Source organism: Tachysurus fulvidraco, chromosome 12 (assembly GCF_022655615.1).
Source record: "Tachysurus fulvidraco isolate hzauxx_2018 chromosome 12, HZAU_PFXX_2.0, whole genome shotgun sequence".
Classification (NCBI taxonomy): Eukaryota; Metazoa; Chordata; class Actinopteri; order Siluriformes; family Bagridae; genus Tachysurus; species Tachysurus fulvidraco.
Window position 1 is genome coordinate 7,377,287 of NC_062529.1, and position 72,089 is coordinate 7,449,375.

The window sequence follows — 72,089 nt, forward strand, 5'->3', positions numbered from 1 at the left end:
CAGGAATTAAAACAGCATGTAACCAGCACTGTACCAGGGTCTGAAATAAAAGAGCAGGGTATAAAATAGTGCAAAAAAAGAAACCTTATGACCTGGAAAATATAGCAGTATTAACACCAGCCATTCAGTGGACCTGGCAAGGATCACTATCCTGAAACATATTTTCAGCAGCCGGGAAAGAAGTTCATCTGCACGTTTGCACATGTGATGTGCAGTAGTTGTTTTTACCTTGGATTATATAGACTCTTATGAGTCATTTTACAGTTTCTACCGTTTGACTTTACTGCTAAGACAGGTTGTGTTTCTGAAGGACTGTATAGAATTTTCTGAGACATACAGTACACAGGTGTGGCTGCAGAGGCTGTGACATGCATGTTATAATTACTGATTGTGGTCCAAAACATGAAGTATAGGCAAGACCATGCTAGCTTAAAAATGTAAATTTAGGTGGAAACACAGTTATAAAGCTAATCCAAATTGAAATGCAACTAAAGGCCAGTGTTGCATGGGGTAATGTAGGTAGCTCGGACAGGGTGCAATTTGGTACAGTAGCATTGCTGCCCGATAGCCCCAGGATCCCTGGTTTGGCCATGAGCACCACAGGGGTTACTGTCTGTGTCTGGTTTTCTCTCACCTCATATTCTGATTCAAATTCTGGTATGCAGACATGTGAAACTGGCTCTAGTTGGGAATGAGTGTATCACCATGTGTGCATGATGCCCTATAGTTAGCGTCCTTTACAGGGCGTATTCCTACTTCAAGCCCAGTGTTTCCTCTAAATTATTTAAAAATTCTAAAAGCAACATAATTGATAAGTATTCACTTCTCTCTTTCCTTTACTTTCATCTAATTTAGGAGTAGTATTTCCTTTTTGACAGCTCACACCATATATCTTAAACTTGCGATCAGCAAGTTTATAAAAAATATCAGAGATATTCAGTGCTTGCACACTGAATATCTCTGACTTTGGGCGGTCTAATAGCTGAAACGGAAAATTAGATCCTTCTAGAAGCACTGTTAAAACCATTAAGTCATAGTGGAAAAAATAAAATACAAGCCAGATGCTACCAAGAGCAGGCTAAACTGAGTGCTTGAGTAAGAAGGGCAATTGTCAGAAGAAGAGTCAGAGCAATTAAGTGGCTACAGAGTTCATTAAAAATGGGTGAACCTGTGAAGACAGCAACAATATCATCAGCTCTTCACAGATCAATGTGGGAATAGACAGATCAAAGCCGTTTCTGAGAAATGTTCAGCCTGAGAGCTTTTAGACAAAGGTTTTGCCACTGCTGGGCCCCTGAGAAAGGCCCTTAACCCTCAGTTGCTCAGTTGTAAGTCACTCTGGATAAGGGTGTCTGCTAAATGCCGTAAATGTAAATGTAGTCTAATTAGATTAAAGTTGAGGTACTTGGTCAAAAGCTAAAGCATAATATTTGGCACAAACAAAATACATCCCAATATCCAGGCAACCTTTGATCAAACATACAGCAGTGGTGGTGGCATCATACTCTATGTTTGCTTTTCAGCAGAAGGAACTGGTGGAACTCTTAATAGAGCCAATTTTAAGACAACTGTTATGAAGAACCTGTCCATTTACAGCAGTTGGCAAATGTCCTTCTAAGCAATAGATTAGATTAGATTAGATTAGATTAGAATCAACTTTATTGTCATTGTGCAAGCAAGGTACATGTACAGAGCCAATGAAATGCAGTTAGCATGATACAGTATGAAGTGGTATGACAGAATAAAAACAGGTATAGCTGTACAAAAAGAATGTCATTATGAATATATACATCTATACTGTATATATATATATATATATATATATATATATATATATATATATATATATATATATATATATATATAAACAGAATAAACAAAATAAATATGGATGGATACACAGAAGTGTAATGATAGTTTTTGGGTGGTGCAAGGATGTATGATTTTAAAGTGGTGCAAATTAGTGCAAAACACAGAAGAAAAGTGACAGTACAATGGTGATTGTTAACACCATATCAGCTGTTCAGTGCAGAAACAGCCACGGGAAAGAAGCTATTTTTCAGTCTGTTTGTTCTGGCTCTGAGACAACGGTAGCGTCTGCCCGATTGGAGAAGTGTAAACAGTCTGTGGTTGGGGTGAGAGGGATCTTTGTTGATGCCTCCTGCCCTTTGCAAACAGCGTTTTTTGAAAATGTTCTCCAAAGGTGCATCAAATATTAAACGCTTAGCTTCCTCTTCCTTATTTCAGTCAGCAAGACATCTTCAAATAGGGTATAAAATTTATGTTCCAACAGAACAATTAACAAAGCACAGAGAAAGACTACAAAGAAGCTGGGGAACAAATAAAGATTTGTGTTATGGAATGGCCGATGCATAGCCCAGACTTAAATCTAATTGTAAATCTGTGACATGACCCGAAATTTCCGTCATCTAATAAAACAAAATTCAATTTGAGGGAATTTGGGGAATTCTGCACTGGGAAATGCCCAATGTACAAACTGCACAAAGCTCATATAGACACATCTGACATCTCCAACTTATTAATCCTGCAAAAGGACACTTCACAAGTGTTCGCAGATGTTTTATTTTCGGATCATTCAGAGCACGTCTAAATAGTTAATTTCATATTATTTCTGTAGAAAGGGGCAGGGAAAAATCCCAATGCAATATGATGAAATTTGACGTTGCAACACAGCAACAAGGAAATAAATCTCTTTTCCGGAGGCACTGTATGTGAAAAATGGGTTGGTTTGTTTTTCAGTCAAATTGCTTTGCTCTGGTGATGGACCAAGGGAAGGCCTACAATAAGTGTTTAGATACGCTGGCAGGAATTATAATTACACATTTACACCTACATTTCTCTCACCTGACAAGCAGATACCTGCCTGAGTGTACAGCAAGGAAGATCATGCTACACTCTACGCAGTGATCAGGATATGAGACAATGGCATAATAATTCAACAGACTTTATAATAATTCAGTAATAGCATGTTCTAGCCACAACTGGTTTAATATACTGTAAAATTATTAACAGAACCAGTTTTACAAACTATCAAAAAAAAACAAAAACAAAATGCAACCAATAATACTGAATCAACACAACTGCACCCAGGGTTTTTGTTACCACAATACCCATAATGCACACAGGCATAAAATGCATTTCAGGTGTGTAGTCTATAAAACCCCACCCTGAAAATGTCTTCTCGATGTGTATGTGTGTACTGTATTGAATTACAGTGAAGTTGTCGTAACAACACACAAACCCATCTACACATCACTGTATCTCTGGCTTTGTATGCAGTGTGTCTGTGTGTGTCTGTGTTTTTTTTTTAGAAAACACAGGCATTTGGCAGATGCCCTTATCCAGACCATTTAGCATTTGAAGGTTGAGTACCTTCCTCAAGGGTCCAGCAGTGGCATTTTGGAAGTGTTGTGATTTGAACGTTCTCACAACCTTTTGACTAAAAGTCAATTGTCCTAACACTACATCACTGCACACTATACAGTATAGAATCTGGATAACTTTTCCTTTTTGGGTATTTTGCACTTTTTAATTATTCTTTCGCTTATTTTGTACCACTTATCCTCTTCAGGTTTGCCAGGAGCATGGAGCCTATACTATCCCAGGGGACTCAATCGTGCACCCATTCACATAATACAGACAATTTGCTAATCAAGATTTGCCAATCAGCCTGCTATAAATGTCATTGGGCTAGACAAGGGGAGGAAACCGGAGTACCCAGACAACACCCCTGAAGAATGTAGAAACCCCCACACACAACAAGGGAGTTGACTCTCTAACCTCGTAAAAAAAAAAAAAAAAAAAAAAATGCATGTCAGCTGTGTAGACTATAAAGCCCCACCTTGAAAATTTCTTCTCAGTGTTTGTGTGTCATCGGATACTGTAGTGTATTGTTGTTGTTGTGGGGAATACATGTACTGTGTACTACATATACTATAATGTACTTTTTCTTATTATTATTGAAGCAGCATCAGTTTCCTAAGTAGACATAGTGTTTGTTTTGTAAAACTTTTATTCCTAATTCGTAGGGCTTTGAAATGTCCTGTGTAAACACTATAGCACATGGCATATGCTAATATGTCTCTTGTTATACTCAGTGGCCGCTTTGGAGGTGTGTATGGGGAAGTTGGCATACCTTGTTCAACCAGTTATGAGCTTTAATGTCAGCATTTGTTTTTGGGAGGACTTTGGCTATGGTATGTCTATTTTTGACACATGACTTTTTATGACTGTCTTTGCTAAAAAAAAATAGCATAAAAAAATTTTCAAGAAAAAGTCCAGGCTCTAGGTGTTCTCCTGGTTGAGGGGCCGAATGGCCTGCTGGAAGAAGCTCCTCCTCATCCTCTCTGTGTTTGCTTTCAAGGAGTGAAAACGCTTCCCTGAACCAAAGAAAAGACTCCCTTGTTGGGAAAACAGGAGGCCTTTGACTATCTTCCTGAACACAGTTATGACTACTATTATGTAATATTATATCTGGAGAAAAAAATGTTCTCTCATGGCAAAAAAAAAAAATGTACGATCTGATCTTCAAGGTTAATGCAGCTGAATCCAGATATGAACTTTAGTTAAAAAGTTAGGGTAAAAACGTTTAACTAATAGTGATATGTGCTGCATATAAAACTAATATGAGGCTTTTTTTATTCAAATGGGACTGTCAGCTGTACTGTATAAACCATTCTTGCAACACTTTTATCCATTAGTGGTATTGTGGGAAAAGTTCCCTCTGCTAACTCACTGGATTATCATTAGCATTAAAAAAATAGCCTTTTTATAACTGCTTGTCAGAGGTATAAAATGTTTCACTCTGGGCATCCCATCTATTTTCCGAACTGTTTATCCTACACAAGGTAAAAGAGAAGTATCTGGCCTGAAGTCTCTCCTAGGGGACTATGGACACAGTGCAGGGGACACCCTGAATGGGGTTCTTGTCTGTGAGATGGCACAATTACATACAGCAGAGACAATTTAGAGATGCCATTTATCCTATTAGACATGTCAGGGGAGGAAACCTGTGAAGCATGGGGAGAAAATGTGAACACAACACAAAGGGGTAATCAAACCCCCAGCAAAGTAGCTGTGAGGCAAATGTGCTAACTAAGCCACCGAGCATTCTTTTAATTAAATACTGAAAAAAGTGCTTAGGAATAAAGTTAGTGTAATTTCAGTGTACTTGGTTGGCTTATTCCTGTTCTGGTGAAAATCACACATGATTACGGTTTTAGTGGGAAATTAAAGTAGGTTAGGTTCAATTGTCAATTGGTTAGGTTTATTGTCTTTGTCAGAGTACCAGTACAGCGGCAGTGAAATAGAGTTAGCACCCAACTACTAGTGCAAGTTAAATGAAATAGATAAGTATTAGGGTGCAATAAACAGTTAAATAAGCAGCACACAGGTAGAGTTCATCAGAATAATGCATGCAATAGGATACAGTAGATACATAAAGAGATCATAGTCGTGCAGATGTTTAAATAACAGTCTAATATAAAACAAGGTCCTAAAGTATGTTTGATTTGAACTCCTGTAGTCTATCAGTGTGAACGGATCCTTCCAGCTTACAATGCATATTTATTAAGACAGCTACTAAGGCATTTAGTCAGCCATCATGCCACATGCATCACCACAGGACTTTACATCAGAGAAACCCAGGGGAGACTGGCTGATTGTTTGGAGTGATGGACTTCTCCTTTCCAGTGGTGACACATTTGAGAACAATGAAGATATTATCCTTCTGTATCACTGTTTTTTTTGCTAAAGGAACCCCATAGAATGAATGTCATGTTTTGACAGTAATAACAATGACATTCTCAGCCAGTTTGAATAATAAATTCTACCCCCTCCTACAGCTTCAGGAACACTTTGTTTGCACTAATGATTTTTTTTTAAAGAACCATTGTCTTGTGTTTGAATAAAGCATCTAAGTGTCAATCTTGCATCAAAGAATTTACACCTAATAAAAATTAAATATTATAATTAAGCTATAATGCAATATTGAGGATATGCTGGATTCATCGTAGGCATGAGGAACAAAGCAAGTGCTGTAGGTCATCATTTTGGTCTGCTAGAAGATACAAAGAAGACACATTCACTTTATAGCACATCAGCTTGCTGGCTAGCTAGCTTACATTGTGTCGAGTTTTCATGTTTTAATTCAAATGTTGTATTCCTGTTAATGTCACTAACAATACTTCAGCAGCCAGTGGAATTTTGGATGAGGAGAGAGATACACGGAGTGAAATGTCCTAATGCGGTTATAGGAAATGTAGGCACTCTTGGGACACTGCTTGACCAATCAAATTATTGGACCGGAACTAAAGCCACATTAACACAGACTAGAGCTGCAGTGATCCACTGTGTATAAGTACAGTAGGATAGTCGATAATGACCTGAAATTCAAAAATATTTTTGAAGTATTTTCTGTCCAATCAATTGACATATTCATGTGATGTTGACTCATATGACACATACATGACACTGCAAGTTAATAAAGGCAACATCCATTAGAGGGATTCTACAGAGTCAGTATCGGATCAGTACCGTGCAGGTATATACTGATCATACTGGAAATGAAAAACAGAACAGAAACAGAACAGTTGCATGTTTTGGAACATTTGCCTTTTGTCCTTTTTTTATATTTTTAAAGAAAATATAAAAAAATATTTTATAAAAAATATTTTATAGAAAACTAGTCTGGTACTGAAGACCAGGCTCTATCATCTTTACACGTTTATTAAAACTAAACCAACATCTTTACCATCAGAATCCAAAAGGAACTTATTTAGGGTCAAAAATTAAATCACAACAGATTTGAAAAAAGTTCAAGCAGGCCTGAATCATTACACTGCACACAGTGTGATAGATGATACGTCATCAGCATCCTTACCCAAACACACTGCAGTAGTCATGTTACTATGCATGTGTACACTCCTGTAATTGCATTCTCAACCACTTTCTGCTCTTTTTTTAGGAGTAATTCGATAACAATTTTTTTTGGTTATACTGTACATTTTTAAATGTCATTTGTTTTCTTATCATCACTTTTTCATTGTAACTTTGAACAAATGTTTTAAACTCATGGTATCTAAAGTATGTAACCTAGTGAGCCTAGTGATTAATGTATTCAATGTTAGAGATTTAAGCACTTATGTGCGTCGCTCTGGATAAGGGCGTCTGCCAAATGCTGTAAATGTAAATGTAAAATGTAAATGTCAGATCTTCCCACATGTCAGACTCCACTTCCCATAACAAACTGCAGCCTACAATCGTGGCAGCACAGGACTTCACTTCCCACAACACACCTGCAGTCACCTGACTTTATCACCTGTTTCCCATTACACAATCACCTGTTTAATCAGTTGTTCTTGGCTTTTAGTAGACTCTAGTGTAGCTTCTGCTTGGTTGGAATGAAAACCTGCACCAACACCGGCCCTTTGTGGATAAGATTGGACACTGCTGGCCTACATATTCAATGTTTAGGTTCAGCACAAAAAGGGAAAGGCACTGGGAGTGAAAAAGAAGTGAGTCAAGAGATTAGTCATGTTTTGGAAAAAAAAAGGAAGATGAGTATAAAGGGGAAGTTCAGGAATTTTCATCACCTTGAACCTTAAACTTGGGCATTATAGCTTTACATTTTGTCTCCTAGTTACTAATATTTCATCACTTACTCACTACCATTATGCCATGCATTAGTCTGTGTTCCTCACACTTTTAAAAAGGTTAAAGTGTTTTAGAACAAAGATGACTTTACACAGTGCAACAGCGCCCCACATGGACAAATCTGTACAGGACACAAAATATATTCTCTGAACACTCTGCAAGTTTCTTGTAGGGTTTATTTCACTCATGCTTTCCCACTGGCAGGTAGATGCATCTCTAAATCCCTAAATGTTTTCATACCTTGTCCTACAGCTGATTGCATTGCATAAACCCACTCAGAGGATAAAAACCTGTAACTATCTGATGTGAACCTTTAGGCTTTCCAGACCCCTGGGATCCCTCAGCCCCAATTAGAGGACCACAGGTTTATTTCTATTATGTTAATTCCTTTTATTTTCCCTAAAATGTTACACACACACACACACACACACACACACACACACACACACACACACACACACACACACACAAGATTACTGTCCTTTAGGGCCTTCCTTAAACATATCTTAATTGCTATGCTACTTAAACCTAACTCTAATCCTAAATTCAGAAACAGCTTACAGCAACAGTTCTTAGGTATAAGACTGCAGTATTCTACTGAAACAAGAGGGCAACTTTGGCATAAGCTTTTTTTGGGCAGTTAAAGCCTTCATGTTAGTAGAAAGTGAATCACAGGAGCAGTGAGCTCCAGGCAGAAGAGGTATTAAAATGAATCAACCAGATCAGAGTATGAGATGAGTGGTAAAAGTGTCAACATTTTTTATTTTATTGTCATTTCAACCATATATAGTTGATGCAGTACGTAGTGAAATGAGACAGGGACCTAGGACCATGGTGCTACATAGCACAAAAACAGAGCTACATAAAACAATAAAGAGCAGTTGACAGAATGGCAGAATGTGCAAAGAGCACAAACAGTGTACTAAACAGCATGTAAACAGTTTGATATGGGTGGTGCTGTAGACATGGATCTATATTGGATGAATTTGTATTTGGTGCAGATCAGTGCAGTCCATACAGTTGAGTGTGTGTTTGTGTGGGTGTGTGAGCTCAGGACAGTTCAGTTGAGTTGTTAAAAAAAAAAAAGTGACGTGACATACAGCTAAGTACAGTGACCCATACTCAGAATTCGTTCCCTGCATTTGACCCATCCAAAGTGCACACACACACACCGTGAACACACACCCGGAGCAGTGGGCAGCCATTTATGCTGCGGCGCCCGGGGACCAGTTGGGGGGTTCGGTGCCTTGCTCAAGGGCACCTCAGTAGTGGCCGGCCCGAGACTCGAACCCACAACCTTAGGATTACGAGTCAGACTCCCTAACCATTAGGCCACGACTTGCCCAAACCAAGCCTGGATGTACTGCAATACCAGGGCGATGCGTGGAGCGGACGGAGCAAGCCCCTGTTCCGACTCCCAGCTCTAAAAATCCATTTAATATGTAGTCCTCATATAGAGGACGTATCAGATATTAAACTGATAAGAACAGATACTACACTTGATCTTAGCCAAAAGGCAGAGTTGTTGAGGAGTGTGATGACTTAAAGGAAGAAACTGTTACACAGTCTAGTTGTGAGGGCAGGTCAAGGAGCTTTTATTGTCATTTCAGCCATATATAGCTGTTGCAGTACAAAGTGAAATGAGACAACGTTTCTATAGGACCATGGTACAACACAAAACATAGACAGTGCTAAGGACTTGTATATAGTCCTAGATACATAAAGTGCATCTGTGCAAACAGTGCAGTACAAGACAGACAAGACAGTGCAGGATAAAAAATAGTGCAAACAAAAAATACAAGACAATAAACAAAAGGCAATACACAAAAGACCATAAACAGCGCTGATCAGTGTAAATACTGTATGTTCAATCAATATTGCATCTGCAGAAATACTGGAATGAACACAGTATTATAGCAGCAGTTACCTGAGATATTGTAAAGTGTGCAAAACAGCAATCGACTGAAATGTGAGACAGCATGTGAAAAGAGCAAAAAACAGTGTGCAAAACAGCATGTAAACAGATGGATATATATTGGAAGAGTGTGTATATGCTGTAGGTCTGTGCATGAAAAACAATTGATGGTGTGTGTAGGAGTGTGAAGAGTGTTTTTAAGGTCATTCACATTGCCGTTGGCTTTGCTCATGCAGAGTGTGGTGTACTGTAAATGCCAGTGATAAACTGAAGAGAGACTTTAATGATCTTCTCAGCTGTCCTCAATATCTGCTGCAAGGTCTTGTGATCCGAGACAATGATGCAGCTGCTCAGGATGCTCTCAATGGTTCCTTTGTAAAACCTAGTCAGGATAGGTGGAGGGAGATGTGCTTTCTAGTGAGCAGCAGTTCTGCAAGTAAATAGGCCTTGTTTCTGAATGATGGCAATGGAGAATGATCAGACTGTATCAAGCTGGCAGAAAGGTGCGATGAGCAGAAAAGCATCTCAGAATGCATGTCAACATGCCATGTTGTGTTCCACTTCTGTCAGCCAAGAACAATAAGCTGAGGCTACAGTGGTCACAAAGTCACCAAAACCTGATACTGTAGATGAAGACTGGAAAAATGTTCTAATGGATCACCAGTTCCTGTGAGGCACACAGAAAGTAGGCTCAAAATCCTCAAGCATGGATCCATAGACACAACCTGCATTATGTTCACAGTCCAGTCTGGTGGAGGTGGTGTAATGGAGTGGAGAATGTTTTCATGGCAAATTTTGTATTTTTATACCAATCAATTGTTGCTGTCCAGATGCAGCAATTCATGTAATAAAACATAATTGGATCTGAATCCAATACAACAGCTTTGGGATGTGGTAATGCAAGAGATGCACATCATGAAAGTACACCTGATAAATCTGCAGGAAACGCATGAAATTACACCTGATAGATCTGCAGGAAATGCATGAAAGTGCACCTGACAATTCTGCAGGAAATGCATGAAAGTGCACCTGACAATTCTGCAGAAGATGCATGAAAGTACACCTGACAAATCTGCAGGAAATGCATGAAAGTGCACCTGACAAATCTGCAGGAAATGCATGAATGTGCACTGCACAAATCTGCAGGAAATGCATGAAAGTGTACCGGGCAAATCTGCAGGAAATGCATGAAAGTGCACCGGGAAATTCTGCAGAAAATGCATGAAAGTGCACATGACAAATCTGCAGGAAATGCATGAATGTGCACCTGACAAATCTGAGGAAATGCATGAAAGTACACCTGACAAATCTGCAGGAAATGCATGAAAGTGCACCTGACAAATCTGCAGGAAATGCATGAAAGTGCACTGGACAAATCTGCAGGAAATGCATGAAAGTGCACCTGACAAATTTGCAGGAAATGCATGAAAGTGCACCTGACAAATCTGCAGGAAATGCATGAAAGTGCACCTGACAAATCTGCAGGAAATGCATGAAAGTGCACCTGACACATCTGCATGAAATGCATGTAAGTGCACCTGACAAATTTGCAGGAATGCATGAAAGTGCACATGACAAATCTGCAGGAAATGCATGAAAGTGCACCTGACAAATCTGCAGGAAATGCATGAAAGTGCACCTGACAAATCTGCAGGAAATGCATGAAAGTGCACCTGACAAATCTCCCTGAAATGCATGTAAGTGCACCGGACAAATTTGCAGGAATGCATGAAAGTGCACATGACAAATCTGCAGGAAATGCATGAAAGTGCACATGACAAATCTGCAGGAAATGCATGAAAGTGCACCTGACAAATCTGCCTGAAATGCATGTAAGTGCACCTGATAAATTTGCAGGAATGCATGAAAGTGCACCTGACAAATTTGCAGGAATTCATGAAAGTGCACATGACAAATCTGCAGGAAATGCATGAAAATGCACCTGACAAATTTGCAGGAATGCATGAAAGTGCACCTGACAAATTTGCAGGAATGCATGAAAGTGCACCTGACAAATCTGCAGGAAATGCATGAAAGTGCACATGACAAATCTGCAGGAAATGCATGCAAATGCACCTGACAAATTTGCAGGAATGCATGAAAGTGCACATGACAAATCTGCAGGAAATGCATGAAGTGCACATGACAAATCTGCAGGAAAAAAATAAAAGCGTAAAATGTATTAAACGGGATCTATAAAGTGTATTACATGTGTATCAAAGGTAATTTACGCTCTGACGTGAACATTTTTTCCTACAGTCGTCATATTAGACTTTTTAACGGTTTGCTTTTAACGGTCTTTTTTAGGTTCCGTCTTCTCGCATTCCACAATTGGTTGACCTGCGTACACGCCCCCCTTACTACCATTGGTCAGAGAGCTTGTCCATTATTAACCTCGGCGTATAGGAAGCGCCGCACCAACCGGAAAGAGACAGAAAAATCATTGAATTAATTTTTTATTTTATCTTTTAAATTTTTTTTATTGTATTCTGTGGCCATTAAGAGTGTATCTATGTAAAAAGTGAACATAATTTAAAAAATTTGAAACTAGATTGTGTGGATACAGCCAAAGGACAGAAGTTTACAGTCTCCCACTATACCACTTTATGGCTTCATACATTATTTGGTTTTCTATTGCAATTATCTTTTTGCACTATGTCTGAATAGGAGTGTACGACTGTAGAATTTCATTTTGTGTGTGTGTGCGCTTAATAGCACTTTTTATGCAAATAACAATAAGCTCAACACTGAAACGTGATTGGCTGACTGGATAATTAGATGCATGTGCAGATACACAAGCGTTCCTATTGAAGTGGCAGGTGAATGTGTTTATAATGTACACGAACTGTGAATCGATAAACTGCACTAAAGCTATACCAAACACGCCATCTAGTGGTAAACTTCCACATTGCACATGCACATTACTCTACTACACAGTCTCAACCCATATCAGCTAGTAAAATATGGCTAATTGCTCTAATTGTGTCCTCGGGCCTGAGTGGTGCCAGTACAGGGGACTCGTGTGAGTTTCCTCAGCTCAATGGCGTACTACATACAAGGTACTATAATGTTCATGTCTTAACTAATGCATTGTTTTTTAATGAACGTGAAGCAGTTTAAACTTTCTGAGACTTTTATACAATTCTGGACGTTAGCTAGCCGTACTACAGTGTGTGTGTGTGTGTGTGTGTGTGTGTGTGTGTGTGTGTGTGTGTGTGTGTGTGTGTGTGTGTGTGTGTGTGTGTGTGTGTGTGTGTGTGTGTGTGTATGCCTGTGTGTATGTGTTTATGTAGGAAAAATGGGAAAACTCTTGGCAAACTCAGGCCTGTATGATGATCCCAAATATTCATTCATCGATCCGGATTACCACATAAACATAGAGGATTATTTTCAAAATGTTGACATAATTGAAAAGGTGAGTGCTGATGTAAGTATGTGTTTCATGGAGGATTGTAGAGACAAAACACAGTTTCATCTCATTGTCAGACTTTAATGATCCCTTCCATGCAGTGTAAACACTTATGGACAAAAGAAAAAAAGACCTAAATTAAAAATATTGTTTAACTTTAAACATATTAGTTTCCCCCGATTTCTGTTATACTCAATGCTGAATGTATGTATATCGTAAATCTTTACACCAAATGAAGCTATTGTATGTATCTCACTTATTTATTTAGTATATTTATTTATTTTCATTTAATGACGTGAATTTTGCAGAATTACAAACAGTCTCATCACTGTGGCTAAATGAGCTAGAATCTGTTTACAGGTAGATTTTGCAGGCACCTATTTTTTTTAAATCATTCTAATAATAATAATATGTGAGAGATTATAGATCTAAAATCATGCTATAGATCAAATATTTTTCTGTAATGGTATAAATGATGACAGATTGTCAGGACTGTCTTTGAAAATAAATAAGTAAATCCATGATGGAATGTCTATCCATTTTCTGGATCGTTATCCTGACTCCCTCCTTCTGACCTGAATCAGCAGGTCAGATTTGAAACACGTTTGCCTTAAGCAAAATGTCATCACGTCTATCAGCTGTTTCCAGCGTGTTCTTTTTTTTAATCATAGGGGGTGTAATGACAATACTTCTCTGAAATAACGGTGTGCTTTAGGTTACTTGGTGAAGCTCCCTACATTATAGTCGTTGTTTTTGCTTCAGGTGTTGGCACAAATTTACTGAGTTCCCATTATTGGTACATACATGTGTGTGACATTTCATAAATCACAGACGTTTCTGATCTGTGCCTGTGCTTCTTTTTTGTGAGTTCTCCTTCCTGCCTTCCTCTGATATTGTCAATGTTCCAGAATTTTACCACTATATCATGGATGATACAATATGGCACAGCCTTTAGTGAAACCCTTTTGTTGCTGTATATTTCTTATGCCACCCCAAGGCTACGGTGCACAGGAGGGGAAAAAAAGGACGATGTGTACAAATGATTCAAACAAATTGGCACGAGGTCTGTATAGTCAGACAAGAATCATACGGTAATGTCAAAGCATTAGGATTCTGGTTATTTAGGCCATCTGTCTGGAGGAAAAAAGTTTTATGGGATATATATATATATATATATATATATATATATATATATATATATATATATATATATATATATATATAATCATTTTAACAAGACACACACTATATATAATATATATATATATATATATATATATATATATATATATATATATATATATATATATATATATATATATATATATATTAGTGTGTGTCTTGTTAAAATGATTGAGCACCAGGTGGAGATGATGTTCTTACATCATCATCAACATTAAACTGTGGAATTACGTTGCACAAAACATAAATGTTACCTTCTTTTTTATCATTTTTGCTCTGTCATGGAACACACAGAGTCGTCTCTGTTTTCTTTTTCCTCGATTAGTAACTTACACTGGTTTGTTAATCTGTGTGTTTTTTATATAAATAACTTTAGTTACTCAATGGGTTTCTCTGTGTTTCCTCAGGGTTTTCTGGTTTCCTCCTAGCACCCCAAAAAAAGTCATAAAAATATCAAGCAGTTACTTAAGGTGAATGAATAGATAATGAGGGTTTAACAGGCACCTCCTAGACATTTCTTTTACAGAATCTTATCTTAACCTTTTAAAAATCTCTGTTTTATTTGCTTAAACTCGAATGGTATGATTAACAATAATGCGACCAAATGTCAGTCAGTGGGGTTAAGGGTTTGGGTCATTGCCAGTGTCATTGTCAATGCAGGGTGTACGCAGTTGTATGCAGTGTGGCACGGTGGTGCAGGATTACTTACATACACAATCATACACAGTACAACATTCATTTAAAATGCTTTTTTTTAAAAATTTTTAAATTTTTTTTATGACTGTCAGTAATGGAACTTAAATTAAATGCTGAGGTAAAATAGACAAAATATTCCAAAAATACTGCATATGAGTTTAATACAATGATATGAGAGATAAGTCTTTATGAATGTAGTACATATGTCTGGATGTTTTGGATGTTTAATTCCCTAAAGCTGCCTTCACACACCGTGATTTTTATCGTTGCTGTACTAAGAAGTCGTCGATACGCGTCTCTACTACTGGTTGCTATGGCAATAACTTTTATCACTATGCGTCTCCACCGGTGTTCCACTCGACAGCTAATCGGTTTTCTTGCCACTAAAACGAATCATTCCAGAGGGAGGTTTGGCGTTTGTGTATAAAATTCAGCAGCGTATATCACGTTCGCTCCAACGCCTTCACTCCCGTCGGCAGTTGCTGCACCGAGTCGCTCCATATTTACATAAAGTTCAACTTCATGTCTATGGACACGCCCACTTCTCCAAAGTCACCAAAGCTCTCTGTCTTCTAGGAATGAGCTCCGGTTAAAGTAAGCGTTAAAACGGTGTAGAAAAATATCCATAATACTGTGAATGGGTTGAATATTTCATGGATTGTTTGATCCGGATCTTTGTCATTTTGATGAAGTGGTTGTTTAAGTGATACAGAATAAAATGAATGATATAGGTGTTGATTATAAGTAATGAGGTAAGTATTGCAGTCTTTATTATGGCAGGGAAGTTTTAGACAGAAAGCCGAAGAGTAATGGACTGCTTTGTTTCTTTTTTGTAGCTCAGCACAAAGGGAGCAGAGAGACGGGATGAAGGGTCGAGAGAGAGAGAGAGAGAGAGAGAGAGAGAGAGATAAAGGGGCTGGTGGAGAGGGAGGAGTGGCACAGACAGACAGAGTGAGAGAAGCAGAAAGTGTGTGCATGAGTAAGTGGGCTGTTGCTATAAAATTTGTGACAGTGTTGCTCTTTGCGTTCACTGGAGATTAGGCTGCTTCTTTTTTTTTTCCTTTTTTTTTCTTCTTTTTTTTTTTTTTTATACATTTGTAATCAAGGCATGCTTACACACTCCACTCATTTCTCCGTGCCTCCTCGGCTGCCTTGTGTCTGGAAGCCATCCAGCTTTTGTCGCTGACATGGACCGATCTGTGAGTGGATTTAACTCTCTATCTCTTCTCTGTTTCTGTCTCGTACTGTCTCCCTTCCTCACTCCTGCCCTCCCTCACTGTCTGTCGGTCACTAAGCTTGAGCTGTCATCCGCGTCCTTCTGTCCCTTTCCTCCTGTGCGTCTCTCGTTTACCTCTGCGCCGTCCGGCTAAAGATGATTGCTGGGAGCGAGGCCTCTGTTTTTAGGCATGGACGCTGCTGTCAGCTGATCATCTGGGCTAATATGTGTGGGTATTTTCAGTTCAAGCTGGGGGTGGGGAAGTGCATGCTGAGATTATTATGGTCTCTGTTTCCTTTCGTGAGCCAATGACTCATTTGGGCACCGTGAGGGAGACATTCTCTCCTTCTGTTATGTGTGTGTGTGTCTGAGAGAGAGAGAGAGAGCGCGCAAGTGTGTGTATGTCTGTGTGTGTGTGTGCTTGTTGTGTTTGTGTACCCTGACAACCTTAGCTCGAGTTTCTTGGCCTGCAAGACCTCCATGTCCCAGTGTAAATGAAGTAAGACCCTTTATCTCGGCTCGCCCGCTCAATCGAGCTGTTTAGTCATGTGTTTAATCTATCGATCAAATATTTTTTTTAGACAGCATTTTTCCCCACAGAGCACAGATTTTCTTCCATATGATTTGCTGACCCTGTTTTCAGTCTCCTGTAATATGGTCACTAAACTGTAAAGTCTGGTTCAGTATGCCAGGACAAGTGAGAATGAGAATGTAGGGATTCGTAGGAAAGTTAGCGTGTGATGTGCCGCGCAAAGCGGAGGTCGTTTCCCGCTTTACATGTTGAATATTGACACGGGACGAGACGAGAAAACCTCGGTCAGAGTTTCTAGAACTGTCAGACTGCTGCTTTTGTTCCACAGAGCTGGTCCTGAGCGTTTGCGCGTGCTGGTCTGCATCAGTGTTCTGACTCATCATTTCGATTTAAATGGATGTCACATGGACGAGGGACGGTAACCCTTATGTCATTCCTGATGTCATGTCGAGTGAACAGCAGCTTCCCATCTGCCTTCTCACACTTTTTTTTTTTTCTTTCTCTCTCGTATTGCTGACGAGCAGACTGCCAAACGGGTGTTAATAGTCGTCAGTATAAGTGTTTTCCTCCTTTTTTGCTTTGATGCAGATTCGGTTCTGTCTGTCTTACAAGACAACAAAGAGTCTCGTTTGTAAAAGTCTGCAAGTCTACACACCCGTATACACCAGACATCCATCAGTTCTACACCTTCTCAGTTGCAGCTGCTGGTGCAAGGCCACGCACACTTACATAATCAAACGCCGCAAATTGCCATATATATGGTAAACGATGTTCCTTTTAAAGGGTGCTTCTAACGGCTAGTGTGTGCAGTCTGCTGCCCCAATTACATTCACAAAACCTGCAACAATAATGTGAAGATCTGTCATTATTATTGTCTCTTTTCTGCTGCTGTGTCTGAAAATGTGTGTGTGTGTGTGTGTGTGTGTGTGTGTGTGTAAGACACATGTCATTATTCATGTTTGCCTGTAAAAAGTCTTGATTCCTTGTTGAAATGTGCCAGTGGATATAAACCCTAGAGTAGAAAGGACTCGATTGTGCACAATGATGTTTTTTTTTTTGTCTTTCCAAAGGTGGGCCTGAAATCAACTAAAATTGTGCCAGACAAACACAATCGACTCATCACTCTCACATTCGTGTGTTGTTAAACATCACATTCCTCGTGTGTAATTGCCGTAATATAGCCGTTTCTATGTTTATGTTCTGTAAAGACATTGTCTTTACAGAGACAATGTCTATTGTAAAAAGCGCTATACAAATAAACTTGAATTGAATTGAATAATTGCATGTACTGAGTCTGTAAGTGAGGAGTTATCCCAGCCCATGATTTTACTTTACTTTGTGTCTGAAACAGAAGCGATAGATAAATGGTTAAAGTGTTGAACTACTGATTGCAAGGTTCTGGGTTCAGATCGTAGGACCACCAAGCAGTTGCACACTTAAGCAATGCCCTAAACCCTCAACTGATCAATTAACTGATCTATAAATGAGAGAACTGTCAGTAGATGTGCCAAAATGGTATGCTACTGTAGCTCAGAATGATCAGGCGATTTGCGAGTACATTTTGACTCTAGTGCTTTGTGTATACACACAGTCAGGATTAGTTCTACACATACATATCCACACATTCTCGCACAATGGGTTGTTGATTAGAGGATCGGGGTTCAAGCCCCAGTTCTGCTAAGCTGCCATCGTTGACCCTAGGGCTCTTAACCCTCACTCCACCAGCAGAGCTGTATATACATACAGGTTGTTCAGGTCCAAGCATTTTACTATTTCTTTAGGAACGTAGCTGTATTATTCAACCCTGTGTTCATGATCCGTGACACGATGGTCCTGTAATTACTTTGACGTTAAGTGTTGCAGAATACCGGGGTGCACGGTGGCTTAGTGATTAGCACGTTTGCCTCACACCTCCAGTTTTGGGGGTTTGATTCCCGCCTCCGCCTTGTGTGTGTGGAGTTTGCATGTTCTCCCCGTGCCTTGGGGGTTTCCTCCGGGTACTCCGGTTTCCTCCCCCGGTCCAAAGACATGCATGGTAGGTTGATTGGGATCTCTGGAAAATTGTCCGTAGTGTGTGAGTGAATGAGAGTGTGTGCCCTGTGATGGGTTGGCACTCCGTCCAAGGTGTATCCTGCCTTGATACCCGATGACTCCTGAGATAGGCACAGGCTCCCCGTGACCCGAGGTAGTTCGGATAAGCGGTAGAAAATGAATGAATGAATGTTGCAGAATACGGTGCACACCAATCTGTTTTTCTAGACTAACCTAATGGTCTGGCTCAAAATTGTAAATATACACAAATAATGACTGGAAAGAAATCAACACTCATGTCCTTCAGTTGAAAAAGCAGTAATGTGTCATTTGCCAACAAGAAACTGATATTGATAGATTAAATCTGGTTTATTTGCCAATCCTACATAAAAGCGTCTTGTTATGAGATGTTTATTGGGCAGAACTCAACTCCAGACAGAAAATTGTCTGTTAATGCAACACAGGGAGCCACAAAACCCTTTTGACATCTAAAATGAAGAGAACACTGCATATATCGTTTTTTACCTTAATGGAAAGTATAGAAAAAACTGTAGTGTGTTGCATTTATGTAATCAATGAACTGCTACAGACTAAACGAAATTTTATTTCTGCAGGCAAACAAAAATAATTTGAACAGTTTGAATTAACCTTAAGAAAAAAGAAGCTGGCTTGAAGGTTACTTTCAAATAAAATGTACAATGTCTAATTGAGTCCTCTTCGTATTCATGACACCATAATTTTAACTTGCCGGCTGCAACAAACCAAAAATGCGTCTGCGTCTGTGTGTCGGATTTCGCAAGTCGGCAGTTATGACGCATATTTTGAGCGACAAAAGGTTTATTTTAATGTTACAAGAGCCTCCTAATCTCAGAATTTAGAATTGCATTTTTTTTTAAAAACGAACTAACTAAAATAAAATAAGTTTAAATTAAATATTTATTTCCCAAATCTACAGGGAGTTGCAGCAGAGGGATGAAAGAACCACTCAGGTTGCCGACCCCTGTCTTAGAGGAACATCGTTTTTTTTGAGATTGCTGGTCAGGAACATTGCAAGATCTTATTCTGTATCTTGTTACTGTAATGTTCTACCTTATTGATTCAGCCACTTTATCTGTCACTTCTAAGGTTTGGTACTAAAATGGCTCACTTGCTGGGTGTACAGTTATGCCCATTTTCCACCAAGGCAGTTTGAGTGCTGGTTCAGAGCCAGAGCCTAATTTAGAACCAGTTCTTTCTGTTTCGACAGCCAAAGCACCGGCCCTGAACCAGGAAAATTGGTTCTTAAGTAGCACCATAACGTTGCTGGTCTAGACTCAAGAACCGCGTTTGATAATGTACCTTAAATATACTAATGTTTAATACACTTTTACTTTACCGCAATATGATACATTATCAGCACACATGATAGTAGGTAGCTACATGCTAAGGCTAACTTTTTTCTGTGCTAATGATAAAATAATGTTATGTACTTTCTCAAGTACCTCCGTTTATTCAAATTACACGGAGCTGCACGTACACGTGGGATTCGCCACGTTTGGATGCTAATGTAGGTTCACAGAGCCATGAGCATTAACAGTAAAGCAACATCCACCATTGTTGTGTTTGTGTTTACCGCTGCTGCGCCAACGTTGCTGCGCTGGGTAACGTGACGCGTATACAGTGACGTCAGACTCGGCTCTGTGATGGCTCTCTAGCCGGTGGAAAGGCAAACCGGTTCGCCAGTGGAACCAACTTTGTACCAACACTAGCTCTGAACCAGCACTCGGTTCTTTTTGGTGGAAAAAAATTTAGATCATAGCTGTGGTATTAGACTGAGCCTGATTTGCTATTCTGCATACTACAGTGTATAGCAAAGGTGTAGACACCTGACCATCACACACATGCCCTTGATTAACATCCAGTTATACGTTGTCGATCAGAGGATCCGGGTTCAAATCCCAACACTGCCAAACTGCCATCATTGGGCTCTTGTGCAAGGCTCTTAATCCTCATTGCTCCAGGGGCTCAGTATCATGGCTGACCCTGTGCTCTGACCCTAACCTCTAAAAAAAAAAAAAGCCATTGTCTGTAATGTATAAAATGTGAAAAAAATAAAGGATTGTTTTCTTCTTCTATCTATGTTTAATTACTCTGTTGCTGTTATAAGCAGCTCCACTCTTTTGGGAAGGCTTTCCACTACATTTTAGAATGCAGCTGTGGGAATTTGTCACAAGAGCATTAGTAAGATGTGCCACAAGAGCATTAGTAAGATGTGCCACAAGAGCATTAGTAAGATGTGCCACAAGAGCATTAGTAAGATGTGCCACAAGAGCATTAGTAAGATGGGGTCAATTTGTGGACGATGTGCATTATGAATATCCGTGATTGAGGGAAGAGAGATGCCGATGATCTGAGACGGTGCAGTTCCCAAACCAGACAATGATGCAGCTGCTCAGGATGTTCTCAATGGTTCCTCTAAAGAACATGGTCAGGATGGGTGGAGGGAGATGTGCTTTCCTTAGCCTTCTTAAGAAGTAGATGCACCGCTGGGCTTTCTTACTGATGGAGCCGGTGTTGAGTGACCATGTGAGGTTCTTCGCCAGATGAACACCAAGGATTTTGGTTGATGATCTCTATGGAAGATCCATTGATGTTGAGTAAAGAGAAGTCATTCTGTGCTATTCTGAAGTCTTTAGTTTTGTCAACTTTTAGATACAGGTTCTTGTCTTTACACCAGACAGTTAGCTGTTGCACCTCGTCTGACTCTTCGTTCTTACTGATAAAACCCACCATGTTCTTGTCATCCGCAAACTTGGGGATGTGGTTTGTACTGTTCGTTGCAACACAGTTGTGAGTCAGTAGAGTGAACTGCAGTGGACTGAGCACACAGCCCTGAGGGGCTCCACTGCTCAGTGTGGTGGTGCTGGAGATGCTGTTCCTGATCCGGACTGACCAAGGTCTCCCAGTCAGGAAGTCCAGGATCCAGTTTCAGAGTGAGGTGTTCAGTCCCAGCAGGCTCATATTCTCAGTCAGGTGCTGCAGGATGATTGTAGTTGAATGCTGAACTTGATTCAGTGAACAACATTTGAACGTATGTATCTTTATTGTCCAGGTGTGTGAGGGCCAGATGGAGGATCCATTGGAGCGGTTTGGACTATACATTTACATTTACAGCATTTGGCAGACGCCCTTCTCCAGAGCGATGTACATAAGTGCTTAAATCTCTAACATTGAATACATTAATGCTGGTTCACTAGGTTACATACTTAAGATACCATGAGTTTAAAACATTTGTTCAAAGTTACAATGAAAAAGTGTCAAAAGGTTTTTTTTGTTTGTTTTTTTTTTAAATGCAAAAGATAAGGAAAGAAGTGCTAGTTGAAATGTTTCCTGAATAAGTAGGTCTTCAACCGCCGCTTGAAAATAGCCAGTGACTCGGCTGTCATAGCCAGTGACTCAGACTATACTTAAACTGCAGGGGGTCCAGTGAAGGTTGTAGCTTTACAAGCCTCTTGAAGCACTTCGTTACGATGGGTGTGAATGTGACGGAACGATAGTCGTCGTGTCAGGAAATGTAGGAACAACGGCGCTACTCGGGGAAATGTTGAAGATGTCAGTGAAGACAGCCACTAGCTGTTCTGAACATTCCCTGAGCACCCTACCAGGAATGTTGTCTGGTTTAGCAGACTTCCTTGGGTTAACTCTACTTAAAGTTCTCCTCACGTCGGCTATAGTTTGACAAAGTACCTGGTCGTTGGAGGGAGGGATGGTCTTCCTTGCCGCAATGTTGTACTGTGCCACAAACCTTGCGTAGGTGTTGTTCAGCGTGTTTGGTGTTTCGAGTGTGTGGTGATGGTCTCTGAGACGGTAGCTGGTCTTGCACTCGACGTAGCTGGCCACTGATGACTTTTTTGAAGGGAGGTATCGTCTTTATTGGAGTGCTAATGATTGTATTACTAATCGGAAGTCTATGCCGTTTGATTGAAAATGACCTCAAACACATCTAATGTGACTGCTAATTTTAGCAGAATACGATGAATTTCGAAAATGTTGACTTGCAAAATTTGAAAACATACCCGTAAGATTTGTCGACCATCTTGATTGTTTTTCTCTCTTTTTTTTCTGTACCCGGTAGCCCCACCCCTCTTTGGCTACGTTAGCAAAGATCATAGTGTTCAACATTCTATGCTTCATAATTTTGAATAACTGCATGAGTGCTTTTTGTTGGAGTATTCAGTGTCATCGCACTACTTACAAAATCTATACAAAATAGAAATTGAATGGGGAATAAGTATGTGAACTGGGATAAACTTCTTGTCTTCATGGAGCTCGCTTTTGTGAACAGGGACATTGTTCTGCTGGAACAGGTTCAAGCCTCTTGAAGGGGAAAGTAATGCTACAGTAAACAAAGGCATTCTATACAATTGTGTGCTTCAAACTTTGTGACAACCGTTTGGGAAAGAAGCGTATATAGGTGTAATGTTCAGGTGACGATATAAATTTGGTCGTATTGTGTATGTAAGCGTCTGTGGGGAAACTGACATTGTACATCTGACTATTTTCAAATGAACTATTTCCTCAGTGTGGGACTTAACAACTCTTAACCCTCATCGTGATTGACTTTACACCCTAAATTACGTTCTAGGTGACTGTCACAGCGAAAGAGGAGTCTGTGGATTAATAGATTAAATTTTATTGTGTGAAATATACTTTGGTATGAGGAATTGTGTGTGCGTGCATGGGGGTGTGTGTGCGCATGTGGGGAAAGTACTTCATTAGAGCCTGCATGTGAATGAGTCTGACTTTCACTTGATATGATTATAAAGAGGTCTAAGAGGTGTGTGTTTCTGTGTGTCTGTGTGTGTGTTGGGGTGTAATGAAATGTCACTGTATCTGTGTATATATACCAGCTCTAAATATTTTTTATTATTTATTTAAAAAAATAATAATAATGTAAATTCTAAATTAAATTTTTCCCCAAAACAAGAACAAACTTGAAGCATCATTTAAACCACAGTGACCAGGACCTGACAGTTAATGAATGAATGAGGACCAAGTTTTATATTTAACTGCTGACCTCAAATAACGTAGAAAATTCTAGCTTATGCTTTTTATCTCGAATCGGCCAACGCACAAATCTAGACGCAAGCAGATACAAATAGCTTATCTTCTGTTTGTGTCTGTATATGTATCTGTTTAGACCATGTGTAGTGTAGTGTGTACTGTAGTGTGTGTGTTGTCACGTCGCGCCTATTAATATTATCAGAGGCTTCACATATGACATATTTTTGTCAGAATCTTTTCCACTGCAAGATGAATGTTCAGTTTGACCCTCTTTCTCATGGCATACATGTTTTACGCTGCTGCTTCACACTGTGTCACTTTCCTGAATCAGCCTGTAGCACCACCTGGCTTCTCTCCAGGCTGCTTTTTATGTCTTTCTGAAAAACAAGCTTAACTTCACCTTCATCATCTTAAGTGAGAGCAGGGCCACTTGCAGCCGCAATTTATGATGTCACTAAGCTCGTCACTGTGCAGGATGTGTCGTCTCTGACAAAGCATTCACGCGTGAGCCCCTTCCTTCCCCAGGATTCTCAGACATGGCCTTTACTGAACCTTACAGTCATTAAAGCACCCGGCGTGATTTTGCCGCAACAGAGCGCCATAACCGAGGCTCCCTATGGGGATTTCACACGTCAGGCTGTAAGCACAGTCATGCTGGACACCAAAAGAAAAAAACAAAATCTCTGCTTCAATGTATTAATCTCTTCCATTTTCTTGAGTGGTAACTGTTTATTCTCAATCTGATATTTATCCTATTCTAAACTGCTGTAACTGGAAGACGAGCTATTTTAAAGTTTTAAATAGTCTTGTATGCTGATGAAAGCCTACAATTTTTACTTTTATTCAGCAGTGATGTAATTTAAACCGGATTAAAAAGGATAGTGAGGTTTGTGTTGGATACAGAGCCTGCACAAGAACAGGATAGGATGCCACTCTATTGTAGTAGTAGTAGTAGTAGTAGTATTGTAGTAATAATAATAATAATAATAATAATAATAATAATAATAATAATATCATCATTATTGATGATGATGATGATGATGATGATGATGATCATCATCATCATCATCGTTGCCGTCACCATTCTGCCCAGCCTTAATAATAATAACACCACCACCAACAACATTGTATCATAGTTAATATTATTATTATTATTGTTGTTGTTGTTGTTGTTATTAAGGCTGGGCACAATGGTGACACAGAGGTTCATTTTAACACTTCACAACTCTATGGTTTTTAGTCTGATCCTGTGTCTGCGTCCTCCAGGCTCTCTGGTTTCCTCTCACCTCCCAAAAACAAGCCATTAAGCCTTCTGGCTACATTGAATTACCCCCTGGGTGTAAATGTGATAGACTGGTATGACATCCGGCTTGTATTCCTGCATCACACTCTTCAAGCTTCAGATCCAGAATGAAGTGGTTCCTGAAATCCAATGAATGATTAATAAGAGAGATTATTACTAAAGCAGCATTATTAGACATTAGGGCCCATATGCATGAAAATTCTTAGTGCTCCTAGAGAGTTGCTCCTAGTCATGAAAATGTGGGCCTTTCTCCTTAAGATGAAAGAGAAGACCCCAGTAAAGATAACAGTTATTCACAGAAGAAAGGAGGAGTTTAAAGAGACTTAAGAGTTTCTTTAGGAGAGGAGAAAATGGCCAAAAGGTGAAGAAGGAGAAGAAATGTATTGCATATGAAATTTAATAATTATAGCGAGTTATTAAAATGCTACAAATTAGATCGTTGAGGGATTTTGTTTGTGACCAATCATATTAGAGATAACATCTCGGACACAGCGCAGAAGTAAGTGTGTGTGTTTTTGTGTGTGTGTATGTTTGGGTGTGTGTACTTGTGTTTGTGTGTACTGTATGTATGTGTGTTGTGCCGCTGTGGCATTTAGAGATACACTAACATCTCAGAAACCGAGCCGAAATGTCATAGCGGCAGAAACGGTATCATTTGGTGCTATGACATTTCTGCTCTGTGTCTGAGATGTTTACATTACATTTGTTTTATTTGTAACATCCAGATTTCAGCGCATCTCTATGATGATTGCTCACAAACGTAATCCCTACACGATATAGTGAAGGCTTTTAATTGACTAGATATTAAAATTGTAAAATATTTGAATTTTATTATTATTTTTCTTCTATTGGACAGCCAATCACAGTCTTCAAAAGAATGCGTCATACCTAGTAACGGGTTTAGCCCCGCCTCCTCTCAATAAAGGTTTTGTGTTTCCTTGCTCGGAGTTCTGAATCAGTCTTGAGCTAAGATTCATAGTTATAAATGTTTAAGCTAAATTAAGAGCTCTCTAGAGTCATTTTGAGAATCTTTATGAATATGGGCTTTGGTTTGCTGTACAGGACAGGAGCAATTTGAAATATTTTTAACAATATCTGTTGCAGAAAGGACTCATTTACAGTAAACAATGTCTCGTTCACTATGAAACATAATAGCTGGAGAAATCTGGAAATTCTTCTTTTTTTTAAAACCAGCTCATCCCAATTTGAAGAGACTTGAATTGTAGATTTTAGTGCTAACGAATTCTCACATGCTCTTATGTGATTAAAAGGTGTTCCTTTGTCCCGTGTTCCCTTTTACTGTACTCTGAATGCTGCACAATGCTGTAAGTGTCCTTCATCAAGAGTAAAGTGCTGGAAAACAATATGGCATTTTCAGTATGGGAAATTAGACGTGCAGAAGTTTAACAATATGTGAGCCATAGCACAAAAAGATAGCTGCTGGCTTATAATCAAAATGCTGCAGAATTCATTCATTCATTCATTTTCTACCGCTTATCCGATCTTCTCGGGTCACGGGGAGCCTGTGCCTATCTAGGGCGTCATCGGGCATCAAGGCAGGATACACCCTGGATGGAGTGCCAACCCATCGCAGGGCACACACACACTCATTCACTCACACACTACGGACAATTTTCCAGAGATGCCAATCAACCTACAATGCATTTCTTTGGACCGGGGGAGGAAACCGGAGTACCCGGAGGAAACCCCCAAAGCACGGCGAGAACATGCAAACTCCACACACACAAGTCGGGGGGGGGATCGAACCCCCAACCCTGGAGGTGTGAGGCGAATGTGCTAACCACTAAGACACCGCTGCAGAATTCAGCAAGATCAAAATCTTTGATGGAAATATTTGAAATAATAGCATTTTATACTCTAATACATTCTCCTGTTGGGTGCCTCAGAGCACCGGATGTGTTACTTAATATACAAGTCAACGCTACAATGGTTGTGTATGTGAATGTTTTGAATATTTTTGTTACAAGAATGAAAAAACCAAAATAAAGAAATGTATTTTACCGTAGCTATTTTTTTTGTATGGAAAAGTGGAAAAGTGAATAAGGACTGTTTTCCTTAGAGCGCCACGGACATGATCCTGGTGAAGAAGGAGCAGAAAGATGCTGAGCTGGATAGGAAGATTGAGGCATTGCGAAAGAAGAACGAGGCCCTTATGAAGCGCTATCAGGTGATAATCCGGACGTTTGTGTTATTTCCTAGCTTATGTTAACCAGCCCTCTATTTTATTTATTAGTAAATATATCAGGTAAATATATACACGCACATAAGACTTTTGCTTATAAGCACATCAGACTCACGCTCGTACACACATCAGATACATGCTTATATGCACACATCAGACTCACACTTTTACATAGATATTAAAGTCGTACTTGTGCTTTCACATCAGACTTATGCTTATACGCACAGGTCAGACTCATGCTTATACGCACAGATGATTCTCATGCTTATACGCACAGGTCAGACTCATGCTTATATGCACAGATCAGACTCATGCTTATACGCACAGATCAGACTCATGCTTATATACACACATCAGTCTTGCACACGTATCAGAATCATGCTTCTATGCACACACATTAAACTCATATGTACTGTATACATAAATCAATCGCCCATATCAAAACAAAATCTGATTCTGGCCAGCAAAGGGCTGTGGTTTCATGTTGAAGTCTGGCAGTAAACTAAGCAAACCTGTAAGCAGGTAAACAGGGTTGTGCACATGGGTGTAAATCCCGGGGGGATTTGGGGGAGGGAGACCCCCCCCCCATTCGAGGATTGTCTCCCCCCTCCCCCCCAAAAAATATTCTTTAAAAAATATCGCACTCTCTATTGTGAAAAATATATGTATGTATGTATGTATACCTAAATAATTGTGTAAGTAGAAAAAAAAAACACACAAAAACCCCGCAAAAACTGCATTTAGAAACAGTTGCGTTCCCCCTCCGCTTTCTCACAGTGGTTTGACCCACTGCCTGCTTCCCCAGTACATCTCACCTACTCTGCACACACGAGTCAGGTGTGTGGCTGCGGCTCAATTAATGTTAAACTCCATTAAGTAGGGGATTTTATTCACTTTAAATAAAGCGATTCTCTTTAATGATGCAGACTCATTCATAATTTAGTTGCGGCAAAAATGCTGATTACCGTTGTAATTTTCCATGAATCTGCTATAACGGTTATTACTTCTCTAGTTAACGTTAGCTTGTTATAGCTTGTCGCATAGTGCACTGTAACTAACACGCCAAAGCCGTTTCCCATGCATTGTTTTATTTGGGACGACTTAGCATAATGTTAACATTAACGGTCACAATTAGCATATCGTTTAGCTGTGCTTTTACTAAATTAGCACTGTGCTACGTCCGAACTGACCTCACTGTATTTTTTTTTCTATAATCAAATTCTATTCTGTTCTTAAGTGTCTTAATTTAAAAAATTTTTTTAACATTTTTTAATTCCTTGTTTTTATTTTTATGATAGTTAAATGTGCTACAATATAAATAAACTTGCCTTGCCTTGCAGTGTCATAGACTAGATAAAATAATGGAGAAAAGGAAAATTTGAACCTGAGAAAAACTTTGAGAATAACCATAATGACGCAGTCGTTTTTCACTGTGGGGACATGTCTTTTATAAGTACAATTTGACTGTATTATTTGTGTCCTCTTCAAAAATTGCTCATGAGAAATTTTATATTTATTGTCCCCACCCCCTCCTGTTAAATGAAATTTACGCCCATGGTTGTGCACCTTATATTGCTGGATATTGTTGTGATGAAGTAGAGCTAGTTTGAGTCAGGTAGCACTATGCAGTTAAATTTTTTAGTTTATTATGCTGGTTTACATTGAGAGCTGTAATCTGACTTAAATCCTGTCTTTTAGGAGGTAGAGGAGGATAAGAAACGTGCGGAGCAGGAGGGCATGGCGATGCAGAGCCGTAAAGGGAAGGTTGAGGATCTGACCATCACTATCAATAAGTTCCCTACTGTGAGCCTTTTAGTCTTTCTGGTTAAATACTGCATTATGTAAAATGTGGCTTTCATTTTAATTTGTAGCTTGCCATTACAAACAGACAATTAGGTAAAAATGCAGTTAATTCCTCGTGATGTGTTTGGCACCCAATTTTTAAATAACCACTTTTTTTCCTTCCCGATTTTTGTTCTTCTTCATCATTTAAGGAGAAGCGTGTTGTAACAAAGAAGGATTTGGGAGATGAAATACCTAAACTGCTGCAGAACCAGGAGGACGTGTCCAACGTTTTCAGTGTTGGCCGTGGTAAAAGGAGGCAGATTCTAGTCACTGCCCCTGGAAACACTAAGGCAAGCTTGGCATTAGGTCCATATAAATGTGTGTGAACTAAGAATGTTAATGACTCGTACCCTGTTCTGGATGTTGTTGGGTTGCAAAATATGTATTTCTCGGCTGTTTCCATGGTTACACATTTCTTTTAGTGACCATGTCATATCCTATTGATTTGCATGTATTGACAGCAGCAGAGATGTTCCCCAGATAAGTGAATTGAAGAGATAGGAGTACACAAGAATGTACATTTTAAGCATAAAACTGTTTTGATCAAACAGTACCATTAGTGAGGAAAGTAAGTGCTGACGATTAATAGAGAAGCTTGATGGAAGATATGTAATTGGTAAGTTTTTTTATCGCACAAGTAAAAATATGTACAGAAATAGTGATGTAGACTGAGATGACTTTTGAGCTGAGACCTTTCTCTGCAGGGGAAGAGGGTGGTCAGTGAAAGAGTGGAGAAGGGCAGTACTGCTGGTCTAGCAGGGATCAAGCACTCTACTGAGGGCAGGAGAGAGACTCTGGATACCACTGCCGGGAGAAAGGATTGTACAAAATGCCCGGTAAGACTTTGAAGGCATTTAAACACCCTAATTTTGCGTTGATGTTCTTTTGTAATTGCTAGTGGCTTTGCTTTTACATTTTATGTTGACACTAAAATGGCACGGCTCTTGACACAAAGCATTACAAACTTCAAGAGACATCTGCAACCTTAGCTTTTTTTACTTTTTCATTTAAAGCAGTAGTAAGGCCAAATGCAAACGATCACCTTGCAAAAGAAAAAACAAGTCACTGCTTGGGAAAGGGCATAAGATGCGAGAGATGCGTCACTTAGTTGCTTCACTTCTAATTTGCATAAAGCCTTTCAGTCCACCTGCTTCTCACTTTTCATCCCCTGACAGTTACCTCACTTCTTGTCATTGCAGTTTTCCAGCTCGGTCTTGTGAGAGTGTAGAAATGAGTAGTGTGGGTTGTGTTCACTATGGGCAGTTAAAAATAGATCAGGCATTAATTTTTAACCCCATTCACACCGTGGGGGTTATGGGTTTGATCCCCATGTCTACCCTGTGTGTGTGTTTGGTTTCTTCTGGGTACTACAGTGTCTTTCACCAGTCCAAAGACATGCCTGAATGACGTCTCCAAATTGTCTATTGTGTTTGTGCCATGCGATGGGTTCACTGCAAAAAATATCAAGGCGCATTACTGCACATCATTTTTAAGGCTAAACAGCAAACATAGCCTTATTTGATTAATAAATATTTTATAGATAAGTCTAGATGTTCATCAGGCTTCTACAAGGGGCTTTCCATTTCTGCCACGGTACAGTTTAAGTAGTCGAGGAGAGTTCTTGTCTAAGGCTTCTCTCAACAGTTGTTATGAAAAGGGTACTTGCAATAAAAAAAAAACAACTTTATCATAGTTTTCTGGATGAAAAACCATTCTAGATACCTGGAGGAAAACCGAAACTTATCATCATCTTCGTCCCTCCCTATTTTTTACTTACACTAACTCATTACATCAAGCCTGGCACAACTGTGATCTATAGCTTCCAAGCTTGTACTTAATGCTTGTGGTCCAGACATCATATCATGTTCCACTACCAGGCTCCGTTAAAGCAATGCTTTCATACAGTATGTCATTGCCCTTATGGAGTTTTAACTCAGTGTCATGAGAAATGGAGAAGGCCACTATGAGATGTTTCGCATATAGGTCTGAATATCTGAAGATGTGGAAAGATGCTGGCAAACTGATGCTGGCTTTATCAAGAGATGATGTTTGTGACTGTGGTTGGTGTGGTAGCCTAGTGGTTAAGTTTTGACCTCCGATCGGAAGACTACGAGCTCAAATCCTCGGTCCACCAAGCTGCCACTGCTGGACCCCTGAGCAAGACACTTAACCTTCAATTGCTCAGTATTAAAATAGGAAATGTAAGTCACTCTGGATAAGGACATCTGCCAAGTGCCATAAATGTAAATAATGGTAACAGCTTTCATCATTATTTCAAAGAATGGCAAGATGGTACTTTTCACAGGCAGTTCTGCAATGTCCAAGTTCGAGCTCAGGTATATTTGAAGGCTAAATTACTACAGCATTAACTGTATACACCCATTAAAAAAAAAAAAAATCTCAAAGAGTAATCCATTAATCATGTACATCAATAGTACATACCGTTATATTCAATTCAGCAAGCACATCTTTTGGGTCACCATCAACTTTCTAGCTTCTGGGTATCCAACTAATGGGTGGTAATCATTCAAATTCTCTGGATCCAGGATTTCTATATCTGTGTAGCTGCTGTATGGACTGTTGCAGAAAACAAAATGAGAGCTTTGTAGTGACAAAATTGACCACAATGTCCAGTATCTTGTAGAACTTTGGCAATTCACTGCATTGCTCAGCAGAACCCATCATGCCCTTAACATATTGGGTCCTATACAGACAAACATCTTTGGCAAGGGACACAGTATCATGATTGGGATCCTTTTTTTAATGACTTGTCCTCAGATTTTCTTTTTTGACCAGTGTAAATACTGTATGTTAATCGATGTTACGTGTGCGGAAATACCGGAATGAACACATTAGTATAATAGCAGCAGCATGTTGGTATATAAAAGTGTTAGTATAGCTGAAAAGCCCCCTTTCTCATTTCTGGTGATTTTATAATAAGAAATTCCTGTCAGGTTGCTAATTTACAAAGTCTTTTTGCAAATTGGTTTTTATGTTATAGCTCTCCCGTGACCCGAGGTAGTTCGGATAAGCGGTAGAAAACGAGTGAGCGAGTGAGTGAGAGTGTTTTAGCTCTTTGTTTTCAAACATCAGTCTTTTCACCAGTCTGTAATTTTTCTCTCTCTCTACCTACTAGGATTTTCGAAGACATTTGATTGACCACAAATTAAATGTCCCCTATCTGAAAATAGACCAAAAAAATAAAAAAAGAGATTCTGAAGGGAAATGCTTGTGCTCTAATAAAGATGCATCACTGTGTGCTAGTGTGAGAATGAGCCTAGAACTGCTTTTGAGTTTTCATAAATTCTGGCCTAAAGCTTATCGTGTAAGTTAGAAAACCCAAATAAAATAAGAACACCAGAGCCAGTGTAACCTGTGATCACCTCATGCCTGTATCAGTATGATGGATTTCATCAGGAGCTGTGAGCAGGTACAAATTTGAGGAAGTAAAAACCTCCTGTTCGAGAGAGAATGCTACTGTACCAATCTTCCTCTCTCCCATATGTACAGTAGCCGCTTAGTTGCTTCACTTCTAATTTGCATAAAGCCTTTCAGTCCACCTGCTTCTCACTTTTCAACCCCTGACAGTTACCTCACCTCTTGTCATTGCAGCTTTCCAGCTCCTGTCGAAAATGATTAACTTCTTGCTTTGCCTGAGCACAAGACTCGTACGATGGATTGAGCTTCGGCTTCTTCGGCACCAGTGTAATACACCATGTATTGTATGAGCTACTAATGATGTCCAATGCGCGTCTGGTCAACAAAATAGTACTGTGCATTACAGACCATCATCCACAACAGACCAAGGATCTTTGCTCTGAGACAAAACATTACATCCCCATACTGCAGCTCCTCATTTTGTAATAGGATCGATTTAATTTCCATGTTCAGCCCTACTACTAGTTCCCATGCTATTAAAGGTGTAGTCAGCTAGAGTTTAGCTAAGAATGTTAGCTACGGTATTTCCAAACTCAGATTGTAAAAGCACAAATTGGTGGTGAACAGTAAAGAACATTTTTTATCATCTAATCTTTGTATTCTATTTTCACATTCTAATATGCCCAAAAGTATTGGAACGACATGTCAGATTCATTGTTCTTGCTGTACACTGAAAACATTGAGCTTTGAGATCAAAAGATGAATATGAAACGTTAAATTTCAGTGTTTATTTCCTGATATTTACATCTAGATATTTTAAACAGCTTAGAATATGGCACCTGTTATTTGAATCCACCATTTCTTAATTGACTGACAGGATGTCCTTGTTGTCCAGCTATACTCTGTGAAATTGTTTGTCTAAATGAATTCATATTTATGATATTTATGGTCTACTCTTGATTGAGACGTGAGTTTTACCTGTAAAGAAACGATGAAACCAAAAGGTATGAGGTCATCAGTCAAGCATGGTGTCATGGCTTGGGCTCACGTTGCTGATTCTGGAACAGATAGATTTAGGTAGCATTCACAACTGTACAGAAGAATTCAGTCTGCCAATTAACAGAGAACTGCATCTTTTGTAATAAGAAGGAATTTCATCACACAGCAAGAACATGACTTGTCAAGTCCTTAGACTAGTCAAGTCCTTTGTTGTGGTGGCTGTGTGTTTTGGGTCATCGCTAGACCTTAACCAACCGAAGGATGAAACCACCAAAACTAAAAACAACTGAAAAATTGTAGTAAAAGAATCCCAAAAGAAGAACGTAACAGTTTGGTAATGTCAGTTGGTTGCCAGCTTGATGCAGTTACTGCAAACAAGGGATCTGCAACCAAATATTAAGTGTTATTTACACTTCTAGCATGTTTCGATAATTTAGCTCACCTAAAAACTGTCTGGTTTTCAACCAAAGGTGGCATGTTCTGAGTTAACACATCTGGATGTAAATATCAGGAAATAAATGCTGAATTTCTCATGCATCATCTTGGTCACCTTTTGCTCTTAAACACCGTTTTCAGTGTACAGAAACAAATAAATTGGTTCCGCGATGTTCTACTACTTTTGGTGTATAATGACTCGGTGCACAATAATGCAGTCAGGATATTGTATGCCTCGACTCCAAAATCTTTCTTTGTTTTTATAAATTTTATTGGCAGTTGTTTCACATTTCAAGGTGAAAATGATCAGCCATAATTTGTATTGGTTAGTTTTTTTTTTAACACTATCAACATGTGTTAATTCCATTTTACAGCTTTAAATTGGAATTATGCACTGCACTTTCAACACCACACTAGATGCTTCGTGTCAGTTTGTAACTACATTTATTCCAAAACAAACCTAAAATATTATTAAAAAGACATTATGATCGGGCAGTGGTGGCTCAAGTGCTTTAGATCTTTGTTATTGATCAGCGAATCAGGGTTCCAGCCTTAGCACTAATCTGACCCCAACCTCCAAAGTTGGGATATGCGAAGAAAGATTTTCACTGTGCCAATGTGTATGTGACAAAATAATGGCTATTCAATTCTATTCTATTCTAGACACAGTATCTCAGGAAAGCATAGTGTGACAATATAGCACACTTTTCCTCTCCTTCTTTCATTGTGCACTTGGTATCAAGGACTCTCTAGGTGTCTTATACCCTGTTTTAAATAACTACCAGACATTAAGTAACAGCCCTCTCATGACTCCCCAGACCGTCTGCAGTGATTGATGTAGAGGCGCACAGCACTCGACAGCGCTCGTATAGCCAATTCTCACCAGTTCTTTGCCCGTGCTTTTGAATATTCAGCAGGGCTAAACCTTCCTTGTTCTCTTGTCTAGACACAGTGCAGCAGAGAACAGTTGTTCAGTTGTTCCCAAGGATTTTACAACCCTCTACCACAACCATTAAGCTGGCACATTTTTGTTACATGACACTTAATGTGTTTATTGCAGATTCTTAATGGGCAACTGTTATTTACCTTGTTAAGTTAGCTGTATTAGTATTGCACTAGTATTAAAATAATACAGATAGCTGATTGAAGGACTTTTTTTTTTTTGGATGCTTACGTTTTTGTCGTGATTAGATGCAGAGCTGTTTGCTGAGGGGTAGTTTGGCAGATTGGGCTTGTTTGATACTAAACTAGGGAAACTGGTCGAAGTAGATCCAGGCTACATCTTTCTTGTTAATCTTTTATATGCCTGAAAATGTATACCCTTGAAATATGGATGATGGAAGGACCCCTTCCCTTTATTTCCTGACCATGATGATGTAAAATATTTGGATCGACAAACAAGTAGAAAGCTATTGAAGAAAAACCTCGCTGTAACCCTGATGTTACTTGGATTGATTTGCATCTTGTATTATTAGGTATCAGGTTATCTGCTCCTAACAGTGATTATTCCATATCCATCCTACAAAGTACTTTGTTCCTGAGATATCAGGCTAGAGACAATCACAGACAGATGTAAAAACACAATGCTCCCCCCCTGTTGCTTATGGAGGCATTTAAAACCTACACTGAAGGAGGACAAATTAAACTTTATAAACTAGATATATACAGTATGCTGTTGCTGTTGGTGCTGATTATCTCAGGGTTTCCCCAAAAGTATTTTCCATACAGGTAAACTGGTAGAAATGATCGTCTTTTGCGCATAAACATTTCCCCTCACCATAATATAGCCTATAACATACTGAATATTGCACTAGCTTAGTAATGGCTCACACAAGGCTAGCAAGCTAACTGAGTGAAGGTCTGAATGTCTGTGAGGTGAATTATTTGGCTTGGTTAACTTACTAGAAGATACCTAAAGCCAAATGCCAAGAATGTGAAGAAATGTAAAGAATTTTTTTCCAACATTCATAGGTGTGAATATAAATGAGGTGAATTTTGAGATGGCACTAATTTTGATGAAAAGGTGGGTTAATAAGCTTTTACCATGATGGAGATAAAACAATAATTACTATCCGTTTTAAAATGTAATGCCATTTTCCTCAGGGACTGAAGAAACCAGACGAAAATTGAGAAATGGCTGATCTTTTTTTTATAACTATTAAGATAATTAGTAAGAATATTAGTCTATAATTAGAATAATATAATTAGTCGATAGTATTAGCCTGTTTCACAAGCCTGTATAAATCTAGCTTATATAATAATTTAAAATTCTTACATTATATACAGTAAGTATAATACATTATAGATGTTATAATACATATCACCAAAATGACTGAAATAAATTGTACTTTATATAAATATATAACTGTCGCTTATCCTGTCTGTAAAGGTCACTGTGTGTTAGAAATGCACACATGGACAAAATTGTAGGTACCTTTCCATTAAAGAAAGAAAAACCCACAATGGTTACTGAAATATCTCGAACCGTGGTTCATCGGAAGCATTACAAGAACAAAAAACTAATGAAACTGGTGTGAAAATCTCAGGAGAGTACCATTTTCTGAAACACTCAAAACGAGTCCATCTGGTACCAACATCCCACATGCTGTGATCCGAGTCTCAGAGATTATAGTTTTTCTTCATCCTGATGTTTGTTGTGAACATTACCTGAAGCACTTAACCTGGAACCTCATGATGCTGTGCATTGTGCTGCGGTCACATGATTGATCAGTTGGATAACTGCATGAGCGTGTAGGTGTTTAATAAAGTGGGCGGTGATTGCAGTTTTTAAGTGGAGTATTGGAGGGAACGTCCTCTATTAAAGCTCTGTCAGAAACTGGTGGAAACCGGGAGCAATAGGTTTGTGTAACGCTGCTGCTTCGTGTCAGGAGAGTTGAAGGCTAAAGGATAGCACACGGCAGCTGTACGACTGTGTCACTGTGTACAGAGCTTCAGTGCTAAAACAAAAAAAAAGCGCAAGAAGTAGGAAACTGCTTGACTGCCTGATTCAGTGCCCACTTGTACTGTACACACTGACTCCCTCTCTCACCCTTGCTCTCTTTCACGCTTTCTCTCTCTCGCATTGTTTTCCAGCATAATGAACAGTAGGTTTTTAAACTAATTAACATTTAGCTGCACTTTGTTCTGAAAGACTAAATTATTCAGCTGGGAGACAAGAAGCAGGGTGCCAGGGGGTGGGGGTGTGTTTTTTGTTTTTTTTTTGTGCGCCATTGTGTGTCTTTTTGTCCTCTCCGTGTGTCTTTCTGTGACTAGGGCTCGCATCCTGAAGTGGAGTCACTTCCTGTACAATTTCTCATATCTATGTTTGAATTTTGTGGGCTAATACTCATCAGTTTTAATGGGATTCACGTTCACACAATTTAAGTAAGTCAAGGACACGCATTAGCATTGTTCAGCAACAAAAACGAACAACCGTCCATCTTATTCTCATTTATCTACATCAAGCTACACAAATTGCATGTTCTTTTAAATGTGTTAATAGACACAGGGTTCATTGATGTGTTAAACAAAACAAAGCTCTGAATGAAATCCCTAAACAATTTTAAGAGTTTGGCTTGAAAGCCTGATGAACAGAGATGTTTTGGCTCTGACGTGCCATCTAGTGGATGTCGCTTTCAAATCTTATGGATGAAGAGAAGACTCTCGGTGTGTGAGTGAACAGTGGTGCTTTGGTGTGTTGCTTCTTCGCCGTGTAAAATAAAATCCAGGCTCATCTTCTTTATGTGAAGACGTATATTTTAGTCCCTTATGTTACACATATGTCAAGTTTCTGACCTTGAACATCTTGAAAGTTTCAGATATTTGTGTCCACAATGGAAAATGAGGGGGAAGAGAGAGGCCGATTTGAGACCGGGGGGAGGGTGGGAGAGGAAGGGTGGGGGTGTCTAGCGGGAAGGGGGGAGGGTGTCGAAGGGAAAGGATGGAACTGCTGCATTTATTGTTATTAATTGATCGTGCTTTCTTACATTGGGATGTTCTTCACAGCAAACAATATAATGTACATCATTTAGTATTACATCATCCTTCGACTGTATGTCTTTTTCTGTCTGGCACTGAACATCTCGCTCGACACAAAAAACCTTTTCACACTGCTCTTAACCCTGAGTTATCGTTGTTCCGATTGCTGCTTTTAACCCCAGCTAGAGGTTTAATGCCTTTTTTTTTACGCGGGGTTCTAAAACGCTGCTCTGAACAGGTTTAACACTGTTAATGTTACAGTACATCTGTTATTGTGACCCTCCCTTCATCAATAACGGCTCATAGACGAGTGCTGGGTTTATTAATGCGGTCGTTCGAAAGGGCTATAATCCAGTCACTGTCGGGGAACGTGCTGTTGGTAATAAAACATCAGAAGTGATGATGAGGTTCTAGCTAAAATGTATTCACTACAAATTCTACTAGCAGCTGCTTTCAAGTGCATTACATAAAGATGATCAAAACATGACCCTCAACCATACAGTGTCTGGGTAGAAAATGTCTGTGTGAGGTGTGTGAAAAGGAACATGTCACATATGTGACATTAGAGATGGACACTGTAATGGCTTTATTACTGCCTACTCTATATTATAGCAATTTGGAAAATGAAGCTATGTGTAATTTATAGATCCATCAAAACTATACACACAAACTGACGACCTGTAATAATTTCATCATCCCTCTGAAACATCTGACTTTGTCCAGTTGAGGGCAGTATAATCCTTCACCCAAACTACACCTTTAACCCTCTGTGTGGTGTGTTTGTTTCATGCGTGTTGTTGAGCTGTTAAATACAAACAGTTTAGATGCATGTTGTAGTGAAATTCTGTAGCTGAAAGTTATTGATGCTGAATTATTAATAGTAAAATGATTCCCTGCATGTTTTTGTATGAACAACCATAAATTGAACTTACATTAGAGAGAAACTCATTTTTGAGAGTGAATATTCTCATTTATTTGAACTGAAGTGTATTTTATTGTAAAATAAAACCGTTTGCTGCTCTTATTCATTTTATCCCTCGATCTTCAGGTTGGAAAGAAGCAAGAACGAAAGGGTCGAGTTGAGAGTGCTCATGGATTTACTGATTATAATCCCTATCATCAGGTGAGTGTCTCTCTCTCTCCCCCTCCCCCCTCTCTCTCTCCCCCCCTCTCTCTCTCTCTCACTCACTCTCTCTCTATCTCTTTTTCTTTCTTTCTCTCTCTCTATCTGTCTTTTTCTCTATCCCTGCTATCCCTGTCTTCTTTTTTTCTCTGTCTCTCTCTCTCTCTCTTTCTCTATCCCTGTCTTTTCTCTCTCTCTCTCTCTCTCTCTCTCTCTCTCTGTGTGTGTGTCTCTTTCTCACACTCTCACCCTCACACTCTCTCTCTCTCTTGCTCTCTTGAGCTTCACACGCAATTCATCAGAATTGTTTTTTGGAAGCATGACGTAGAAGGTTTAGGAGAATGACTTTCTAATAAAACCTCAACACAAACCTTATGGCACTATCATATGAGACATGTTGTGCCCTTCTGCAGGATGTATTTATTGATGATTTCTCTACTGAGCATTCTCTTACAGGTTTTTGTTAGTTTTTACGTTGCTCAAATCTGCTGTAAGTAAGCAGACCATGGTGTGATGCACGATCACCTGAAAAACAAGGTCTAGCTCCACTAATAACAGCCTCCTGCATGTAGTCTTGAGGAAAAAAAATAATTAATAAACTGCAGAGGAAAACAAGACTAATGATTTGAACCGAAGTATTGAGCTGATGTTGACCAAAGCTGACATGACTATTTCAATAACATTTCAATAAATATCCATTTTTGAACTATTACAGCTAAACAAAATATATGTAAGAACATTGAGTTACCATTTTTATGCCTTATACTAAATGGGATATTATACGATACTACATTTACTAAATCTATATTCTTTAATAGGCGATTCAATAAGCATTGAGAAGGTTTTTATCTTGAAATCCCAACCATTTTTTGAGGCACTTGCATTTATAAGGAATAAAGTCCAGATAAATCTCTAGACTATTTTTAAAGCGATATGTAGAAATTGACATTGGCATATTAACAAAAAAGTCCATTATCCATTGACTGACCACATAAAATGACTGACAATGAGTCTGAGTGAAGGATGCTGGGAATATCATTGAATGGTATTATTAACAAAAACAAATCCATGCATGAATTGAATTAGATTAGAATGTGAGTGTATTTTTTGCTTGAAGCTTGTGCTATTGTGCATGGTATGTTTAGTAAAAAGGTTCAGTTAGTTTAGCAGTTCAAAGATTATGCTGACATCGCAGTGATTGTCATTCTGTCTGTCATTCAGTCAGTCTGTCAGATATTAAATTTGTTTGTTATTCAGTCTGTCAGTCATTAAGTCAGACTGAATAATTGACAGACTGACTGAATAACTGATGATCAGTCTGTTTTTCAGTCGTGTCAGTTATTTAGTTAGTCTGCCACCCAGCCTGTTAGTCCTTCAGTCTGTCTGTACAGTAAGTCATTCAGTCATTTAGTAAGTTTGTCAGTTGTTCGGTCATTCATTCAGCCTGTCAGTTATGACAGACATCAGTTATTCAGCCATACATCAATTATTTGGTTATCCAACCAACCATTCAGACTATTATCCAGTCTGTCTTTCAGTTGTTTAGACCGTTGTTTGGTCAGTTATTTAGTCGGTTAGTCACTTTTCAAGTATGTCAATCATTCAGTCAGTCTGACATTCGGTAAGTTAGTCTTTCAGTCACTCACTCAGTGGAATCTATATTCTGCTTAAGACTTCACAATTGAATAGATTTACAATAATCTACACTCATTGTTTGGTGAACACCATAAGAAATGTGTTTAATCCTGTGAACTTGTACAAGCAACGCGGACATTTGTCTGCTGTCACTCAGCAAATGGGGAAAAACTGCAGTAAAAGCATAGCTTGCATTTAAAAGGTAGACTGTTGTGTTTATTTTGTGCTATTGTCATACTGATAACAGGTTTCAGATTGATCACGGTGTATGATACAACTTTCTTGAACGTGAAAATGTTCATCAGACCAGTAGACGTTTATCTCTCTATTATAGCACTGGTGAGAAATGGAAAAATGTAAAGTAGTTGCAAGATCACTGAAGTAGATTTGTTGTGGAATTGTTACTCTGGATGTTTTCTTTGTATATAACCAACCCAAATATCTGGGCTTGTTCTTATTGTAGTGCTGCCAAATGAAATTAAGAAAGGAATTTCTGTAGTGGGAACTGACTTTGAATTTTATCTGGAGCTACTACGACAAAAATTGGACAAAGTCAATCAAAGGTGGTATACGTACAGTTTTGTATTGAAAACATTTGTACGAATACGTACAAATTTGTACGGAAGTTCCCCACATTGGGCTGAGTGTTTTGATATATGACATGCCCATGCTGTGCTAATTTTTGATTTTCACGTGACGTCACGTGACATCATCAGAATACACGTGAGGAAGTTCCTCTCATTGTTCTGAGTGTTTTGATATGTCACATGTCAATGTCGTAAAAGGTTTTTTGATTTTGCATATTTTGGGGGCGGGGCTGCGGGACAACCGGAAGGCCGGACGGTACACCAATTTAAAAGTTTGTTCAGAGTATCACCGAGTTTGGCCGAGTTTGGTGTAGATAGTTCAAAAGCTTGGCGAGTTATAAACCTCCAAAGTTTATAATGGGAGTCTATGGGGAAAAAAGGCCATTTTGAGACCCGCTACCGGAAGTACTGGAACTCGGATTGCTTGGAAAAGTAATGGCGACAACCAGGGTCTACAACATATTCGAATTTGGTGCATGTGGCTCGAAAGTGCTAGGAGGAGTTACTCTTGATAAATTTTTGTCTAAGCTTAAATAGGAAAACAAAATGTTGGCTTCTACAAAGCCAACATAATTAGGGTTGGGAAGCTTCCTACTCAGCCCCATGTTAGACATGAATGACGTAACGGCTCTGCTCCAGAGAGAAGAGCACATGGCTGTCATGTACGTCACAATTTTTGCTGTTTTCATAGTAGCACTTCCTGTTTACCCTCGGATAATTTCTCTTGGAACAAACCAGCTGTTGGCTGCTTTTTTTTCTACTTCCCAGTCCAACCGATGGCCAGACTAAATGCAAACCAGATGGGAAAATGCTGTGGTATCCATGTTGGTTTTAAGTCACTAATGGTGTCACCAGGAAAGCACCATCACTCACACTTCCTGCTCCATGCTTCACTGTGGGAACAACATGATCAGGAACCATCCATTCAGCCTCTCTATATCTAATAAAGATACAGCGGTTAGAGGAAGTCTCAAATTTGGACTCATCAGCCCTAAGGACATTTTCCACTGCTCTGATGTCAATTCCTTGTGTTTCTTGGCCCATGCAACTCTTTTCTGCTGCTTGTTCTTGTATTGCATTCAACCATGAAGGCCTGACTCATGCAGTCTTTTTTGGACAGTGGATGTTGAATTGTCGGCCATTTGAACTCTGAGAAGCTTTTATGTAGGCTGAAATCTGAGGTGATGTACTGTAAATCAGTATTTTCTGAAGCTGGAAATTAAGCTGGAAATTGTAATAATCTTTCCTCTGTATTTTTGGTCTTTCTTTCCTGGGAACGTCCTCATGAGAGCAAGTTTCATCAGATGAATCTGATGAGCAAACACCATGAGTGTTCCATGTTGTCATCAAAGCTAAATGTAGCTACTTTGGATGAACTAAAATATACAACATATTTTGGGTTGTTTAACACTTTTTCGTTTACGACATAATTTCATGCATGTTCTTTCATAGTTTGGATGTCTACAGTAGTAAAAAAAAAAAAAAAAAAGAAAAACCTCTGAAGGAGGTGCCCCTAACCCAAATGGGTCCCACCCCTGTATTGATAGCTCCGCCCACACATACATACATAACCCAGGCAAATAATGGAAAGAAATGTGTCTTTATCATAGCTGAAGGGAAGAACAATACAATTGCAGATAAACAAACCAGCAAAAATGACACACAAGCATAATCATGTAAAGGACGGCATGTATTAGTTCTGTGTAACAAAGCAAAACCAACGTTACTCACCTATCGAGAAGGAAAAAAGCAACTTCGGTGTCTTAAGTAAAGTTGGCTGCATATTCACAGATTGGAGTTTCCCGAGTCAATAACTCCTGAGCTAAACGCTTCGCTTTCTTTTTTTGTTTTTATCCTCCAAGTCAATGTTAAAACCTTTCTGCTAATGTCACACACGTGCACTGAACACTCTCTCCGCCACATATTGACAAGCCCCGCCCCTTTCTGCTCATTGGCTATAGTTTGTTTTGATTTTTGTTTTGTTTTTTTTATTGTTTATTTGTTTTATTTATTATTCGGCCCGACTCAGTTTTCTGAAGCATTCCTCAGAAATCGGAGATCCTGCCTTTTAAGCAGTTATTTTTCAGCAGCTACATGAATGACAGTTAAACAAAGTTTTTCAGACATAGTTTTCATCTAGACAATATTCTTATCTTTCACCTTCTTTAGCAAACAGAAGTGCTGACTGATCTCAGTGTCCCCACATCCAGCGATGAGCAGCTGGAGTACCTGCGCTGGAAAAAAGAGAGAGAAGAAATCGACCGAGAGCGTGTGGCTCGCCACAAAAACTCCAAGGGACAGTGGAGGAGAGCCTGGGACATGGACAAACCCGAGCTTACGTAAGCTGCTGCGGCCGTTCTCCACATGTCGCATGCTGTCTGTGTGCATGTGTACATCTGTGATTAACCCATTTGTCTTGGTTTAGATTGGGCCTTGTTCTAATTGCTTTTGTCTGTTTGTTTGTTTGTTGAGCTGTTCCACTTTCTGCATGTCTGACTGACACTTCAATGATAAATCTCAGTTGTTTTGTGAAAGTTGACTCGAGTTTTTGTGGTTTTTTTTTGTGTCTTTTCAGCATTTTTCATACAGAATACACATAATTAAAGGATTGAAAAAGAGGATGATTTTTAGGAAATATTTACTTATGGGTTATTTCATTTTACCTTATTATAATTATTAGTTGTCTCCAAAATAGACACTTTCAGATGAATTAATGTGGTATGAATCCTAGAAACGTTGCTTTTTCAGACTACACATAATGACAATTCAGGTGGAAGAAAATAAAGGGGGATGTTTTTGAGAAAGTTGTACAGAAAATTAATGGAACAACATTTTTGATTATTGTCCATTTTTACATGAACATTCTTGTACATTCTTACATTATGGGGAAATATGGATGTGTTAAAAGAGGATATGAAGTCGATCGGTGCGTGAGCAGAGGATGAGAAGGATAGAGTTACAGTACAGTAGGTGGAATCAGATGATTTGCTGTGGCGACCCCAACGTGAAAATCCGAAAGAAGAAGGAGGAGAATGATGATTCTAACATTATGGTCAGGTAAAAGAAAGCTGTGCCATAACAAATTAAAGGGAAAGACCAGTGGCTCTGTTGGGGAGGTTTAACTGGAGTATTTTGGCATCACTTGTCCCTTTAGAAGAAATACTTACTGTAAATCAATACCTATGATTACCTGTCTAAATCCTGATCGGAGTGACCTCTTCCAGGATGTTTTGTTTTTCTCATCGACAGTGCACAAGGGTTCAGAGAATGATTTATAAAAGCAATGGAATTACTTTATTTATTACAATTTTTAGGCCGCATAAGCCAGGGGCAGTCATGGCGAAGTAGCCCTGTAACAGAAGAAGTTAAGAACCTTTCTCTGTGGCAATGTTGGGGCTTGAACACCAAACCTTCTGATCATTAACCTGGTGCATTAAAAGTTAAGCCATGTCTGTCCTCTCCAAAAGGCTATAACTCCTATGCTTATTATCATATGCGAGATATTTAAACTTCTGGAATGCCTCCAAACACTGGGATGTGGGATGGAGGGAAAGTTTCCCCTACTTGAAGCTGTTCTGCTCACTTGTAGTGGACCAACACCTTTATACGACACTTCAATCCCTGATGACCAAGGGAATGTCGAGCTACAGATTACAGTAGATGAAGTATTATAACGGTAGTGTGCATGTTGCTTAACAACACATCACACACCATTGTTGTATTCACACAGCCCTGTGGTACATGTTAAGGGTGATGGTGGCAGAGCGAACTTTTTTTGGTTGTTGTTTTTTTTTGGGCCACTTTCAAAATTTGTTGTGGCTAGCTAAAAATTTTGAAATTGCAAAAAAGGAATCGTTTTGTATGTTTACAGTAATGCGGTTGTTAAATACCCAACAACAGACACACACACACATATTGAGTGGGCTTTTATTCAGTAGGATAACACACTCCGGGAGAGAAAGGAGTGAGAATGGGGGCGGCACTTCTGAGTCACGATAATGGTTGAAAGCGTATGTCTATGTCCTGACCTGTTGTTCGAAATTGGAAGGTGGGTGAATGTGTGCGAATCAACACTGGCCATAATTTGAGAAAATTTGACAAACATAGGTAAAGCAAGTGTGATCAAATCAAATGGGAAAGGAAGGTGAACCTCACGGACATCTACTGTATTTGATCATGTCTTTCATTTTCTTTATCAAATAAGAAAAGTAGCTGCAATAATAATAATCAGGCTGGGTCCGTTTCTGCTCATGTTGGATGGGTTTTAAGCAGTTTTGGGCTTGAGATCTATACTCCAATTTCATGTCATTTTCAGCAAAAATACTTTGCATCTTATCTTTTTTTAGTTCTGGGCTTTTCACCCATTGTTTTCTTTCTGTTTGTATATGAGAACCAAAAAAATCTCAGCTATGTCTAAGTACTGTACCCAATGTTTCTTTTTTACACACCCCATGTCTGGAAGTCGTCAACGAAGCAGAGTTTGAGATACGGGGCTGATTTATTTGCGAGAGAAACACTGCATGGGAAACAGTCAGAGTCTATATTTAGACAGGCTTAAAATACCTTGCCTTATTTGGTCTAGCTTGCAAACACCATAAACCGAAGTGGAGTGGGAAACATGGATGTTAAAGGACAAAGTGTTTAGTGAGTGCTGCAAACATTCAGGCTGATGATTCAATAGTACAATAAAAAAAAAAAAAAACATTACACAACACTCAGGTTTGGTCTAGAAGCCTTTCTTAGTGTAGCGATATGAATAAATACACAAAAAGTGTATTTGTTCTTGCAGGATGTTGGACTAATTATTTTTTTGTTTTGTTTCTTTCTGCACTTGTGCTTTGAGCAGTATAGCACACCACAATATCACACAATGTTATTGATTGACCCGGTCACCTGTACCTACTGTATCTGGTTTGTTTCCTTACCCACATATACCCTTTCTAGGTTTTCTGAAAAAGGCACAGCAGACAGAGGTACACCAAGCAGAGGTGAGAATTGATTTTGAAAGTCCCTCATGTAAAACGAATCATTTTCAAATACAAGATTAAAAACGAAAGGATGGCAACCTACTCATGATATTGCTTTTGACTAAACCATTTAATGTATAGGCGTAAAAAACTAACATCATAGACCTTTTACATAAAGCTAATCTCATTCGATCGTTAGATTACAGTAGGTGTTTTCATCATCCTTAAATAATGAACAATAATTTTGATCAACAGGAGGAAGAAATGCTAGAAGAGGACAATCCAGACCTTCAGCAACAGAATCACGAGGTAGACAGATCTGGGGATGTGGTAACTTAGTGGTTAAAGTGTTGGACTTCTAATTGGAAGGTTGTGAGTTTAAATCTCAGTTCCATCAAGCTGCCACTGCTGGGCCCCTAAACAAGGCCCTTAACCATCAACTGCTCAGTTGAATAAAATGAGATCTCAAAGTCTGCAAATTCATATATTTATCTAATTTAGTTACAGTCCATGAGACCAGTCAAAGTCTTTGATAACTTATTTGATTTTTATTAAAAAGATTATTTAGGTATTATTTTTAATTGAAAGGGTTTCATTCGAACCGTAACAAATTGTCCTTTAAATAGTGTCAAAAGGAATGTGTTAAGGAATAAAACCACAGTGGCTTTAATAAATAACCAGAATATTTTTCTACACATTTAAATAACAATTTTCAAAAAAAAAAAAAACATTTTTTAAGTCAAAACATTAAAAAAAAATCCATGAACTTAGCACTCTTAACCCAGTGCTAACAAACCAAAATCGTTTCCCCTCTAAACATTGAAACCCCAGAATCAGGATTTCTTGCAATGTGTGTGTGTGTGTGTGTGTGTGTGTGTGTGTGTGTGTGTGTTCCAGGTGCACAGCGTGATAAGAGAGGAAAGAACGTTCCTGTGGTTTGCAGTAAAGTAAGAGGAAAGGACCGTTTGACTGGCCGAGCTAGGAGGTAAGACACGCTGATGCTCTGATCACGGAAAAGACATGGAAGCACAAAGTATTAGTTTTTATTTAAATATATTGAAACTACAGTATCTCTAATTTCTTGAAAATGAATCCGAATATTTTGACAAATTCTCACCTATAATGTTTCATAGTGTTTTTATAGATATATAATTTCTTTGTACCAAAAACGGTTAGCTAGTAGCTACAGTAGTAGTAACAGTTAGTAGTAACTTGGCCAGCCCCAAATTTCTGATTTATTTAACTGCCAATTGCCTTGTTATCATATTTATATAATAAAGCACTCTAGGGGTGTTTGTTCTAAGGTTAAACTCATCTTATACTATTAGATTTTTACTGAGTCATGGCTTTAGGATCATTCAAGAACATTACCATCTTTAAATAGCAATACACATTTAAAATCATTTAGCAAAGTTGTAGGCTAAACAAAGCTAAACATTTTTTTTACATAAACATAAACATATGTTGATAAACAGGTAAGGTTTAGGTTAAAGTCACTTCCCAATTACCAAACAAATGAACCACGCACCTGATTTGAATTTAGTGATGCACACAAAACACCATAAAAGGCGATGCTCACAGAGCCGAAAATGATGTTGTCCGGCTTGATGTATGATCTCATTAACCACAAGTTTATTCACGGCTTCTAAGATGCGCATCACATCTGGTTCATTATTTGCGTTATATTAGTATAGTATGCATTGGTGTTGCTAAAGAATTTGGAGTGACTTTTTCTCTCTCTTTTACCATGTACTGTAAATGCAATGGTCTTTTTCTGTGTTTGAATATCTACAGTAGTTCACTAGAGTAAAGAGAATGAGAGAGAATGAAAGAGAGAGAGATTTTATATATAATATTATATAGATATATAGATCTATATCCATTTTAAAGAGAACTTTATCCCTTCAAACTGTGCCCAGTATTTTATCGGTTCATGTTCATATACTTTTCTTTTCAGATGGGACGCTAAAGATGAAGAAGAGCATTTACTGGTTAGTTTTGTACTGAGTCCAAAAAAAAAAAAAAAACCCCGACTCACATTTCCCATTTCCCAGGGAGCTTAATTAATGATGTTTTGATCCAGCTGAGTCTTCTTGATTCTGGTTACAGCTGCTACAGTCTGTCTTCAGTCATAGCTGATCATTTTAGAATTATAGACAGTATTACTCTTGACTATATTAAATCATATTATAAATCTACTTCAAGTAGAGATTTACATGAAAAACAGTTGAATTTGCAACATCGTATATTAATATTAAGCTTCTTTCCATGTGTCCCATGTGTGTTGTAGACCTTTAAGTTTGACAAGAAAATTAATTAATTAATTAATTAAGCCTCCTTTGTCGAATCCAAAAAGCTCCCCTGACAAATTTCTGAATGTGCCATCTGCTAGAAGATATTTCTTAGAAATATTTTGCCATCTGTTGTGAACCAAATCTGCAGGTGGGTACAGACACTAGTTTGGAGGAGTTTTTGGAGGAGCTGGATGCTCTGTGTGACCCTGAGGTCAAAAGTAATGGTCCAGAAACTGAAACCCAGGAAGCAGAATCCGCTGCGTCTGTAGAAACAGCTACGAACATCGGCGCTGAGAGTCAGCTTCTTCCTACAGACCCGTCCGACAAGAACACCTCCGTTTCCAGGGGAGCCGAGAAAAAAGTCCGTTTTTCAGATGACCTCATTCATGGAGCTGCTGAGAAAAACACGAACACTGATGTGGTCGAGATCAAAGCCAGTTCTTTAAAAAGCATGCCACTGACCAAAACGGCGCTTGGAGAGCTGGATGCCGAGCAGGACTTGGATGATGATCAGGAAGGCGTGAAAAGCAACCAGGAACAAAAGGCCGCAGGCATTCTTCTAACAGATCTTCAAGCCAAAACGCTAGACCGGTTCGATTCCCAGGAGACGAGCATTAAAGAACTGAAACCAATGCCTGCGAGCTTCCTGGAGGAAGAAACAGAGAGCAACTCTGAAGAATCACCTTGTGATAGTATTGGTTCGCAAAATGGCACTGAAGCCAGAGCTTCTACTGAACAGAACCTGCTTCACACGATGGAACCTTTGAAGAATAACCCCTCCAGAAATAGCGGTAGGAGTGCGTTCATCAGTTCATCTCGTAAACATGACAAGTTTCTGACTGAAGGAAAAAATTTCCTTGCCTCATTCTTAATAGTGTAGCTAAAATGTTCAGGAAATATAGGTAAGATTATGTTAGGCTTCTATACAGTTTTAAAAATGGGTATGTGAAGTTGGTGAAGTATGAGAGTCTCTCCATACTAAGCCATTGATTTTTTTTTTTTTTTCTTTCTCATTTTCAAAACAATACAGATATCAAGACGCAGAGTATCACCCAATACACATGATTATCTGATAAGGAGATTAATATTTCTTAGAATTGTAACACAGGGCCTCTGACAAAAAAGGCAAAATATTTGTTAATGCGTTTTCACCAATCATATTTTTTGGCGTAGTAACTTTCACAGGGATAAAAAAACATGCTCATCTTCCAAAAGGGGCCAATTAGTGTATAATGCATTGATCTTGTCCAATATTCAGTTTAGGAAATAATCCAAGCTAAGTTACTTTGTGAAAATACATCAAGTCATGGCACTAAAACATACATATAATATATTAAATGATCATTCATTTATTAATAACTGCTTTATCCTGGACAGGATCTTGGTGGATCCGACCTTGATGGAGTAGCAATCCGTAGCAGGGCAGCATGCAGACACACACTCACACTCTGTCACACCTAGCGACAGTTTATTGTCACCAGTCCACCTGCAGATGTTTTTGGGAAGTTGGAGGAAACCAGAGAACCCAGAGAAAGCGTGACCCCAAATAACCCAAAATAAACCAGAAGCAGTTCAGTGTTTCAAGTCAATATTAGTCTAATCAGTCTTAATTTCCATAATTACTTGACTAACTAGTTTAGTTGCTCCGAAGATGATACCATAGTAAAAGAAAAGGATAAGAAAAGGAGTCTTTAGCGTAAAGCTTCATTTCATCGATTACTGGAGCGTTATCATTAATGCCATCTCTTTTACAGATGAGCTGATCGACTCCAGTCTCTCAGTCCTGAGTTTAGAATCTGGAAATTCGTTGCCTGACCACAGCACCAGCACTGAAAAGGTACGAGCAATGGTTCGTTAATGGCCCCACAACCACAACCACAAGATAGCAGGTGGACTCATTTAACCAATAGTATGACCTCCAAGATATTTTAGCTTGTCTCTTTTGGGAAGGGTTGAGCACATTTCAAATACAAATGAGTCATTTTCTTCTAGTGCGTCATGAAATGGCTGGGTTTAGTAATGCTCTGGCTGCATGCTGATGAGAGCTGTTCATTTCACTTGCAAATTTGAAGTATCTCTGTCTCGTGTGGCTGTGCAGCTCCCTGAAGCTACATTAGAGAGTTCAAGTGATTCATGAGGTTTGAAGGTGGCACTGTTGGTACATTTTCTTTCAGCTCTGCTCCATTTATCGCAACCAGGATTTTTTCTGCTGTGGACCAAAAGTGGCAGGAAAAGTGACTTCAGGAATATTAAAATTATTTGCTGCACGTATAGCTCTTAAATCGTTACCCCAGTGGGTAAATGGTTACGTTTTGAGCGGTACAACCTAAGATATCTTGGAGTCATCGCTTGCTCTGCGTTGTTGTTGTGTGTTTGGAAAGCAGATGGTAGCAGGGGGTGGACTTGAGCATCTGCCCATAGTTGTGACAGTGTTATCTATAGTACATGATGCATATGCACACGGATACCATTAATCTGCACTAAAGAGCACATCTAGAAATCCATCAAGTTAGGAGTTTCACTCTAAGCTGTATTTAATGAATATGACTACAGTTAGCACCTTTTTTTTCCTGTTGGGATTTATTTAGATTTAATAACATGGAAAGGAATCGAACCAGAATTATGTTTTCTACATATTAGTAATTGCTTAATTATAAATCTGGATTTAACTGGGCAAAATACTCTCTGGAAGGGACACCCGTCTATCACGTGGCATTATACTGTAGACAAACACACACACTAGATGACCAGAGGTTTGTGGTCTCCTGACCTACACACCCATATATGGGTCTTTCCCAAACTGTTGCTACTTACTTGGAAGCACACGATTGTGTACCACTTCTGGTTTTCTCCCCCGGTCTAAAAGACATGCACTGTAGGCTCATTGGCGTCTCTAAATTGTGTGTTCTATGGGTGGGTGTTCCTTATCTGCTATCCTGTCCATGGATAGTATCCGGTATTTTAAGCAGTGTGCAGTCTGTACAGTATGTGTGTGTACTATATATGCATGTACAGTATGTATGCTGGTCTCCTCCAGTCCAAAAATATGTGTCATATGGCTGACTGGCATCTCTAAATTGCCTGTAGTGTGTGAGGATGTGTGATTGTGCCCTGTGGTGGGTTGGCACGCTGTCCAGAAATCCCACAATTCCTGGGATAGGCTCAAGCTTCCCTACGAACCTGGAGGAGAAGCAGTGTAGAAAATGGATGGATGGCTATAACACACACTAACGCGCACACACACACACACACACACACACAAAATGCTAGAAAATGTTCAGATCCTCAGTGTGCTTGTGGACAATCATCAGCATTTCCTTTTTCATGTTACATAAAACCTGCCCACTCATCCTTTATAGTACACTACAGGTACACCGCAGTTATCTGCTGCCACTTTCAGCTCATTTTACTTTGATGGCAGATAAATGCATGTTATATTCAGTCATGGTTTTTCTGTGGAGAACATGAAATTGTATTTGTGAAGCTGTAGTCTAACATGCTGTATGTGATTTAACATTTGCTTCTTTCTCTGTCTTCCCTCCAGGCTAGAGAGAACGGGAAAGTAGTTTAGGATGCATGTTCTTTCATGCCCACATCAGTTCAAGATGGAAGACAGAAGCCAAACAAAGCAAGAGACTGGCTGTTTTAGTCTGATCCAGCTTCAGGAATGGTCAGTTTGAGAACTAATAGAAATTAGCTCCATGACATAGTAGTGGGCAGTTTGGTGGGTCTGTGATCCCTATATTTTTTTGTCCACATACACCAACTAACAGCTAAACATCTGTATTTTTAAGGATATTCTGTATTGTGGCTAAGTAAGTTGCCATTCAGAAAGAGGGAGAATGTGCTGTATTGATACACCTCTGTGTGTTGATTGGCTTATTCGTTGGTCTTTCACTAAAACCTGAACAGATTTGGATGAATTAGGATGTGATATTGGCTTAAACATGCATGTTAGCACCCACTATCACAATGAACCTGTTGATTCAATGTTAAGGTAATTCGTCTTTGTGTGATTTCCATGATTGCGGTGCCATTTGTAATATACAAAAGATATGTGTGTGTGTCTACTTTATCTTTTACTTACTGTAAAGTTAATATACAGAACAGAACGGTGGGCATAGAAGCCTTTATTATCGCCACATATACATTACAGCACAGTGGAATTCTTTTCTTCACATACCCCAACTGAGGAGGTTGGGGTCAGAGTGCAGGGGCAGCTATGATACAGCACCCCTGGAGCAAGGAGGGTTGAGGGCCTTGCCCAAGGGCCTAGCAGCGGCAGCTTGGCTGTGCTGGGCCCCTGAGCAAGGCCATCAACCCTCCCCGCTCCAGGGGATGTGTCTTTACCAATAAGCTGTATGCTTATGTCTGATCATCAGCATATATCTATATGTTTAAATGTAATTAATTTGAATGATTAAAAATAACCCAACAATAGTGGCAGGTTAAGGACATATATACCGAACACATACTGCTGGGAATGCGTGTCAGTCTTAACCGTAATCAAACAAAATTTCTCCCAATTTCTTTCACAAATGCGCATTTTATGTCTCAACATAAGGGTTAGCCATTTTTGTCTTTTTATTTTCATGCATATTTCAAATAGTTATCATTTAGGCCATTCCTAGCCCACTATACAGTAATTACCCTTATACCTGGAATTCGAACTCACAACCTTCCAATCCTTAACCACTAGGTTACCACATCTCCCTCATAATTCAGCCATTTTCACCAAAAAATCATATAAATCCGAGACTGTTGGCTGAAAATGGATAAATATTTTTACTTGGATCAAATTTTAAAAAAAAAAGAATTCTTGAATTTTGAAGCTTTACAGAGGGTTATTACGTTGGGCACCTCAATCATGAAATCACCTTTATACTTTTATTCAGCGGGAATAAACGACACCACCAACGATCGGTCAGTCATTACATCAGTATATTATGATACATACTGTACTGACTATTTTAATATATACTGTGGTATACATTCTTGGCCATACTGCCCAGTACTTCCATGAAATTGAACACATTTCAATTCCTTCAGGTTTTTTTTTTTAATTGTTGCAGTCAAAAGACTTGATATTTGGTGCAGCTTTTATTTCTGTTTTTTTTGGGGTTTTTTTTGTTTTGTTTTGTGGAAAACTGTTTCAATTGGAAAAATTGCAATCCCAGGATTCTTGGTTCAAACTCCTACCAGCGATGACACACACACGTTCTTTCAACGAAGCTGAACTATTGTTCGACTCACGTCGAACGACGAGGGTTTTTTTTTTTTTTTTGAACTTGTGAACTTCACGTGACGTGTCTCTTTCTAAACCTGTGGAAAATCTGTTGTAATTTTAAAACATTGGAAGCTTCTCGGAATACCAGAGTTTGCTGCTTGTTTTTGTGTTTATTTCTGTGATCACAATGTCACGAAATCCTGGAGGGACTGGTGTTTTGCTAACGTAAAAGGTAGGTCATAATGATTACTGTTTGTTTTGGATAGAAGAAAAGTTGAAAACGAGGTAAAAAAAAAAAGGAAGGTGCCTGAACGTCATAGAAAGATTCTGGATCTAGATTGGACCTAGATTAGATTTTAGGAGGTAAATGTGTAGCGAATACAAGGACAGTAATAATAGGAGTGGACGAGGGAGATAATGGTCACCATACATCACTGTACTTATATTTTATGGAGTATGTTGTTTCTGACTGAAGAGTTTTTAAGTCATGTGGATTTTTCTCAATCATGGGCCTTTCTCATATCACTGGTTGGTGTTAAAATAGATTTGTCAATCTTTCTCATTTATTAGGAGTTACCCTGAAGTGGTTTTCTCTGAGTGTGTTATGGCAGAAACGAAAATGCCCTGGTTAGGAAATAGGGAATTATTATGTCTTACTGTTGAGACTGTACTTGAGTTGAGAAATCAGTGATGCTGGTGAAGGTGTGGATGTTTTCAGATGTTAATTAAAAGCATCACAAAAACGTACACGTGTGGAAACCCGATGCTTCTCCTTTCACACTTTAATCACTATTGTGAAGTCAGGAGTCAAGAATCAAAATGATCTTCACTGATTCTCCAAGCTTGTACATGACTGAGTCAAATGAAGACCTTAGTATGCCACACACACACACACACACATATATATATATGTATATATATATATGTATATACAAAGACAAGGTACAAAATCTTTTGTGAAAATTATTTGTATTGCAGTGCAAAAAGAAAAATTCATTTTATTTGACTCACTCTTGTCAATTGATTATTTGATGTGTTACTGACACCTATTCCACCCAATCAAGTCTTAACAACTGGGAAACGTACATGATTGAGAAATAGCCACTTTTCTTGCACAAAAACTGCCCACTACTAGTTGCTTTTGATTACTGAAATCACCCTAGATGCTGTGGTTTGAAGGAAGAGGGTACGCATTATGCTAAAAGCGCTATGCAGCATATTGAATGTCTAGTTTTTTCAAGGGTTATTTGACATATTTGAAAACACAAAAATAGAATACAGTACACACACATACACACACGTACAGGTCAATCACACACATGCAGGTCAATCTCACACATGTACAACCACATACAGGTCAATCACACACGCATACTGTACAAGTCAATCACACACACATACAGGTCAATCTCACACATGTACACATACATACAGGTCAATCACACACACATACAGGTCAATCACACACATGTACACACATACAGGTCAATCACACACATGTACACACATACAGGTCAATCACACACATGTACACACATACAGGTCAATCACACACATGTACACACATACAGGTCAATCACACACATACACACATACAGGTCAATCACACACACATACAGGTCAATCACACACACATACAGGTCAATCACACACACATACAGGTCAATCACACACATACACACATACAGGTCAATCACACACATACACACATACAGGTCAATCACACACATGTACACACATACAGGTCAATCACACACACACATACAGGTCAGTCACACACACATACAGGTCAATCACACATATACACACATACAGGTCAATCACACACACATACACGTCAATCACACACACACACACACATACAGGTCAATCACACACATGTACACACATACAGGTCAAACACACATACATGTCAGTCACACACATGTACACACACATACATGTCAATCACACACACATACATGTCAGTCACACACATGTACACACACATACATGTCAATCACACACATACATACACATACATGTCAATCACACACATGTACACACGTACAGGTCAATCACACACACACACACACACACACACACACACATACAGGTCAGTCACACACACATACAGGTCAATCACACACATACACACACATACAGGTCAATCACACACATACACACACATACAGGTCAATCACACACATGTACACACATACATGTCAATCACACACACACACATACAGGTCAATCACACACATACACACACATACAGGTCAATCACACACATACACACACATACAGGTCAATCACACACATGTACACACATACATGTCAATCACACACACACACATACATGTCAATCACACACATACACACACATACAGGTCAATCACACACATGTACACACATACATGTCAATCACACACACACACATACAGGTCAGTCACACACACATACATGTCAATCACACACATGTACACTCATACATGTCAATCACACACATACACACACATACATGTCAATCACACACATGTACACTCATACATGTCAATCACACACACACACACACATACAGGTCAATCACACACACACACACACACACACATACAGGTCAATCACACACATACACACATACAGGTCAATCACACACACACACACATACAGGTCAGTCACACACATATACACATACAGGTCAATCACACACATACGCACACATACAGGTCAATCACACACACACACATACAGGTCAATCACACACATACACACATACAGGTCAATCACACACACACACACATACAGGTCAATCACACACATGTACACACATACAGGTCAATCACACACATACACACACATACAGGTCAATCACACACATACACACACATACATGTCAATCACACATGTACACTCATACATGTCAATCACACACATACACACACATACATGTCAATCACACACATGTACACTCATACATGTCAATCACACACACACACACACACATACAGGTCAATCACACACATACACACATACAGGTCAATCACACACACACACACACATACAGGTCAATCACACACATATACACATACAGGTCAATCACACACATACGCACACATACAGGTCAATCACACACATACACACATACAGGTCAATCACACACACACACACATACAGGTCAATCACACACATACACACACATACATGTCAATCACACACATGTACACTCATACATGTCAATCACACACACACACACACACACATACAGGTCAATCACACACATACACACATACAGGTCAATCACACACATACACACATACAGGTCAATCACACACACACATACAGGCCAATCACACACACACATACAGGCCAATCACACACACACACATACAGGTCAATCACACACACATACAGGTCAATCACACACATGTACACACATACAGGTCAATCACACACATACACACACATACATGTCAATCACACACATGTACACTCATACATGTCAATCACACACACACACATACAGGTCAATCACACACATATACACATACAGGTCAATCACACACATACGCACACATACAGGTCAATCACACACATACACACACATACATGTCAATCACACACATATACACATACAGGTCAATCACACACATACGCACACATACAGGTCAATCACACACATGTACACACATACAGGTCAATCACACACATACACACACATACATGTCAATCACACACATGTACACACATACAGTCAATCACACACATACACACACATACATGTCAATCACACACATATACACATACAGGTCAATCACACACATACGCACACATACAGGTCAATCACACACATACACACACATACAGGTCAATCACACACATATACACATACAGGTCAATCACACACATACACACACATACAGGTCAATCACACACATACACACACATACAGGTCAATCACACACATATACACATACAGGTCAATCACACACATATACACATACAGGTCAATCACACACATACACACACATACATGTCAATCACACACATACAGGTCAATCACACACATACACACACATACATGTCAATCACACACATACACACACATACACACACATAGAGGTCAATCACACACATACACACACATACAGGTCAATCACACACATACACACACATACAGGTCAATCACACACATGTACACACATACAGGTCAATCACACACATACACACACATACAGGTCAATCACACACATACACACACATACACACACATACACACACATACAGGTCAAGCACACACATACAGGTCAAGCACACACATACAGACACATACAGGTCAAGCACACACACACATACAGGTCAATCACACACATGTACACACATACAGGTCAATCACACACACACACACACACATACAGGTCAATCACACACGTACACACACATACAGGTCAATCATACACGTACACACACATACAGGTCAATCACACACATGTACACACATACAGGTCAATCACACGCACACACACATACAGGTCAATCACACACATGTACACACATACAGGTCAATCTCACACACACACACATACAGGTCAATCATACACGTACACACACATACAGGTCAATCACACGCTACTGAGTTTTGTATTTTTGCAGTTTTGTAAATTTGTGCAAAGAGAGTTAAAGCAATGTTTACCGCTTTTAAAGGTATGTTTCTAAGCACTTTATTTTGTATAAACGCTCGCTATGTTCGGAAAAGTTGCTGTTAAATCTGATGAACGCTACCTTCAAATACAAACCCCTTTAAGACTGAACACTTAATGTCACGTGACTCAAATGTTTTTAAGTACAGAATTAATTTGCTTACGCAGAATGTTCATTTGTTCTGTTGTGAAGAACGAAAAAAAGCAGTTTCTATTTGCACATATTCTAAAATAGGCCTGAAGCAATATGCTTACATTAAATCCAATAACGCAGACATAAAACTCGACCTGATTTAAAAGTCAATTTTAAGTCCTCTTTATAGAATTAATGCCCAAAAAAATGCCCAATAACATAAAAAAGTTAATATTTTCATACAAAAACATGATTACTGTTAATGGAGTAATTGGGTCAGTGAAGATATATTGTTTCAGGCCTTTTCTGAATCAGTAAATAAAGCTACTGCTATTGCTAACTTAATTCTGAAATACTTCTGTTCACTTTAATGTCAAATTTAATTCTTTGCTTTATTTAAGCATGGATTAAGTGACTAATTTAATATTTAATTTTGTACATCATGCTGTAATCAATGTATTTTCCACTGTCACTTTGTTTCCTGCAGAATGTAAGAGGAATTTTGTGTACTACATTGCGTATTAAAAAGATTTTGGCTCACATTTATGCACGTGATCGTCTTTATTTTCTTAATCATGATATTTTTCTATATCATCACATGCTCGTTTTTGTAACTGTTGTAAAACTGCGTTTACACATGATTTATATTACTACGATGTCGCCAGTCTCTGTACTATGAAGTGAATGGAGCAGCTAGTATTCCACTTTACAACAAATCTGTTTTCTTGAGTCTGAAATGAAAAATTTCAGATTTGGTGTTTGTGTATAAAATTCAGCAGTGTATATCTGCATTATATTTTATGAGATAAAGGAGAAGGACGTTTTTCACTCCTGTTTGTAGTCGCTACACCAATTAATTCCATGTTGACACTAAATGTGTGGAAATATCATTACGTGGTTCATGCAGTCAGAAGTGTCCTAATAAATATTTCTGAGTTTGAGGGAAATTTTGAGTAGTCAGACTAATCTGACTGACAGTTTAAGGTACAATCATCACTCAAAAGAAGTTGAATTAGAGGAGAAACAGTTCAGTTAGTCTGTAGTTATTTAAGAGGCCTGAACATTACACGTCTTTGTCTGCTGCTGGTTAAAAGATTTGTGCACTCAGAGTATTACACCTTTATGCTAAATAATTAACCGTCGACTCTCAACTTTACACTTGGATTGAATTTGGCTTTACAATATATGGCCAAATGTTTGTGTACACCAGCACAACACACACACACACACACACACACACACACACACACACATCCTATGCTTGTTAAACTTCTCATTCCAGATTCTCCTCTTTGGTTAAATTGCTGCCCTTTGACAAACAACTCAGGTCTAACAAACCAGTAGACTTGAGAACAGCTTCTTCCCCAGCACCATACGGGAGCTAAATGCTGCCAGGCTTGTGAAAACACACACACACACACACACACACACACACACACACACACACAGAACTGAATGGATCTCAACAATCTGGTCTGACACAAAACCTACAGGCTAACATTCTCTGTTTACCTCAGTATGTGTTTATTCATATATCTGATTACTCAGTACAGTATGTTTACATGTTATTATGCATTCTTTATATTACATATTATTGACATGTTTACGTTACATTCCCTCTCGTTATACAAAAATCCCTGTGTCTGACTTTTGTGCAATAACTTATGTACACTTTATCTAGATATTTCTGTCCATTATAAAAATGTACATACTTATTTTAAGTGAAGGTTACGTGACATACGGCTAAGTACGGTGACCCATACTCAGAATTCGTTCTCTGCATTTAACCCATCCAAAGTGCACACACACAGCAGTGAACACACACACACCGTGAAAACACACCCGGAGCAGTGGGTAGCCATTTATGCTGCGGCGCTCGGGGAGAAGTTGGGGGGTTCGGTGCCTTGCTCAAGGGCACCTCAGTCGTGGCCGGCCCGAGACTCGAACCCACAACCTTAGGATTACGAGTCAGACTGTCTAACCATTAGGCCATGACTTGCCCCATACCTTATACCTTATGCATCGTTTACAATAACTGACTTATTTATTACTATCAACTTGACTGCAGTTGGGGGTTGTTTTTTTCTTTCTCTTTTCTTATTAAGTTCAGCTTACACCAATCATATGTGAATTGCACTGTAAGGACTGCTTTAATTTCTCTGTACTCGGTATGGAGACAATAAAATCTTGAATCTTTGCTGTAATAATAAGCTCTACTCTTCCAGTAGACTCTTTCAGCTAGATTATAGATCGTGGCTGTTCCAGTGAAAGAAAATACTAAGACATCCTTTACAATTGTGTACTTTCTGCTCTGTAACAACAGCTTGTTTTGTGGTGAAGTTCCCACAAATGTTTAGCTATATCGTGTTTCTTTAGATAAAGAGCTTATGCAGGATCAATAGATGTAGATGTCAAGTGTGAGGAGAATTCAGCTTCATCTCTCCTCATTGGCGATCTATAGAGTAGGACGTTAACCAGAAAGTAATTATTTATTTATTTATTTATTTATTTATTTATCATTTATTAAACATGAAGGAAAGTTTACTATAAAATCCAATTTATTCTTTTGACACTGCATGATGATCGTAAAATATAGCTGCAAGCAGCGATGGCGGGCCCTCGCACATTTTTTTTATCACTATACGGTGCCTCCCAGAAAACAATGCACGGTGGGCAAGTGCTTCAAGTGGGTAAATATCAGTGGACTATTTTATGTTGTTATTGACCCATTTGGGGACTGTAGGTAAATGAAACCCCACATTTTAGACAAACGGGGGCGCTAGTGAGCCACTTAAGAGACACACCTTTGTCTGACCTTTTTATCCACACATAACAGCCAACAAAGGTGATGTATGTGTCAAATTAATCTAAGCATGCCAAAAGCCTTAAATATGCCTGAAATAAAAGTAAACTTTGACACGATGCCATAGCAACAGTGTTTGAGATATCAAAAATCCGTTCGCAATTTCGCATCTTCAATATCTCTGCGTCATGGTGGCCAAGTCTGGTCTCAATTGCATGAATCCCCTAGGAGGAGTATTTAAAAGTTTACCGCATGCAGCTGTCACAAAATCCACCTTTGTGACTGACACGCTTCCTGGGGCCTGTTGGTGGCGCTATACCTGGGACTCACAATAAGCACATCGATGCGATCGGAATCCTTGGCCAAACATACACACCGCGTGTCATCACAATAAGACATTTTTTGTCTTATTTGTCTTATCGCCATGGCAGCACTGTTCGAGATATCAAAAATCCCTCCGCAATTTAGCAGGTGCAACGTCTCGGCATCATGTTCACCACGTTTGATGACAAGCGCATGAATTCCCTAGGAGGAGCATTTAAAAGTTCACCGCATGCAATTATAAAATAATCCAAAATGGCCAACTTCCTGTTGGGCGGAGCTCATAGTTTAGAGCGCGAAAGTTGTTCGGGTCGATGAGATCTATATGCGTACCAACTCTCGTACATGTGTGTACATAATTGCCCGATCTGTGCACAAATGTTTGTTTTTGCATTACAGGGGGCGCTACAGAGCCCCCCTGCCACGCCCGTATTCCAGCCTTTGCCCAAGTCTAGCGTCGCCCGACTCTGACGTGTGTGACAAATTTCAAGCAGTCAACCCGTCTGCAGCTGAGTTTTCGAGCATGCTAAGGGACCCCAATTGGCCAATGTGTGCAAAAATAAATAAATAAACTCGAGCAAAAACAATAGGGCTTCGCATCAGTCGTTGCTCGGGCCCTAATAATGATGCTTAATAATGTGTTTGTTACTTGATAGCAAAAGTTTTGCTTAATTTGTAAGTTAATTAATGAGCGATGTTGACGGTTAAACAGGAAAGCAACAGTGCGATCAAATGGCAGCTAATATTCATGAACTAAATCAAGACAAATATATTTTCATGAGCTTGTTTCCCCTCCTCTCATACTGCATCACAAGAAGTTATTTTTTTTTGCAAAGTTATCGTATCGTTTAAATATTAATTCATCACTCAGGGTAAGAGGTAGGAATAAAGCAAAGATTTCTCTTTTTCCATGTGCCATATAATAGATAATTAATGATGATATTATTGAGTGGTCATGGATGCTAAAATCTGCTCTAGAATTATTAAAGAAATCTATGAAAATATATCAAATTAATTAGCTTAAGACCACAGGAGAATAAGAGAGGAATCCTAAATTTATTCATGTACACGGCACAATTATTGCTGTGTAAATATTTATGACCAAAATGTAACCTTTTTTTAGGATGCACGGATTGTAGTCTTTAGGTACAAGATTTTTAATAAAAATTAAATAAATAAATGGAATAAAAGGAAACTACAACTAGTTAATGTTTGGATCTTTCAAGATAATTATCCTAAATGATCACAGAAACATGGCCACTCCAGTTCCCCATTTAAACCTAAGTGTTGAGTATCCAAAAGACAAAACCTAGGATCCAGTAGGATTATTGGGAAATTTTATATTGAGAATTGTCTCAGATTCCTCTCTCTGTGTTCCCCAATCTTATTAAGCACTATAAGAGACGATTGTGCTGTTCCACTCATTTGGATGGTTGCAGAAAGTATTAAACCGCATGGGTGCCAATAATTGTGACATACATCTTCTTGATAGGGATTTTCACAGAATAAATTTATTGCAGCGGTTATATTTATTACTCTTCTATATATAAAAGAGTCAGATGAAGCTAATGAATCATTTCAGTTAGCTAATTATAAAGACATTTGTTGCATAACATTTTTATTTTTTCATTTATATTTTAACATGAATTATTTTACATTTATATTTTATCATTCCCAGGCTGTCTGTGATTCTGGAGCTGACTGTATGTCATCAGAACGCCCGAGTGAAAAGATCATGTTGTACCAAATGAATATTTGTTAAGAAAATAAAACACAGAGGTGTTTTGAAAGCTGCTGCATGATTCTCAGTTGCATTTGGGAATAAACTCTTATTAATGCTGAATGATTCGTCCCTAAGGCCTGTTGCTCTGGAAATGGCTCCCTTTGCTCCTCAAAGGAGCTTTCCCTTCTGTTACTCTTTTAATTACATTTTCCAACAGGCCCTCTCTGGGACGGCTTTGTCCGTCGGGATTCGGTGTTCCACACAAGGCTCATGTGCGATCGTGTAGCTGCATGCGAGGATTTCAGAGTGGCTGAAAATTTGTTCCCGTCTCTGGAAAGATGCTAGAGCACAAGGGTTGTTTTGCAGGTCTGGATCATATTGGGTTATTTCCATATCATGTGTGTATGTGTGTGTGTGTGTGTGTGTGTGTGTGTGTGTGTGTGTGTGTGTGTGTGTGTGTGTGTGTGTGTGTGTGTGTGTGTGTGTGTGTGTGTGTGATGTAAGAGTTAGTGATATCAATTTGACATCACAGCATTTCTAAGAACACAGGGAAGGAAATAAAAATAGGACTGCAATAACAGGTTATATACATGTATATCCTCATCCTTTTTTGTTATTGTCTCATTTTTTAAGCCTGTTTCAGACTTTTTTCTTCAGACAGATGCATTATACTAACATACAGTATACAATATACAGTATAAAGTGTGTGTGTGTGTGTGTGTGTGTGTGTGTGTGTGTGTGTGTGTGTGTGTGTGTGTGTGTACAACAATTTAAGACATGCTGATCGTGTAAAATAATCACTGATTATTTTAAGAGTTTTAATTATCCTAAACCACAGCAACTTTCCAATCATTTCACTTTTTTTTATTAATTAAAAATGACGTCAAACCTATTTATAGTTACATCAAATTATTTTACATTAAACACCATGAGCCAAGTTCCTGTAATCGCTGTACACTTATGCGAGCTGGGAACAACTCGTCAGCAGCTGTGCTTTTCTCTCATCATGATTAGTAGTAGTAGTACTAGTAGTAGCCTTTATTGTCACTGGTCACAAGTACCGTGAAATTAGCCATCAACCTGTCCAAACATACAATACATCTCACCTCATTAAGTAAGCAAAACAAAAAACAAAGACTTTCGCATGTTTGAAAAATAATTTCCAGCTTTACCTCTGATTGTTACAACTCACTGACAAAATACTGAATAATATGTCCTTACAATTTCATTATACAAGTCACCATGAAAGTCTCTGTTACTACAGAAATGATGAGGGAATAAAGGAAGAATATTGCCATTAACTCTTCTACGAGCTGTTAGAGAAATTGTATTGCTCCCTCCTGGCCAATCAGAAATGATGATTCCTCAGCACTACTGTACATGTTTAAACTTAATAACAGCAATTAACTATACTCAATAAATAATGACATATCTTGATAATCATCATATAATGGTTACATTGTTCAAGCAGGGGCTCCAGCCAGACTAGCCATGGCAGCACCGCTAAAAAAAAGAGCTAGAAGACATAAAGTGTTACTCAGAAACTCCAGCATCAACATCCTGAGTGAACCTGTGAGATTAATAACTTCAATCAATCAAGAAACAGGTGGAATTGTCCAGCGACAGGATCCCACGCTCTCATTGATGCAGCCTGGGTTCGATTCCCAGGCAGAGAGCTAATCCAGCTGCAGAGGGGTTGACTCTCAGTGCCGGTCCCAAGCTTGGATGAAATGGGAGAGTTTTGTCAGGAATCTGTTCCAAAATCAAATATTTGGACCAGATGATCTGCCGTGGTGACCTCAAACTGCGGCAGCTTCCAGAACAATATTCATATATAATTGTTATTTATTATATTTATCACCCAGACGTGGATGGGATCCTTTTTGAGTCTCTTAAGGTTTCCTCCTCAAAGCATTAATATCCTGAACTGAAATATTTCTTTAAAGCTGCTTTGTGACTGTTTTCATTATTAAAAGTGCGATACAAATAAAACTGAATTACATTGAACTGGATATCTTTACCATTACTCAATTTCACCTTATGAGCAAACCTCAGTGTACACTGTCAGTCTGTATGACAGAGTTTAATGGTGTTCAATTACAGATGGAATAAAAGCCTCGTCCTTGTGCTTCGATCGACACTACTCTCTCTGATCAATACTAAGCTGTTACAATTTTCTTTTCCCTCGTCTCAGGTGAAGTAAACACGAGCAGCATTTAGCAATGTGTTACGTTTCTTCCGCTCTCTTCGCGGCACGTTGTCTTTTCCTTCTTGTTGTATGGTTATGATTCCTGAGCATGAAGGAGAAGAGAACTGCGAAAGGTGTCACATGAGGTCAGATTTATTTACTACAAAGTGCTGATCCGAGATCAGGCTATTGTCCTGTTAATACGGTATAATTGCCTTTATCACAGTGGTTTTGAGATCAAAGATTTCAATGTTTAATAATTTAATGAATAATATTTCGACGATTTCGATGTTTAATATTTTATTTGTCACATCTACAGTTGTAGACAGTGAACAATTTACTATTTATTGAAGAAATGAAAAAAATTACTCGTCTTGAGAAATAAAATGAATAGAAAAGATAAGAAATAAGAATAATATGGAAAAAAGGGAATAGGATACTGAAATATGTTGCAGAATGTGCACACAGTACTAAATGGGAAGTGATGTAGCAAATGTGCGGGTGTGTTAAATGCAGTGAGAGTAAAGGTGCAGTATACAGAATGTCAGTGGAGTAATTGAGTATTTATGGTGTGTTTTGGTGTGCAGGTGTGTTACATGTTCATCACATATTTAAGATACAGATTACGTAAGTGTCATAGTTCGTTTCTTAGAACAAGTCATCGGTTTTATGAGATGTCTTGAAACCTCACTTCAGACATATGCGGTCAAGACCGTACAGCATTCTTCCTTCAGTTATTCCAAAGAAAATCACTTCCTAATCTGATTATGAAGCAAAAAAATTGTACAGGGTCGTTTGTACATTCAGCATTGCTTCCTGCCCTTTAAATGTGTCATGAAGTCACATCTTGTTGTTTGTTGTAAAATGGCTCCCGAGTCTCTTGACACACGTTGCATTATTTCAGCTGCACCTGGGTCCTATGTGCATATCATCATCTCAAGCACGCACATAAACACACCAAGCTCAGGGTGTCTTAAGCTATCGTCTGTTGTGTTAGTGGGAGATCAGCAGGTGTAGGAACACAAGGTGTGTGTTTGTACGTGTGTGTGTGTTTTGTATATCTGTCTGTGATTGAGCCGTCACCATGGTCCCAATCCTCTGTACTGTACTGTATGTCTCATTCAGATCAGTAATGGAACTCTAGTGCCTCTCGAAAGCCTAGCCATTATGTAACTCCATAAACCACATTTATTATTTCCCTTTGAAAAGATTTGTGGTTTATACAATGGCTCATGCTTCTAACACTTATAGACCTTATTCTTCTTTGAACAACATTTCCAATACAGGCCTTGCTGAGACGTTTACAGATCGTTAGGCTTGATGGGACCGCAGGGGTAATGAGAGTAAAAGATGCTGTCAGGGTGCATCTCTTCATTAGTGATGTCTTCTGTACATCCGTCTGCCTTTTCGATCTAAAATGAAGACATCGGTTCCAATAAACTGGCAACAAACTGGTGTTTGGTTTCAATAAGAGGTTTGGTTGCATTTTATTATTGAATTGTTACAACAGTTTCAGTCCTTTTCCATGGTTTTAATAGCTAAATGCACACATTCGAGCTTAATAGATCAAGCCACAACGGAATTGGACAGTGGGTTTGATACATTTGATGCCCTTCAGTGCTTACTATTGATTTGCTCCTATGCTACCACTTAATCCCTTTTTTTCTTAGCTAAAAGGCAGGCAGAATCAAAGAAGCCTACAGGGACACCTTGTTTACAAGAACAGCTGTCAGTGCAGCTACTATATACAATGCAGACTTGCATTAAGCTGTGTGTGTGTGTGTGTGTGTGTGTGTGTGTGTGTGTGTGTGTGTGTGTGTGTGTGTGTGTGTGTGTGTGTGTGTGTGTGTGAAAAGGGGTGATTATGTTGATCACATCCTAGATGGCTAGAAATGACTCAGAAGATGAATGAGCTTTCAATGTTGTCTCCTGATAGAGGCCCATAAACACTATGGTCCATTACCGTGCTCTCTCTGTCTCTCTCTCTCTCTCCCTCACACACACACACACACACACACACACACACACACACACACACACACACACACACACACACACACAGTTGTACTGTATAAAATTTAAAGGCTTACTTTTGTGCCTGTCATTATTTACAGTGAATTCATTCCTTCTTAAGTAGACCTGCATCACTTTGGTTTTATTGTGATTTAAGGGGAAACATTTCACTCATCTGCCTACTGCCCTGCTTCCTTCATAACGTATTTCATATAGTATATTATATGGTAGTATTCATAGTTCAGGATGAAAGCTGAAAACGTTTGGTTACACAAAACCCCAAACTGAGGGACAATTTGTAAGTAGCTCCTATGAACCCTATAACAGAGGTGTTTACCTAAATGAAGAGCTTCAAGTAGAACCTTTTTAGGAATCAATAAACCCTTAACTACTCAAAGAGCCTGTGTCTATAATCATTGGAATAAGATGCTTAAAATATAAAATACATTATACATAAAAATAAAATACATTTTGACAAAAACATGGAAACCATGCATCCTTTTACAAGGGCCTTTATTTTTATTTGGGGCGGTGTATATATATAATTGTATTTAGTATACATGATTTTTTTTGTAAAAAGTAGCCTATGCTGAAAGTTCAATCAAGGCCTGAGCATGTGCACTATGTACATTTACCAAATAGCCTACATGTGACCTATGTACATATATATATATATATATATATATATATATATATATATATATATATATGTATATATATATATATATATATATATACCAAATACAGAATACATTTACATGAACATTTGCACATACCTGAGCGAAACTCGACACAGGTTCCTCTGAACAAGAAATCCTGTATAATTGGGAGGCTATATGGACATTGTTCCAATGAAATTCAATGTAAACTATTTTCTTCTAAATAAAACTGAGATGCTGTTAATTATTTTCGTGCTGCAGTTCAAATAAATACGTATGGCAGGCTATACTGTTTAGAAACTATGCAAGCACACGGAGGTGATTTGGGAAGCTGGATGGCTATCAAACAGTCTTCAGTTTAGTGTCCATCAAACAGGTCTCATGTGCCCTAAAATAAAAGATTACAACTTTGGACAGTTTATGTTACATGAAAATGTTTTAAAAAAATATAACCGAGTCTTTGCTGTGCGTTAGCAAAATGAAATTGGCGTCCATGCACCATGCGTACAATACTTCCACATCACCTTAATTCCACGGACCCGTTATAGCTGTCAGCTTCGGCCGCGCGCGCGCTCTCCACTATGCACCAAACTGAGTTTACTAGGACACGTCCTAAACCGCACATTACCGCACTAAATAGTGTGCCGAAATTCTACTGCTTTTGCACATTATTTGTGCGGCAGCATGCGGTTTGAAGTGTAAGCTTAAACAGTTTAAATTATTCTTGTCCTCTCTGCTCCGGTTCACTAGGCTCGTTTCGAGAGCGCGCATATTTCTCTGGTACCGACTCGCGCTTTTCCCTTTTTGCGTCGCTCGGACTTGTGACGCTTCCCGAGTTTTGATCATATCTGTACTGTTCAAACCCGGTTTGTTTCATCTGTTCGCTGACAGGCGTGTATTCAATGGCGGCCGAGTAAGCACTCTCGTTTCCGGTGCCAGTCACATTAAGCCCCAAGTTTATTTGCGTACCATTTGTGCTCGTGCCGTTGTCTGCTTCGGTGAAATTGGCGCTGGTTCCGTTAACGCTGGTCGAGGCGTTCGTGGATGCGCTGTTGTTTCCTTTGGGCCCGGCTGGAACCTGGATTGTCGGCTTCCATATTAGGCTATAATAAATGGCAAGTATGATAGCTGCCAGGGACACGGAGAGCACGTAGGCAAACACGGTGGCCAGCCGTACCCACTTTTTGTTGGTCTTTGCGGCCATCTTGGCTTTCTTGTCCCCCGTGTACGTAGCTGGCTTGCCCCGCTCCATGTTGGGCATGAAGTCCCTCTCCCGCATGTTGGCACGGTTTTTGCCTCGGTGCTCCACTATCCCGTCCGTCTTGAAGGCTTTTTGGAGGGTCTTGAAATCAAAGAAAAGGGTACGTTTTAGGTGCAAACGTAAAAAGACGCACCGGAGAGGCGCACTGGACGCTCAGGGGCCTGCTCGCGATTTAGAGCAATATATTTCCGTCCATTTTCGGTCCTCGAAACCTTTTCAAAAATCCATGATGGCACACCTCATCCCCTCGTCATAAGGTCCGGCAGTGTTGTTTTTTTTTTTTTTTGTAGCATCCAGGCGCCCGTTTCCTGAAAGCGCCAATATCGAAAGAGATATCAAGCGCTATAATGCATCATTCAACAGATCTGAAGGTTTAAGCGCGATCATTTATGGCACACGCACCGCTGCTCGTCCTGTTCAGCATCTGTAGAGCATTGCTCAGCTAAAAATACAGCAGAGGGGGCGGGCGAGGGCTCTTAAAGAGACGGCTATGACATAGTGAGTGGATGTTAAGAGAGCATGGGGGCGATGATGCTCAGGTGCTCAAGAGCATGTCAGATAGATCTTTAGATCTCTTTTCGCCGCGAAGTGTAATTACATACCCACGGAACCAGAACGAGCATCGGATAAAAATGTAAAGTCAGAAATTAAATATTATTCAGTCATGAATTACTGAATGTAAAGAAGGTGCACAAATTGCAGTCCTGAATATGGTGATTTCTCTGCTTCGGCCAACTGAGTGAACTTGTTAGCTAATTTCTGAAAGCTGTGCTGTAGCCCACTCATGTCCTTCTGGAGCAATCTATTTACTGTAGATAAACACTGGGTCCTGCGTACACAAGGTGTGAGAATGTAGGCGATGTGAGCCACTAGCGAGCAATAGCTAAGGGGTGAAGGGAGGTGGGGTCACGTTAGTTCAGCACCTTGGATAGCAATATAAATCCACAGCTATTATTGTAGTTATAAGTTCTGAAAAACAGTTAGCATGAGTAATATAAAACGTGCTTTGAATTTTCACTTGAATGTCCAGGTTTAGCATTTTATGGCAATATGTCAAAGATTTGAAAGTAAAATCAAATTTTTTTTGGAATATACTTTATTGTCAATGTGTTGTTTTTTCCTTTTTCCTTTTTCTTTTCTGTTAATTAAAGTTGAGCTGATATTTTTGCCCTTTAGAGCTATTTTAAAGCTTGGGATTTTGACTAACACATTTAGTTTCTTGGTATTGAACCTCTTCACTGTAGCTTTCACAGTATTCCTAGGGTCATTCTCCTGTTGGAAGGCATTAAAGTCACTTACAGACAATGATGTCCTATATTTGGCTGTATTTCCCTGTTCCTCTAAAGAAAAGCATCTTCACAACATGATGCTAGTACAACCATACTTACTGTAGGAATGGTGATCTCAAGGTGATGTACAGTATTTATGTACAGTTTTGCTATATGTAAGTAAGTGCTTTGGCCAAAATGTTCAAGTCTCACCAGAACAGAGAATCTTTTTTTTCCAGATGTTTTCTGTGACACTGAATTTCTGTTATATACCAATCAGCCATAACCCTAAGACCACATGCATAATACTGTCTAGGACAAATATTTTGCCACCTGCAGCTCTGCCCCTTTGAGGGCTAGACTCCCCAAGACCTTTGATGGTGTGGTATCCACCACCAAGATGTTAGCAGCAGACACCTTTAAGTCCAGTAAGTGGCACGGTCAGTTCTCCATGGATCTTACTCAGATGCTCAGTTGGATCGAGATCTGAGGAATTTTTGAGGCCAGCACATCATGTTGTCAGTTTTTGTGATGTTCCTGAAACTATTTCTTCCTAGCTTTGCAGTGTGGCAGAGCCATTATGGAATACTGTTGAAATAAAGGGGTTCACTTGGTCTGCAACAAGATGGTACGTTTAAAAAAATACCCACATGAATGCCAGGATCCAAGGTTTCAAAGAATGCTTCCACTGGCTTGCCTTATTCATAATGTGCATCATGGGTTTATCCTTACACTTGCGATACTTTGAGAACTGACTGTTCCTTTGCTGACTTGCTGATATATCCGAAAATCGTGTATATTCAACAAAATGTCCAGGGTTAAATTAACACCTGCATTGTTTATTATACACTATTAGCCGTAAATGATCTCTTCCACGGTTCAGTTGATTTCAGGTGGACCGGAATAAATGCTGCAGTTTAACATGTTAGTGTAACTTTGGGAAATTCACTATGCATTAATTTTATTTTATGTTAATGGAATTATATGCAAACAAAATTATATTGAACTCCTGTGTTTGACCAATAAAAAACCTCAACATTACTATGAAAATGTTTTGGAAAAAAATCATTTTGCTCTATTACATACAGTCAAGCTAAGCATGCACCACCCATTCCCACTGGAACCAGTCAAATTAGATGGCACTGAAGCTCATTGGCCTGGTCAGATGCAGATTAAGCAATATGTCATTAGAAAAGTCCAGATGTTTTCCAGAACCCGTAAACAAAATTAATGACATTGTGAATTACTGTTGAGAATGAAGGTGGCCTTTCATTGTGAAGGTTCTTTACTATACCTATGCAAATTGAACTGCAATTATTAATGTTTTCTTAAGTGTATTGTAACTAATTCTATTATGTGATACACCTTCTGG

At 39.0% G+C, this 72,089-nt stretch overlaps 2 protein-coding genes and 1 non-coding gene across 8 annotated transcripts; 1 reads left to right on the top strand and 2 right to left on the bottom strand.

The window, feature by feature from the left end:
• Nucleotides 1-9,012: 9,012 nt before the first annotated feature.
• LOC113659845 lies at nt 9,013-9,203 on the bottom strand. The gene has a single exon (XR_003444704.1). It is a non-coding gene; the product is annotated as a U2 spliceosomal RNA (small nuclear RNA).
• Nucleotides 9,204-12,423: 3,220 nt separating this feature from the next.
• On the top strand, nt 12,424-52,675 carry LOC113659821 (coiled-coil domain-containing protein 9B). Of its 6 annotated transcripts, none has more exons than XM_027172872.2 (15): nt 12,424-12,648; nt 12,883-13,016; nt 27,082-27,189; nt 28,903-29,007; nt 29,199-29,339; nt 29,754-29,885; nt 38,888-38,962; nt 43,354-43,523; nt 46,129-46,172; nt 46,407-46,460; nt 47,049-47,136; nt 48,109-48,142; nt 48,594-49,236; nt 50,200-50,282; nt 51,990-52,674. In XM_027172872.2, exons 1-15 carry the CDS (start codon nt 12,630-12,632, stop codon nt 52,014-52,016), a joined length of 1,857 nt encoding a protein of 618 aa, XP_027028673.1. In that variant the 5' UTR covers nt 12,424-12,629; the 3' UTR covers nt 52,017-52,674. The 6 variants fall into 6 exon arrangements, with proteins under 6 accessions (XP_027028673.1, XP_027028676.1, XP_027028674.1 ...); XM_027172873.2 differs by having other exon boundaries at nt 12,428-12,648; nt 12,883-13,004; nt 51,990-52,672; XM_027172875.2 differs by lacking the exon at nt 50,200-50,282 and having other exon boundaries at nt 12,426-12,648; nt 51,990-52,009.
• Nucleotides 52,676-67,287: 14,612 nt separating this feature from the next.
• Nucleotides 67,288-70,059, bottom strand: LOC113659323 (putative transmembrane protein INAFM2). Its single transcript, XM_027172027.2, has one exon. It carries the CDS (start codon nt 69,465-69,467, stop codon nt 68,907-68,909), a length of 561 nt encoding a protein of 186 aa, XP_027027828.1. The 5' UTR covers nt 69,468-70,059; the 3' UTR covers nt 67,288-68,906.
• Nucleotides 70,060-72,089: the final 2,030 nt, after the last annotated feature.

What these genes read in the sequence shown, in the direction of transcription:
- LOC113659821 (XM_027172872.2), top strand. An exon ending in CAGAGGTACACCAAGCAGAG is followed by an intron (nt 46,173 to 46,406) that starts GTGAGAATTGAT and finishes TTTGATCAACAG; the next exon opens with GAGGAAGAAATGCTAGAAGA. An exon ending in TAACCCCTCCAGAAATAGCG is followed by an intron (nt 49,237 to 50,199) that starts GTAGGAGTGCGT and finishes TCTCTTTTACAG; the next exon opens with ATGAGCTGATCGACTCCAGT.
- LOC113659323 (XM_027172027.2), bottom strand. Translation starts at nt 69,467, where the DNA reads ATGCGGGAGAGGGACTTCATGCCCAACATGGAGCGGGGCAAGCCAGCT.